Below are 60,948 nucleotides of genomic sequence, written 5' to 3'. Positions count from 1 at the left end.
TTAGGGTTTGTGTCCTGTTAATTTGATAAGATGAGACAGTGATGGCTCCCTGCGTATGGAATAAAGTTATCTCTGCTTAGCCTCCGTCTCGGTGGTGCATCCAACATTGTCGGTAAGTGTGTAAATGTGTGTCTTCGACAGATCTGTCCTTGATGAATTTGCTCGGATCTAATCGTAATTCATCTACGTTTGTGTGTCTTCAGGTGGATCCTTTTGATCTACGCTACTCTTCAACGGCGGCGGTTGCTGTTTTGGTGCGCTGATCCTATGGGACCTTAACACAACGGCTTTTCAACTCTCTACTACAACAAGTTTTTCATGGCTCTAGCGACGAAGGGACGATGACGGTGGCACGTCTTCGGCTTGCTTCAGTGTTTGTAATCGTAGTTAAGTAGTCTATAGATCTAGATATAATTTTTATTATTTTTTTGTTCGTTGTATTATCATGCTTGAAGACGAATAGATTTGAAGTATTCCAAAAAAAAAAGAATTGCACTATCGTATCCACATGACATTCTTACAAATTCATTGATGCAAGGATGCTCTTGCTATCCAGATGACCCGGTCATTGTCCAGTTAGACTCCTCTAAGGCGTTGGTAATTTTATTTAGTGATGGCTTATCTCGCTCCACGTATGACCATCTTAGGACATCTTCAATACCGACTCTCAAACCTCCTGCAACCGTTTGAATCATAGAAGCCATCCAACACGGGCGTGTATTAGTCCGTGACACGGTCCGGACGTGTTTTTCTCTCGCAAATCAGAGACAAATATGGGGGAGGTTTGCGGAAGTCCGGACCGCTCCCAAGTCCGTTTCTGGCCGCGTTGGCCCACAAAAAACCCCTTTCCCATCCCGCACGTTTTCGGTCAGCGCTGCTCCACAGCGTCAGCGTCCGCATTAATGCCCGGCCAGAGCAGACGCGACTGCTCACTGGCGCCGGTATTAAAGTGACGCACCGGCCCAGAAAGCGTCGCCCGTGCCGCTTCCCGGTGCAGGCGACTGCCGCGCTTTCAAATGACACAATGGCTACCTCTCCATCCGCCTGCCGCCCACATTGATGGCACGCAGTTGCCGAGGCGTATTCTCCGGCGCCACCCATCTGTCCCTCTGGCGCCCGCCATTGCTATATAAACCGCTATCCCAGCCATAATCACAACCATCCACCTTCGATCCATCTCCGCACCACTCCCACCATGGATCCCTTCCTCGCCAAAGCTCTCTAGGACGGGTTGACATCGGATCAGAAGAAGGAAATGGCCGCCATTGCCGTCGGCTGGCTGGCCGGCAGGCAGTCGGAGGACGAGAACATCCCAATGGAGGACGCTGCTGACGTCGAACCGGCGCAACCTTCCTCCTTGCCACCATCCTCCATGCCATCCTCGTCGGTGCATTACACCTTGACCATCGGCGAGGCCCGTGCCCATTACATGGACATGGTGTGGGAGGAGCGGGAGGAACAGTTCCGGGAGGCTCAGGCTGACGCCTCCTACAACAACCACCTCCTGCAGGAGCGCGTGCAGGCGGAGGAGCAGCTCGCCGCCAGCCGCTCCGCACATGAGATCTGCCTTGCTCTGGCGGTACCGCCAGAAGGTGGCGGAGGTGGCGGCCGCCTACAAGGAGAGCGACGACGCGGGCGAGGCGGTGTTCGGTGACCGATGGCGAGGAGGAGGACATCACCAAGTCTGCGCCCCGCCACGGCGACCATGAAGCCGACACATCCGCGGGCGTCGCCGACAGCGAGAAAGAGTAGTGCACGGTAGGCCGCCGCCGCTCGTCTAGCGGGAAGGCCACCGCTCCTTCCCTCCCGTCGACGCCAAGCTTGGTGGCAATGTGGAGGCGGACAGCTTCACTTCCCAGGCCTCCGGCGGCGGAGGTTACGGAGGCGGACCTGGAGAACACCGAGGGGAAGTGGAGACGGTGAAGTTTCAGTTCTCAGGGCTGATGGCTGGACACGAGGAACGGGCACCGGCGACCATTTAGATTAGGTATTAATTATACCTTTAGCGCCGGACTATCACCCCTTGATGTAAATGATGAAATCCGGACGTGTTTATATGAAATCCGTCATGTTTATATGAAATCCAGCCTTGTTTGCACAAATTCATCCGGTTTGTTAAAAAAAAGCTTGAAATATATGCTGCTAAACTTGAATGGCGGCCGCCCACATACATATCCGCGGACTGATCTCCTCTGCCCATGGATGGATATAGAAGAAAGTTTTTTGGTTGCCATTGAAGATGCCCTTACAACGGAGATATATCGTTGATAGAAGACAGGTGCTTAATTTCTCAGAAACTTACTAGAGATTAAAATAGGGTAGCAGATCATCTCGCATTATACAATCGTGCTGATTATAGCATTGCGGCATGACTACAGAGAGTACCACCTTGTATTGATGCACTTTTGCCTTCTCGTCTGTAAGCCTATAATTATGAAATAAAACTCTTTTACCCCCACAAAAATCATGTCAAACCAGCAAGCTTCTGTCCATACAAAATTGAGTAAGTGCACAGTTAATTAGGTGGGCATTGAATGAGAGATGGCGTCACGTACTAGCCTCACATGCATGTGAGCCGTGAGATCCATCTTGCATGTTTTTTCTTTTTGCATTGTTTTAACGCTTGGCTAACTTCGCATGCTACAGGGAGGACGAAAAAGATCAGAATTATTATTTGCCACCAAGGATTCTCCTTTCCTGTCATGGCTGTTCGTTTTTCTTGCTTTTGCTGTAGGTAGTTGCTATAAAAGTCATTTGGTTTCTCACAAATGAAACCGAAGATGGTGCTCTCTCTGTCGAAAACAAAAATAAATAAATTCAGGAGAGATATAGATTTTTTTTAATATAGTACAAAGGCGGATGCTCACATACATGCACATATACTTAATCCTGAGCCGGCACAACATCCTGATACTGACGAAATCACCACATACGCTTTCGTAGTCGACGGAGTCACGGAAACATATTTTCCCATTGAATGCACAGTGCCGAAGGGCTTGAAATAAATCTATAAAATACGACTACCAATGCCAAGTTTGGAACCAAAACCTGGTGGGTTGTTCCACCATAAAGAACCTAACCATCTGTTGATTTCTGATAAATGAAACCGAAGAGGGAGATATCTCTGTCGGGAAAAAAATGTCAGGAAGGACATAGAATTAAGTAGTAGTAGTAGTAGTATATAAGTAACTGTTTATTTTCCTTATCATACGATTCATTATCTTCCTTCGGTAAGATATAGACAATCATATTGCACATTGCAATACTTGTCTGTAAGAGCATCTCCAACCGCGCCCTCAACAGGCCCCTCCAAGCCATTTTTTCGGAGCCGGCGCCAAAAAAACGCCCTAGTCGCGCCTCAGGACGACGAAAAGCGCCGGTTCGGTACTTTTTTCTGCCCGGCGCGAGCAGGCCGAACCCGGCACACCGGGGGGCGATCGGGGGCTCCGACGCAAGGGAAAAGCGCGGCTGGCCCACACCCTCAAGTGAAAAGTCAAGATTTTCTTCCGCGACTCGCCTTCCACCCCCCGCGCCCTCGGCCGCCACTAGCTATATCCCGGCGACGCCCGCCGCTCTTCACCGCTAGATAGCCATTCCCCGCCGGAAAATTAGCAGAGGTTCGTCGCGGCAGCCCCTCCAACAGCAGCTGGGCGTTTCCGGCCGCCGTTTTCGGCCGCAGAGGGGCAGTTTAGCGGCGGGTGCACGCCCACCGGGCGCAAGGTGTTCGGCGATTTGCCTGCCTCGACGATGGACTCAGATGACGAGGAAGCGCTCGCCGCGCTGCTGGAGGAGGAAGCCGAGGCCGACGTCCAGGAAGAAGAGCATCTGATGGTGCTCGCCGCCCTCGCCCAGCTGCTGGCGAGCAATGAAAAGCCGCGGCGAGGTGGCTCGGCGCCGGGGCGGGTGAAAGCAAAAAACCGGCATCATCTCGAAGGCTACTGCATGCTCTACTCCGACTACTTCGTCGATGCTCCACTTCACGGCGACAAAACATTTCGGCGCCGTTATCGAATGAGCCGAAAGCTCTTCCTCAGAATTGTGAATTCCATCCGGGAGTTCGACAACTACTTCAAGTGCAAGATGGATTGCACCGGCAAACTTGGATTCACCTCGATCCAGAAGTGCACGACAGCGATGAGGATGCTTGCATACAGAGCTCCCGGTGATTCACTCGACGACTATGGGCGCATGGTCGAGTCCACCAGCATAGAGTGCTTCTACAAGTTCTGTCGGGCAATGGTGGCAGTGTTTGGACCGCAATACTTGAGAACACCCAATGCGGAAGACACTGCTCGGATCCTAGCACAACATGCAGCAAGAGGATTTCCTGGGATGTTTGGAAGCATCGACTACATGCATTGAAAATGCAAGAATTGCCCATTTGCTTGGCAGGGGTGTACAAAGGCGCCAAAGGCGGTTGCAGTGTGGTACTTGAGGCGGTGGCCACACAGGACCTCTGGATTTGGCACTCCTTTGGTATGGCAGGAACTCACAATGACATCAATGTGCTGCAGTGCTCTCCTGTCTTTGCCAATCTTGTTGAAGGTCATTCTCCTCCGGTGAACTTCGAGATCAATGGGCGGCACTACAACAAGAGGTACTATCTAGCTGATGGCATCTATCCGAGATGGTCGACATTTGTGAAGACGACCTCAAACCCTGTGCCAGGAGGCAAGAACGCCTGGTTTGCGAAGATTCAGGAGGCTTGCAGGAAGGATGTCGAGCGAGCATTTGGTGTGCTCCAATCTCGATTTGCTGTTGTCCAGTACCCCGCCCAGACCTGGTCGAAAGACCAAATGTGGGAGATTATGACTTGCTGTGTCATCTTGCACAACATGATCATCGAGAGCGAGCAAGAAGACCCAGTGTTTGACACTGAACCATACTACAGGCAGGGTCCTCTAGCCGAAGTTGATCACCAACTCCAGACAACCTGGACTGCCTATCTCAGTATGCGTCAGGAGATCCGAGACCCACAGGTGCATCATCAACTGCAGCAAGATCTGATTGAGCACCTATGGAGGCTCAAGGGGGACGCCGGGCGCGACGTGTGATGAAATATGAGTTTTATTTGTTGAACTATATAATTTGTATTGAACTATTTGTTGTTGTACTATTTTGTTGAAATATTTGATTTTTTGTGATGAAATATGTTATAAGAAAAAAAATTACATTGATAACTGAACGCCGAGCTACGGCGAACCATGCCGAATATGGACCTATTCTCGCCCATATGGACCCTTTATTCGCCAAAATTGGGCTGAAAAGTGAGCCAATTTCGGCGCCTGGGGGCGACGACTGGGCGCAAAACCGCCCCCAGCACCGATTGTGTCGCCGGCTCGCCCCCAGAGGGCGATTTTTATGCGTCCTAGGTGGGCCAACGGCTGGAGATGCTCTAACATGATCAAGAACCAAACAAATAGGAACAATGTGATGTGAAATTACTTCTCATTCTCATAAATATTTACTAGCACTTCCTCCGTTTTTATTTACTACACATATCAGTTTTGACTGAAGTCAAACTATATAAAGTTTGACTAAGTTTGTAGAAAACAATATGAACATATACAATAACAAATTTATATGAATGTGAAAATATATGCAATGATGAATCTAATAATATATATTTGATGGCGGACATGTTAATACATCTTTCTACAAACTTGTCGAATGTATATAAAGTTTGACTTTAGATAAACCTAATATGAGGAGTAAATAAAATCAGAAGGAGTACCTCACATGAAGCCAACACTACGTAGGGACAGGGATGGTGGTTTCGTGCGGACCAAGTTAGGTGCAAAAGGATTCTCACTAGGCCCACGCGCCTCAACCTTTTACTGTTGTCCCTTCCAAGGCCACAGTCGAGTTGGGCGAGCCCCAGCTACTAGTTGTTGATCTCTGATTCGAATAAACCTACTAGTTGTTGATGATATCTTCATTCAGATATTACTATACTACTCTTAGTAGTACTAGATCACTAGATGGATGCAGATGCTCCTTGACTAGCATATAATTGTACAAATCAAACTAAACTAACAGCCGACAGAGGTAGGTTTAATTTTGGGGGCGCTTTAAAAGCTTGGGCCCGGCTACCCGCGGATAAATTGCTAGAGAATTAGTGGGATTAACTGACTTCCACTGCTTTATGGGACAGTTTCTGGAACTAATTTTGCAGGTTCGGTGTATGTGGCTAGCTAGAACATGCGCTGATAACTGACCCGAAAGTACAAAGCGTATCAAACATAACAAAAATCACATCAAGATTTCAAAACCATCGAACGACCACTACTGCCGCCAGAACGAGCCGCTGACGCGCCCCTGTCGCTACTGCTCTACCGGAGCCGGCTTCACCTTGTCGATGACAGCCGGAAAATCTTCGTACACGTGTCCCTAAGGACCAACGCCCTGGAGACACAGCCGTCGCCGTTGAACCCTTGCATATATAGATCTGAAGCACCTGACATCAAATCTCGCCACATGAGAGAATCCTAACCTTACTGCCCCAAAGAGACGGTAGGAATCTACGTTGGAACTCCATCGACTACGTCCAGATGAACGAACCCAAGGAGGATTAGAGCCCAGAAGAAAAACTCGAAGAAGAAGCGCCATCATCTGTCCGAGTGCCCCACCTGCGAGGACTAAACAAAATCTTAACCTAATCTACTAACCAGAGCGAAGGCATCTGGATTCCCATCCCTGCCACCGGCCATCAGAGCGACAGGCAGAGGGGAGACGAATCTACGAGCTAGCTGGTGAAGTCTGGAGAAAGAGTTTGCCGTAGCCGCCTTGGGTTAAGGGGGAAACAAGAGGAAATTGTTTTTATCTGATAGTTCTCCATGCTAAACTACCACTTGGATCAAATATATTTACTACTTAATTCTTTTTGAATTTGAAATTCGTTTAATATTTTTTGACGAAGAAATTTGAAAAATAGCGAGATTTCCAGAAACCCGGGTTTTTCGGTCCCTCACAGAAAAGAAATAGAATCAAGTAAACAAACCTTGGCTTAGATACGAGCAGCCGTCGTTGCCAAAGTATAAAATTTAATATTTCCTTTTTATAGACATGACCAAATAAATGGTCTTCCCCGCAAAACTCGTGAACGGTGTAATGCGTGTTTTATTTAATAAAGCTAGTCATTATAACCTTTCCACAAAAAAAGAAGTAAATAGTGCAGTGGTTAGCTCATGTGCGTCCATGTGCGAGGTTGGGAAATCGAGCCCGTCAAGCACATTTTTCTTTTTTTCATCCCACCCGATTCCCATGCGCAAGGGCTTTTTCTTAAAAAAAAGGACGAGGATGTTTCCTGTAAAAATATGTTACGTCAAGCGGCACCATTGGCTGATAGTGGGGCCATATACACGTGACATGGCAGATATGTCCACATACGCATTTTCTGACCGTATATGTATTACGAAGTAAATGTCAAGTTAGGTGACGCAAATTTATATTTTCATCAAAGTTTAAACACTAAACCAAACATCGAGAGCAATCTACTACCTCCATTTCAGTTTACAAGTCCTACGCGTATACCTAGATTGCCAATTTTATCACCTTCATATAAACTATATAACACAAAAATTATACGGTTTGAAAATAGAACATCTTAAGTTTATATTGATATATTTTTTGTAATATATGACTTGTATTAGGTTGGTCAAATTGACGACCTAGGAGCACACGTACGCCCTATAAACTAAGAGAGAGGTACTCCCTTCGTTTTTATTTACTCTGCATATTAGAGTTGACTGAAGTCAAACTTCATAAAGTTTGACCAAGTTTATAGAAAACAATATAAACATTTATCATAATAAATCTATACGATGTGAAAGTACATTTAATAATAAATCTAATGTTGTTGATTTGTTATTATATATCTTAATATTTTTATATATAAACTTGGTCAAAGTTTGTAAAGCTTGATTTTGACCAAAGCTAATATACGAACTAAATAAAAACGGAGGGAGTAGTATATATGACTCTACTTCATTGCTGGGTGCTAACTTTCTCCGGCATGGATATTTACCCAGGTGGTCCGGGGTCCGGGGATACCAACGGCTGGCTCGCACCGATGATTGGTGCAATCCCATTGGTTGTTACATGAGATTTTACCATGCCATCCAGTAATTTTCGGTAATTCGTTGAGTAAGTACCGGTACTTGCGCGCGCTCTCTCTGTCAGCGGTCACCAGCGTCAAGTCGTCTGTCACCCACCCGCCAAGACGTTACCGACGGAGACCGAGACCGTGAGAAAGTTCCAAAAATCCGTTCCTTATCGACGCGTCTGCTCCGCACCAAAAATGATGCGCGACCCCAGTCCTACTCTCCCCAGTTGTTACTCCTAGTCCTAGCCCAGCCAGCCGCACCGTCCAGGGCCCGGCCGCACGCTACAACTAGAACCAACCCAAGCCCCGGTGCAGTGCACACCCAGTGTAGCTCGTCTCTCTCTCTCTCGCAGCGACAGCCCGGAAGCTAGCTAGCTTTGATCGCCGCCGGATCGGAGTGCTCGTGGTGTCGTCGGGGGCCATGGCCGGCGCCGCGGGCGACGGGCCGGAGGGGGTGGGCGGAGGCGGGGACTGGCCGCCGTTCGCCGGCGATGCCTTCGGGGATTACTCGTCGTCGGTGTTCGCGGAGCTCGGCGGATGGTCTGATGGCCTCGGCGCGGGCGCCGGGGACCTGCCACCGCTGGATCTGCCGGCGGCGAGCGCGTCCGCGCAGGTCCAGCTGGCTCCGTCGGACGAGATCATGCCGGCCGCGTCAGGCGAGCCCGCCGGCGCCACGTCCTCCTGCTCCAGCGGCGACGGCGGCGCCGCAGCCGCCGCGGAGAACGCCGACAAGCCGCAGTCCGCCGCCGACGCAGCGTGAGTCTAGCGGCCCGTCCACCTCTCATCTTTGCTTGCGACATGGTTACGCGGATCGCGCGTCCGCGAGGGGCAATTCCGGCAGCGCGGGCGGGCCGCGACGTGTCCACGCGGATCCGCCGTGATTCGCGTGCGTACTACGTAGTAGATCGTTCCCGGTCTCACTCTCACGCGGTTTCTCTTTTATTTTTTCTTCTCTCTCTCTCCACACTCTCTACTCTACAGCGGCCGCTTGGTTCCTTGTTTATTCTTCTGTCCCCTTTCCTCACGTATTGGTACGCAATCCGTATACGCGTACGCATGTATTACTGCGCGTGCGTACTATACATCATCACTTCTAGATCTGATCGTTTGATCATACTACTACATGTTAATTTCGAAATATACATGTTGAGCAAAGCATGCTAGCTAGCCAGTAATTCCGGTATTTCTTTACGGAGAGAGTACTAGCTAACCATCTTGAAGAATTCTGCCTAAAAAATCAAGCGTTGATATGTATGTGTGCGCGCAGGAGCATGAAGCCGACGACGGCGGGGAAGAAGGGGCAGAAGCGGGCGCGGCAGCAGCGGTTTGCCTTCGTGACCAAGAGCGAAGTTGATCACCTCGAGGATGGGTACAGATGGAGGAAGTATGGGCAGAAAGCCGTCAAGAACAGCCCTTTCCCAAGGTACATGATCCACATCTATCCATCACTTCACTTGTGTTGCTTATAGTGTTCTAATAGTATTTGTTATTTGCACACATGGGCAAGGGTAAAGCTTTTGGTTTCTTATTTCGGCGCACTTCCTTTTTCTCTCAAAGAAAACCACAAGCATTTTCTAAGAGAAAATCATGCGCAAGCAATTTATAACGATCGACCTTGACTGATCATGGAATTGCTATTTGATCAGATGCGGTTGGCGATTAATTTGGACTTTTTTGTCTCTGATCAGTTATTCCATATAGACAGTATATATAAGATTTTCAGTTAATTACCGTACTGGAAAGAGGTCTGATTGCCCAACCCATGTAGCAGCTATGGAATGTTTTTTTTCCCAACTGAGCTTTACCCCATGTAGCTCTAGAATCCGCAGGGCAAAGAGCTTACCCAATGTAGCTACAGAATCTGAAGAGTAGATACGGGTGACTAATGAGGAGTGAGGATATTTGAGATGAGGCATAGGAAGCATGCAATCTTCTTGTGGTGGTTCATTTCCATCTTTTCTCTTCTCACCGAGCTGGCTTTCGATCTTGAGCAGGAGCTACTACCGGTGCACCAACAGCAAGTGCACCGTGAAGAAGCGGGTGGAGCGGTCGTCGGAGGACCCCTCCGTGGTGATCACCACCTACGAGGGCCAGCACTGCCACCACCAGACCTCCTTCCAGCGCGGTGGCATGCACTTCCACGGCGGCGCCACCGTCGCGCTCGCGGAGCAGATGTCGTTCGTGTCAACTCAGCAGCTGTACAACCTGCCGCCCCTGCGCCGACAACAGATGAATCCTGCATCGTCGGAATCCGCCGTTAGCTCCGTGCCGCCGTCTTTGCAGCAGCTCAACGGCGGCGACGAACTGCGAAGGTCGACTAGCTATAGCCCCATGGCCTCCGCGACGCAGACACCGTCCTCGTTGGTGCCTCCAGATGTTTCGTTTGACATGGGACTGCTTGGCGACATCGTGCCTCCAGGAGTAAGAAATGGATGACGACCTATAATGGTAATTATTAAGAGTTTACAAGCTTTGTAAATAGTTGGATCATCCAAACATATTTCCTCCATCTACAGACTAAAGTTTATAGCAATTTCAGTTCTCTTAAAATCTTGCACTTTGAGCACTGCAATTTTAGGCCAAATAATTAGTACACAATTTTAGAAGACTGAGATTTAAGAAAAATCCAGGAAGCTGATAATGGATACTCCGAAATAACTTTAAAAAATGTGCAACCTTGTGAGATAGTTTATGTATATAAGCACATGTTTTAATTTATTTTTTCCATGTTGGAGGCTTTAAAATATTTATTGTCACATACTTCAGTTGAGTTAACACATGAATGATTAGTTGGCTATTTCCCTCAATTCTTTTTTGACTTCCTGATATGCTAATTGTTTGCCCAGATTTTGCTAGTCACTTCATCTTCTATTGCACAAAATTTACAGTGATGTTTCACACTGAAAACCAAATATTCCCATCCAACAACTAAATTGTGCAATAGGGCTTTGGTTACGTGTTATGTATGGATATATACTAGTAGTTGGTTGGATATAGAATTATACATTTGTGTAGCAGGGCTTTAATTCCTTGCGGTTGCATATATCACGACTTCACGAGTACTACTGTACTCCAGTATCTAGCTAGCTAGCTGGGACCAGCTATGTACATATTGTCAGATCAATATGGCATGCCATGTATTTATGGATGATACGTATATATGCATACAGCTGCAACCAATTTACACGGAGATCTTCAATATGTATAGTACATGTGAATTAATTGATTGGACAACAAGTTCGTATAATATATAGTGTACTACATAAATACATGCATGTACTATCCATTCCATGCACTAGGTAGTATATAGTTGTTGTACCGTGTACTAAAGCACAACATATCCTGTCCCAAGTTTTCACCAATGTTTTTCTGGTGTTTAATTACACCCTTTTTATAGATCTGTTTGTTCTCTCTCTCTCTCTCTCTCTCTCTCTCTCTCTCTCTCTCTCTCTCTCTTCTCAGACATGCATATCATGCACATGTATGCATGTTTCTATGGTGTAATTAACCTACTCTGATTTCATTTTTACTTCCGTTTATGCAGAATTATCTCCCTACTGTCTATATCTGAACTCTGAAGTCATGACATGTCTCAGATCAGGGAAGGCAGATAACCAAGCAGCTACCCATAGCTAGGGTTTCCAGCTGATTGACCGATGCTCTCCTGCAGAGTCCCTTGAGACCGAGCTGGATCTTCAGCCTATTACAGGCTGAGGCCGGTATTGATCAAAGACATGCATGTAGTACAACGCTTTCTCCTGATGACAGGATTTGCTATTGATTTTGCACTGCGCCTCATTATTGGACAGGCCCGTGCAATTCTCGATCTCATGGCAAAAATTTATGCCCAACTAATTAACTTCAGCCTATCTGTTTGATCTACTTGACCCTTGGCATGTACTGTAGCAATTTGATAGTGGTAGTATTGTATTAACCTAAACTTTTATGACTTTCTAGCTAGCTAGCAGCCTAGCAGGGTTAATTTGTTGTGGATGTATATATATGTTTGAGATTCTGCATATGCAGAGTATCGGGGTGATCATACAGCTAGCTCATTCGACTCTTTGTTTTTTATTACTCCAATCAACTTCGAATCTGATTTCTTTTACTGGGTCACAACATTCTAGATAAAATTTGGTAGCACTAGTATAGAACTATAGATAACTAGTATATAACTATAATACCTTAATCGTGCAAGGGCAAAAGCACTAATTTTACACAGGTATCGGGCCAGTCACTATGGAAGTGTTGCTTATGCGCACGGCCCAGCAAAACACGGTGGGCTGCGGTCCGTGTGTGATATGCCTTCATCGCACGGCTGGTCGTGGCCCGTGTGCGATGCTAACAGGTTTGACCCACTTGCCGGGGTAATTACCTACCCCCCCCCCCCCCCCCCCCCAACACGGGCGCATCTTTGCTTGATACCTTACTGGACACCAACCATTCTAGATTGTTCACAGTGCACCGCCATATCCACCAATATGCTTCATGCCAAACTCGTGCAGTGCACAGTCGAAAACTTCCGCAGAGATTGCATCGCCATCCGCCATCGCCGCAATTCATGAAATCGAGGTACGTCATTCTTGCAGATAAGGAATGCGCTGGGATCGCCTCACCCTTCCTTTTGTCCAACATCTCAGGATGTAAATGGTCAGTCCACTGGATGTTGTGGGACTGCCCGCACTGGCCACCATTTTTTATGTGGAATTACGCGGGAGCCCAGTTAATTTTCATGCGGGACATGTGGCGTCCACATACTGCCGCATATATTTACAAAGCTTAGACTGGATAAGCTGACATACAAAGGATCACTCGAACAGTGGATAATATTAGCCCACACTGACATAACGACCGCTACTAATTATCACTAGTGAGTTCGAGCTTCATGCAGGGAAATTCAGTAGTCGCCTCTAGAATAACAAAATCCACAAAGCAGCGGCAACTTAACTAAAAACGCCTATCAAAGCAGCAGAAATATCTCCTGTATGTGAACAAAAAGGAATATGCAACACACTCCCCATCCTCCATATCCCAAAATTAACAGAAAGCACCTAGAGTCCTAGACTCAAAACGGCACCAAATGATAAAACTATCAGCTAAGAGCATCTTCCATTCTTCTGTCAGCTTTGTGTCGGGCGACCTTTGTACACCAAGCTATGCTCACTGGTCTTTCACTTGATTAATCGGAATCAGAATGGTCCCAGGACTGGCCTCATCTTCGGTCGACTCAACTGATTTTTTCTTCAGAAACATCTCAACCTGCGGTCATTCAAGTTTATTAATAAGTTATATAAGACATACAGTACTATCTACATGAAAAAGAAACAAGGATAAGAAGTAAGCAGGGTTCCTTAAATCACAAGCATACACCAGTGTGTATTTCCTTTCCCTAAAATGATTGTTAATCAATATTGTCGAGGAGGGAAGCAAAACCATCAAGGATAAAAAGTGCAGATAGCTAGCACCACAATCTTTAAAAAATGCAGATAGCTAGCAACAAATTCACAATAGGCAATGATCTTAAATTAATATTCTAACCAAGAAGAGTCCTTCATGAGTATTATTGTGACCAGATCTTGATAGCATAATTGCAAGGATGATAAATACATACAAGTTAGAAGCATACACAATTTATATTCAGAGCGCAACTCGAAACTATGGACGTAAAAGAAACCAGATTTAACTCAAATGCTCCCCAAATTTACCCAAAGCTTGCTACAGTTGAACAATTGATTAGCAATATTATGTAGTGCACACATACCTCAGTTAATAGTAGTGACCTTGATCAGGAGCATTGGCATGCTTATCATTACATCTAAACCAATCTTGAAGGCAGATTAAGGCTTCCACTGTCTCGCTGCATAATCTACTTCTGTAATCGCTGATCAAACGCTTTCCGGTACTGAAAGCCGACTCTGACGATACGACGGAAGCTTGTACAGCAAGAACATCACGAGCTATACAAGAAAGGATGGGATACTTAGACGAGTGAAGATGCCACCATTGAAGAATGTTGAAATCCTCCGTGCGAGTGAATGTGTCTTCTTCTAAGTATCTGGCAAGCTCACTAGCAGTTTGGCGTTGCTTCTTATTCAAGTGTTGGTCCCAATCCGCCAACGGATCATTCTCTTCATTCACAACCTCATCAAAATTTTGTCGGGGTGCTGACTCATCCAATGCATCCGTCATTTGTGAAGAATATTCTTCGTAAAGGTTGTCAAGAACTTCTTTCACTGCAAGCAAGTGTCTTTCTACATCTGGACCAAAAGCTTGTTTTAGTCGAAACTCGATGAAGCAAAGTTTAAATCGTGGATCAAGGATCACAGGAATACAGTTTGGCAAATATGATTCCATCCAATACTTATCAAACTTTTTTTGCATCTCTCCAACCATTGCTTGAACGACTTCATCCTTTGTTGAAGCTTCCTTCTGCAACAATAACCTCACATTCCAGATTTGATGAAAGTACAAATTTGAGGTAGAATAACTTGAACCAGAAAGTACATTTGTGGCTGTGTGAAAAACGTTTAACATAGCACAAACTGTATCAGCATTTTTCCACTCTCCTGAGGATGGGCAAAACACATAATCTGGGTCCTTTTGCACCAAAGCACGAAAGGCTCTTCGAAAGGGGAGCGCTGACTCCAACATAATATAGGTGGAGTTCCAACGTGAGGGGAGTTTGCAAGAGATACCAACTTGCGCAACTACTTCTTTGAACTTGTCCAACCGAGAGGGAGAACTCTTAATGTACTTCACACTCTCTCTGATATCATCTATCACACCTTTCATCGTTGTCAACCCATCTTGGACAATCAAATTTATCACATGGCATGCACAACGGATATGAAGTAATTGACCTTTAATAGGCAACATATGCTTGCTGTTCAGATTTTTTCTAAGATTATTGACCATTGTACCATTAACTGATGCATTATCCAATGTCATACTAAAGAGTTTGTCCTCAATATTACACTCCTGCAAACTCTTTAATAAGACATTAAACATTGTTACTCCATTATGTGGAGTCTCCACCATAAAAAATCTAAAGATCCTCTTTTGCAAAATCCACTTGCTGTTGATCAAATGGCAAGTGATGCATAGATAGGACAAAGTCTGATTAGATGTCCACATGTCCGCTGTTAAAGAAACTCTACCACTGTATTTCTTCAAATGTCCAGAGAACGCCGACCTCTCCAAATTATAGTGTTTCATGCACTCATCTTTAATAGTATTTCTAGAAACATTTTTGAACAAGGGATTCAAACTTTTCACGAAGTCTCTAAAACCACTGTACTCAACTATTGAGAAAGGCAACTCATGCATTACTATCATTCTGGCAAGCAAATCTCTAGATGTTTCTTGATCAAAGTTCCATTGCTTAAGCATAGAGGCATCAGGAGATGAAACCGGGGACTTCATCTTCTCAACGTAGAGGTGTAAATCTGACCTTTTTTCGCAAGCAGCCAAGTGTCTTCTTACACCACTTGTGCCAACATCTCGTCCAGCTTGAAACACTTCATGACAGTGCTTGCACTGAGCTTTGACAAGTATCTTATGACGATAAATTGGTTTGAAATCCCTCCAAACAGCAGAAGTTAGCCTTCTTGTCTTGCGGACTGTTAATTGGCAAGCAAATAAAATGTCAACTCACAAGAACATTTTAAACTTGTAACTACATACAAGTGTAATTACAAAAGAGAAAAAACAAAGCCAACTCACCATGTGGATGATTAATTTTTGAGCCTCCAAATGGAGTAGTCACTGGAGAAGGGGATCCTAAGATAGATGGTGATCTCGCGGACGAATTTGCCCTCTCCTCCAATGGGGAACTTGCAATCCTCGTTGAGGGAGACCTGCCCCTTTTTGAGGCTGCAACTCTTGCTAGAAGACCAAGGGAAGATCTCCACGTGCTCGCCACCGGTGACCTTACCAATGGTGATCTTGTCGCTCTTTGACTATGTGTCATAGGTGGAGAATCTCGTCTCTAGATAACAAAACACAGAAAGTTCAAAACATGATATCAATTTCAAGAAGGTATAAAAGCAGATTTGTGGTATAGAGTGAGGTTTAATAGAGAAATCTGGCAAGAAAAATGACCTGTAGCCCCTCTGTTGTAGCTCCTTGAACAAATTCAGAACAGTTCATTGAACGAGCATGTTTCCTCTTCCCCTGCAACTCCTCCTCCTCCTGTTTTTTTCCTCTTCTTCTCTAGCTTCTTCCTCTTCTCTTCTCTCTTCTCTTTCCTCTTCTCTTCCAGGATTTTCTTTCTCTCCTTATGCCTTCGTTTTTCCTTCTGCCTTTCTAATCTGTAACGCAAACACAGGGGGTCAAAAAAATCAAAGAATACAAGTAATGTCACGGGGAAACACATGAGGGCCAGATACTTACTTCCGTTCCTCATCGATAGCATTCCACACATGTTGTTCCTGCTCCATGGCTTCCCACTTTTCAGCTTGCTTGTCGATCGTCAACACCATTTGGTCGTCGACATCACCCATGGTAACTTCCATCAAATCTGCATTGAATGTCCAATGAATGCTAAATTTAACTAGCAATCAGAACAAATGGACGCAACCGTAGAATTGTTCTATTTGCTTTCTTCAGACACAATACAAGATTTCACCATTAACATACAAATTTAGCATACACCGAACTCCTATAGCGATATTCTAATTCTGACCGCCAGAGCAAGATATACTTTGATATTTTTACAATTAATATCTGGAAATAGAAGAACGATTACAATTAATATTCACATGCCAGTGTGATACATATTGTACAACTTGTTTAGAATTCAGAGGGATGTTTTTACAGGTGCAATGCTCTTGCAACTAGTTTCGTACGAATCACAACGACGTTTTGCTAGCTGCTCCTCTGACTAATTCCTTTTTATAGACCATTCTACCTACTCCAAATAATTTCTTGGTTCATGCATTGATTGTTCTGCAAAAACATGCATCGGGATACCTGCGGCAGCGTGAGGAAGCTTTCATTGAAATCATCAAAAGATCGCCGCATGCTATATGGAAATACCCTGTAATGTACTTGCCTGTACACTCTTGATAAAGTCAATGACCACCACACCCCCCTGCCTTGGTCCCCATAATCCAGAAATATATGGACAGCAATAAGTAATGAACGCTAATCTACTAGAAGATTGTACAGTGGTATTGGGCAAAGATAACCAAGAACCATCTAATTCGTCACCTGGAGTAGTACGCGTATAGTCATGTTTGCATTGCCCACTCATCACTACACAGCCAAATTAGAGTAGTGCATAGCTTGGCACTGTCTGCATCTATACTAGGATCTTTTGGTCCTTCGATCTTAACTAAGTACCACTAAATAGTCTTTAATTGTGTTGTTCCTCTGATATATAGGGAGATTCTAATTCTGACCACGAGAGCAAGAGATTCGTACGAAACTAGTTGCAAGAGCATTGCACCTGTAAAAACATCCCTCTGAATTCTAAACAAGTTGTAATACGTATCAAACTGGCATGTGGATATTAATTTACAGTTCATAACAATATATCAATTAACAAAGTTGCGGACACAAGGGAGTGGACCAAGTACTATCTCAAGTACCTAACAAATGCCGGACGGCGGATTCGCAATAAATTGCAGAGAAGCTCATCGTCTATAGATTCAGCAAGCTACTCACATCCACACATAATAGTAATATCTAACAGGCTACTCACATTCAGTATAGCTGATGCACAACAAAACATGGATCACAACTAGTGTAGCTGATTCACATCAAGCAATTGAAGAAGACATGCCTGGCCCCTTGGGGTAGAATAGGAGGAGGGGGGATTTTGCATACCTTGGCGTAGAATAGGAGGAGGCGGGGGAGCAGGGGCCGAAGAGGCCATCACCGGGATCGGGGAGGGAGCAGCCACGCAGGGCTCGGCTTGGTCCCCAGCTATCCCCTTTGACGGCGGCGGAGGAGCAGGAGCTGAAGAGGGCGTCGGCAGGATAGGGGAGAGAGCAGAGGAGTCATCCTCGCAAGGCTTGGCTCGGTCGCCGGCGATGTCCTTGTACGACGGCCTCTTCGAGAAACACGACGGCGACGGCGGCTCCATGGGATTGGAAGCGGGAGGTGGTGCCGCACCACTGGTGCGGTGGAGATGGCGGCGACGGCGCCCTAGCCTAGGGCATGACGTGACTGGGGAAGGACGCGAAGGGGGGTTGTGGACTGCCGCTGGCTCGATGGGCTTTTCTGGGCTATCCACTTGCGCCGTTTAATTTTTCTGGGTGTCCACGAATGCCACATAATGTTTTTTTGGTGGATGGCATATGTGGGACTAATGGGACCCATCGCCACTTACATCCTGACCAACATCTATCTCTATCTTTATCTCTATCTCTATCTCTATCTATCTATCTATCTACATTGCCATCCAGAGCGAGTCCTCGCCGTCGCCTCCATTGAAAGTGGTCGGGGGATAGTCATTTGAATCGATGAATTGATCTTCGTCTTCCCCTTTCTATCCATCGGCGCCGCCATCATCCAATTCCTCTTTGTTAGCATCTATTAACACCCTCCCGGCCCCACCTTTCTATATATGATAAATGGTAGTCTTTACAAATGGGGTGGGTTTGTGCCAAATTCGCACACATGCCGAAATGGGCTTGGGTGATGTCGCCAGCTGTCCATGTGCAATAACTGAAAAGAATAGTGACATTCCTTTCCGACGGAGCAAATCGATATCCATGATTAAAATAGGTTCTTGGGATTTGACATGAGGACTTTTTCAATTAATTGCAATGTGATGTGAGCATAATAAAATATCAAAATATTTTTACTAATTCCGATTCGCTTTTCACTTTTTAATATTGAAATTGCCTTTTTTTACCCCCAAAGTCAACGTACTCCTATTATTTTTGGGGTGGTACTCCATCTTATTTGTGTTGGAGCAAATCGATACCATTCAATATCATCCATCGAATTGACAAAAACAGTAGGCCCATATTCACTCCGTGGCACCATAAAAGAGCCCTATATGTAATCCCTCCGTCCCACAACATAGTGCGTATGGATTTTTCTGCAAAGTCAAACTTTGCAAACTTTAATCAAGTTTATAAATAAAACTATTTATATCTACAATATCAAATATGTACAATATGGAGGTACGTCTTGCGATGTAACTAATGGTATGTATTTGGTATTCTAGATATATATGTTTTCACCATAAACTTGATCAAAGTTTGTAAAGTTTGAATTTTGAAAGAAATCTATATGCACTACATTGTGGAACAGGGAGTAATGTGTGCTCTTAAATTGCTTTCTATCATGTGTGCATCTAGTACAAGGAATTAGGAATGTACTGTGCTCCTTTTAGAAAAATGCTGCTAGCTTGCTGTAAAGCTGATGCCTGCACCACCTGCTTTCTAGTGTGCGGCTATCAACTTTTGGTTAAATTTGGGGTGGATGGAATGTTCCCTTCGGTTCGACCATACCATATGCCTCTACATTCGATCGTTTTCAGTGTTCACATGCAGAGAGCAATGTGCACTATGCAGGCCAGAGCCAGATCCCTTTTAATGGCGACCTGACCTACGAAGGGTTGATGTGCATGTGTCTCCAATGTTCCGATCCGTGCCTGTGGACAAAATTACTGTTCTGACCCTTAAGGCAAACTAAATCCCGATTTGACCTCGTTCCGAAAAAAAATTCGTTTCTGACCTTTTCTGGTGACGCCAAGGTCCCTGGCGTCTGGGTTACGAAGCAGACGCCGGGGTCCCTGGCGTCTGGCCCCTGGCCCGCACTGCCCGCCTGCCCGTTGACCTGCTGACATGGCAAAGGGGCCAGACGCCAGGGAGTGACGTTGGCAGGGCTAGAGGTGAGAGTGGGTGGATATGAGTGAAATGAGAGGGGTAGAGGTGGAGATGAATGGATGAGAGGGGTAGAGGTGGGCCCAAAATCTTATCCACTCGAATCTTATCCATTAGACAAGAATGCTTTCTGGACACCAGACGCCAGGGACCTTGGCGTCTGGGTGTCCATCGGACACACCAGACGGCCTGTCTGGTCACCTGCGCGAGCAAAGCACGCCAGACGCCAGGGTTCCTGGCGTCTGGGTGTGGGAGGCAGACGCCAGTGACCTTGGCGTCTGGGTGTCCATCAGACACACCAGACGGCCTGTCTGGTCACCTGCGCGAGCAAAGCACGCCAGACGCCAGGGACCCTGGCGTCTGGATCTGGGAGGCAGACGCCAGGGACCTTGGCGTCTGGGTGTCCATCAGACACACCAGACGGCCTGTCTGGTCACCTGCGTGAGCAAAGCAAGCCAGACGCCAGGGACCCTGGCGTCTGGATCTGGGAGGCAGACGCCATGCACTCTGGCGTCTGGGTGTGGGCCTGGTGTTTTTGCACACAGCTTGTTAAAGTTTTTGCTTAGCAACAACTAGCAAACACTGTTAAATATGAACAAAGCATGCTACTCTCAACCAAAAATATGAACAAAGCATATCAACTAGTCTCGAATGACGAACATAGTTTGCACATAATCTCAAATAGTCTCGAATGACAGAAATAGTTCATGACCACACAAGGTCTCGAATAATAAGTTCATACATTAAACAAAGTCTCGACAGTTCATCATCAACGCCGGTGCCTTTCCATTTGTCTACTGAGTAGTCCGGGGCCACTTTCCCTTCTTGTCACGTGCCTCGTCCTCCTCTCGTGCATCGCGAGCCCTTGCAAGTTTGCTTGCCCTCTCTTCTTGACGAGCCGCCTTCTCTTTGCGTGCCCTCTCTTGCTCACGCTTCTTGCGCTCACGAGCCTCCTTCTCACGACGCTCCCGCTCCAATCCCCGTGCATAGGACTCCTCGAATAGGCGCTGCCTCCGTAACCAATCTGCACGTTGGTCCTCTTGGATATCTTTTGGTACCTCGTGATCTATCCAAGTGAAGTACTTGCAAAGTGGAGGAGGGGACTACATATAAACCATGATTTTGTTAGACATATGAGTGACAACTTGTTGATGTTTTTTATATGTACACCTAACATACCGGTGGTATGTCATATGCGTTAGTTGGCCTTTGACGATCATGTGCATAGTTGGGACACACGAAAAACCTTCTACCTTCTGTCCATGACTTGTTGCGGTCAGTGGACACCTTCAGCTTGCAAACATCACCACACCAACATGGTGGTGTGGGCACATCCTTCTCCTTCTTCTTGTCCAAACTGGCCTCCAACCACGTCTTCGGCATGTCCTCTTGGTCCGCGCACGGTGGCCTCGTCCTGGAACCGGATGAAGCCATGCCTACAAAAAGAACAATTGTTAGCACAAGACATTAAGAGAGCAAATGCATAAATGCTAGGAATTGTATGAACAAATAATATACCATTATTATTAGATCAACCATCTGGATTAAACAAATAACCGAAGGCCGATCCATTATCAACCATTCCTCTACGACCACCTCTAGCACTTGTGCTTCCTCTTCGACCACGACCGCCTCTAGCACTTGTGGCTGCTCGACCACCACCTCTAGCACTTGTGCTAGCTCGACCACCACCTCTAGCACTTGTGCTCCCTCTACGAACACTAGCACCTCTAGCACTTGTGCTCCCTCTACGACCACCACTACCACCTCCGACGCTCGTTCTTCCTCGACCACCACCACCGTCACCTCTTCCACCTCTTTCACCATCGGTGCCGCCTCCACGACTTGCACCTCTAGCACTTGTGCTCAAAAACTTCAATCCTTTCTTCAAATAAGCATTCTCGTCCTCATTCTCCACCCTTGGTTCTCCTGGATCCGGGCATGGTGTTGGCTCAATCGCCGTCATTCTCATTCCACCGTCAACAACAGCTTTATGGGCAAGGCCGAGATCTTTAAATAAGTGAGTTCTTTTTTGTAAGCCCGTCAGCTCAAAGTGGATTTGGTTCTCCTCCTTTGTGAATCCATCCTCGTCCAACTGTTCAACTGGACCCTCGTCATCCGAGTCATACGCATATTGACGCCTAAAAGGCAAGTCACGATCCATGTCCTTTTGCGCTATGTACACATCCAAGTCACCAACATCATTGCCATGAAACCCTTCCTCTTGCTCTTCGTCGTCATCATAAGCATCTTCATCCTCTTGAATTACTCCGTCACTAGCAATCACCTCAACTTCATTTGCTTGGCTAGTTGGTGGTTGGCTAGAAGCATTGGGGGCATACAACTCAACCTCATTTGCTTGGCTAGTTGGTGGTTGGCTAGAAGCATTGGGGGCATACAACTCAACCTCATTTGCTTTGATAGTTGGTACACGGGGACATGGTGGGGGATAAACATTGGGGGCATCAACCACAACCCTATGCTCAACAAGTGGCACCATTGTCCTCTCGCTCATGTCATCCATTGGGGAAGAGACATGCCGGTTCAAATCAAAGGTAAACCGAGGAGATTCAGTGGTGGCAAACAATTCAAGTGACTTGTCTTCCGATTGGGATACTTTTTCCTTGTATACATCCCAATGCAAATCCGAGGTGATAGGCATACTTTTCAAGCGAGATTTGGCTCGAACTCCAACATCATACCTTCCTATTAACTTAACATCAACATTGGTGTCCATCCACTTCAAGACTTGTCTCACTTTTGCAACAACATCCTCATAGCTAGGGCTTCTATCAAAAACCAATGGTTCTTCACCCGTGTCGGCATTGTTACTCAAGAATGCCTCCTTGTCAATGTAATGAACATTAACAAGTCTCTCCATCTAAAAATTACATGAATGCATTTAAGACCTCAATGAGAATTGGTGTTTATCCAAATACATCTTATTATATCCAAATCATATCAACACTATATTATTGGCGATGTCCACAAAAGTATCACTAATCACTAATTAACACACTAAGCAAAGTTAACCCTAATCACTAACTAACCCTAACCCCCAATCTTTCTACTCAACAAACATATATTCCTACTACACACCATGCATAGCACTATATTATCAAAGTTAACCAAGCCATTCACACTAACATAAGGGGGAGAAAACATGAACTAGGGTTCCACCAACATGTATAAAATGCAACCAAAAGGACAAGACTTAACAAAAAATAATTGGATGATTTGGGAGAGATTAACAAGAGCAACAAAGTGATGGAAAGATCCACCTAAGGGATGTACCTTTTGGAGAGGATTTGAGGGGGGAGCTTGAGGGGTGAGAGAGAGTGGGGAGGCAGCAGCTCTTCTTCAAGCTCGGGCTGGATTGGGGAAAGTGTGTGGGGTGGGACCCACACACTCTCCCGGTGGGGTTATCCACTTACCGGGGCCAGACGCCACGGTCCCTGGCGTCTGGCCCCTTTGCCACGTCAGCTGGTCAACGGGCAGGCGGGCAGTGCGGGCCAGGGGCCAGACGCCAGGGACCGTGGCGTCTGCTTCGTAACCCAGACGCCAGGGACCTTGGCGTCACCGAAAAAGATCAGAAACGAAAAAAATTTCGGAACGAGGTCAAATCGGGATTTAGTTTGCCTTAAGGGTCAGAACAGTAATTTTGTCCCGTGCCTGTCAGGCTCAGTTAGTTGGGAAGGACCGAACGAGACATTTAGCCTTTCCCTGCGCTTTGTTCCTGTCTAGCGTGTATGAAAATGAACAAATCTAGCTTCTTTTTTAAAAACTTTAACAGAAAATGACTGGCATAAAAAACAAAATGACCTATTTACACGACGCCCAGGCCCGGGGAGTCATGCTAGATGGGGCGACAGCTACCTCTACCGAGGGCGTCGTGCTATCTAGCATGGTGCCCTGACTTGGTGCGTCATGCAAATGGACTTATTTTGTGATGTTTTTTTGTATCCGGTCCATTTTGTGCTGAAGTTTCGAAAAAGGTTCAGATTTGTTCACTTTCATGTCTAGTGTCACTATCATTTCTTATTATTCTACATTTTATTGGAAGCAACTGATTATTTTATTTAGCTCTTTTTTATGAGAACATTATCATGGCTTGCTTTATGATCAACACAAAACAGTTACAAAGCAGAGATTCAAGAATAAAAGAGGGAGAATCATCTACCCAATTACACGAAATATGATTCTCCTAACATTATCAGCTATCTCATGTTTTGTGCCATTGGAAAACAATCTTGCCCCTCTCGGTCCACCGTTTAGTCATTCCCCCCAAAGATCTCAATAACTTCAAAGCAGTTGGATTAAGCAATAATTTGATGATACCAGGGACACCACCGGAGAAAGTCCCTCTTTTAGGCTGGTCGTAATAGGAGTATCATAGCTAGTACCATGCGTGCCAAGTAGGCAATTTTGATGATGTGGCATAGAATTAAATGAAGAAAGAGATGATTGAGTATCATATAATGATACCGTATCATAATAAATGCAATGCTACTATGTGTCATACATGGCAATAAATAAAGTCATCTATGATACTAGTAGATGATACTATGCATTAGAGAGGTAGTATCACACACTAGTATCATATGCATGATACTAACTTATGATACTACCCATTACAAGCACAAAAATTGGTAGGAGAGGACGAGCGCGCACGCTCCTGTTATCTCCCACCATGGAACCTGACGTGGGGATGCGGGTTATACTCTATATTATATGTTTCCTGGTGGGGCATGCAGGGCATACACGGAGTTACGAATTGGCATACGTACATAACGGAGGTGGGGTTAAACGGGCGTTTGGCCCTGATGCGAGGATTAGTTATGTGCCAAGGTGTACCAGTGGAACAGCAACAGGGGTAACAGCACGCAGTTGATCCCGTTTATGGTGAGGAGCGGTGCTTGTGCGGGCCAGCTAGCCCATTTATTATCGGACCGAATCAGCCTCTCCGTCTCTAACTGCTTATTTCTTCCAGGAAAAAACACCAGGGAAAAATAAGATAAGTTAGTGAGTCCAGGGAGTAGCAGTTGGTTATGTCATGATTGGCATACAAGGATTAATCTGAATTTTTTTGTTACATCACCTTTAAAATTACATTTCAACAGTACATCCGCATAATTCAGGGCATCCGACAAATACAGAACATAATTTAGCTATCAGGCACTGCAAGTGAGCTTTCAGGATACAAGGCGAAAATAGCGAAAATCCAGCAATATTTGAAATGGTTGGTACTTGCATAGATGAATGACAGGGCGACATTTCAGGGGATTTTACCACTAAAACAGGAATTAAAAATGGAGGCATATGTGTATGTAATGGATAGTAGATGAATATGTCATCAGTAGCACATGGAGATTAATCTGAGATATTTGTTACAGGACCATGAAGCATGAAATAGTTTTAAACAACACATCTAGACAGCTCAGGGGCTCACGCAAATACATATTACTAAGATGACAGTACATAAGTATTTCAGGTGCATGGTAGGGAGCAGTCAGGATACAGGGTAAATATGCTAGCTGCTTGTATAGATTACCCATGGTTCGATAATAGGATCATGAGTAGGTTGCTTTCCATGTGCAGGTGTTCTTTCGATGCCCTCCCACTCCGCAGATTGAGCATTTTGATTCTTTCCTTTTCTTTTGAGGAGTGTCCCCTATTAGCGGACACGTTGTGCTCTTTTGACCAGGGCCACGGCATATAGTGCAGAACCGTGTTCGTTTGCTTGTACTGCATCCAATACCTGTATCAACTTATGATGTGACCTTATTTTTTTTGCTCTTTGCAAACCGGTCATCATATGGAGGCTTGTCTCTGCTGTTTGTTGGTCGACCGGCCTTGCGTTTTTGTTCTGGAGCTGATAATCCAATGAAATATTTGACAACGCTACCTTCATCATCGCTCATGTGTCCATGTTGTGCTCCTTGGAAGAGAGTCAGTTATGTACCTTTTGTCTTCTTCATTTCAATCTTGTGTTGCAAACCCAAACCATCATGCTCAGCAGCTAAATATGTTAGTTTATCCATTGCTGCCCTAAGAAGTTCCATCGCACAATCATATGCAATTGGATTTGCATCACCAAGTTTTACAACCTCTAAAGCATGTGTATAAAAATTTGAATGTCTGAATGTTATGGAATTGGCTGAAATCTTGTCTCTTTGTAGGTGTGACAAGTGGGTTGGAAGTATATCTCTTGCATCTTTTGTCCACCTTTTGAGGATATGCTTTGATGAAATTTTGTCTATACCCAAGAAATCAAGAACCTGCAATGCAATTTTAAATTGTTGAGTATATACGGTTTTTTGAAGCAAGCCTGAACACTGATCCTACAATTTTTGTCTCAATATGGTGATTCTGTACCTTAACTGAACGGCAGCATACAGTCATGTGTGCTTGAAGTTACCACATTCACATGAGAGTTCTTCATCCTCAGCGACGACATGCACTATGTAGTATGTATAGTACTCTACACTACTTCTCGTATCTCTCTGGGTGGTACCGGTGTAAGTGATATTTCGAACCATTTTTAACTTCTACCCTGTATTGTCCTGCTTCATACAGGACCTCACCAAAATTCTCAAACATAGCTCGAGTGTAGATCTTGCTAGCGTGGAACTCCAGTGGTGTGTTGACCTTGTACATAAAAATTTTCTTTGTTAGTTTCTAGCAAGATTCGTAAAGCTTAAATTACAAGTACTAATATTAAATGCAGTAACGAAGCAACTCACTATCTTTGTTCGTCGCTCTTCATAGTTATCATTCGCCTCTTGATCGAAAAGAAACCTCATATATTGCCTTCATATGTGCATGGGGCAGCTTGCTGGCACATATCCTTTTAAATTGTTCAGTGCATTTTCACGAAACCATTGCAACAAACTGGATAATAAATCTATTTCGAACTCACCGAGCATCCAGATACTATCTCTTGCATACATTTGGTTCTCTCGACGTTGAGCCTACTTTTTCCGTATCTTATTCCCAATCAAATTTCCCACGAATATAGGTTATAGAAGTCGTACGCCTCCCCCAATGAACCGAAGTTGTATCCAACAGCTGGTACTACAACGGTATTTGTTCTCTTTTCCGCATATCCTCTTAATGTTTTCTCAAGGGCACATACTCTTCCAGCACAAGGTGGACGCTCGAGAGGGGCTCGCCCAATATGAACCCTGCATCATTAATACTGAATCAATCTTGAGGGTAAAGGGTTGCCTTCCTTTTACTAAAGAATGCAAATTTAACACGTGAGCAACATGTAATACATCAATACATTTGGAGATTTTAAATTATTCAGGTATGTGATACAATACTAGCTTCAGAGTCGAGTATGTACAGAGACAAACTGATGTTTGCCTTCTTTTTCGTCAGGTATGTGGAGACCCTTGCAAATACATTTTTACAGTATTATAGTTGACCATGAACAGCTATGTCAGAGATCTAAAATGTTCGGACAAATCTTTAGCGTATTAGCTTCATAGTTGACCATGAACAGCTACAAAATTATGACCATCAATATACTTTCAGATATGTTTCGGCCTACTTGTTTTCTGAGTTCGGACTAAACAAGACGAACAGAGGGGTACCTTTTTGTCCACCCGGGGGCCTGACGGTCATCTTTTCCTGTTGATTGTTGTGAATCGGCCGCCGACAAGCTCAGTTCCTCGCAGCCGTTGTTCTCAGCGACCTGGATTGTAAGCGGAGCGTCGCCAATATCTCCCATGCTCGATTCAACAGCTGACTGTGTAAAACAAGTATCCAGTTCACCCGCTGGATTGAAATCGATTGATGCAAGATCCAGCAAGGGGAACCTGCAAATCGCCCCACGCATCCTTGAGTAGTTGCCGCAAAAGATTCAGAGTAAGTACGTCCACAGGATTAACTAGCAACCATACCTATCCACCAGATCTGATAAGAACTCCAGTCCATTGCCGACCTCCTCCGCCGTCGTCATGACCTCTTGTCTTTGCTGATGGCGATGTAGATCAGTCGAAATGAAGGGCCGGGGTAGGGGTTGGGGGCTCGGCCTTTGTGGTGGCCCCGAGCTGGCATTTATTTTCCTCTGCTATGTGTAGGCCGTTGTCTGGAGGGAACTTGTGTCCATCTCCGTCACGTACCGCGATTCATATTATGTACCAACGGTACACTCCACATGCGCCGTGGACGTCGCTTCGTACGTATCGCACTATTCTCGTCTGTAGCGTATACGTCCACCCGGAAGAGGCCCAAAGAGCACGCGCGCGCGTCCTCTCTATCGCCGTTCTCTACAAGCAGCCTTATTGCAAGTGCCTACATCGCAGAAGCTTTGAATGCACAAGGAACAAAAGAGCAAGATGCGACCACTAAATGAGCAGTGCTATCCAGACAATTTTATTTGGATGATTTGCAGCCGACGATTGAATCCAGCGGTGCAATGTTGTTCACGTCCGAGCAACGGACGGTGGATTTTTTTAATCGTGCACAGATCGCCCAAAGCTCATCGTGTGTGGAGCAGTTTCGCCACTAAATTTCCATGATTATCTCGAATCACGGCACCAGTCGATCCAAGTCCTTCCTCTATGTGAAAAGAAGCATAAACATTGAGTTTCAGCAGATCAACCCCCGCTTTACACCATTTGACATTCTCCATGTGTTAGCTCTCGGAGCAGTCTTTGCAAAGTCAGTGCACATAGCTCATGTAAATAATTTCCAGTTTCCTACTGGAGGGGGTACCATCTTCATGTGTGACCATTCGTCTAATCCACAAAAGGTACCATATAGAAACAACAATAACTTCCCATAATCTCACTAGTGACAAACTTGGATAATAACTAGAGGCCGAGTCACTTATGGCCTCCAAAATAGCTGACCCCAATCTATCGAACCCGAGGCAGTAGCATTGAGTGGTTCAAGTTTGAGGAGTTACTTCCTGTGTCAGACCGCAACCGCAGAACAAATGCGTATATAAAATCATATGGAATAATCGGCACCGAACATTGACCGTCATTATCGATTTGCTCGTTAACTAGGATGGGTTTCACCGGAACTGCATCATGCAATGATCTCCATACGAAGATCTTGACACCCCCGGCTGACCGTCGGGTTGTACGTAGCTGTATATTTCTATTTTTGAAACTGGCCCTTTCTGTTTTCAATAAATCTACATTTTGATCCTTAGCAACCGGGCTAGCGAATGCCTCATGCGGAAGCGAGATTTACGAAAAACCAAGGGGTAATAAATAGAAAAATCTAAATGGCCTAATCGCGGACCTTGTTAGTGATTTTTAGCTTAGTCCCTTTTAGCAAAAAAAAAAGCGTGCGATTATGATTGAGTCATAGTGATTTGGACTGTTTTGTACTACCCGGTTAGCAAGTTTTCCCACCGGTTTATCGCTTTTTTGCAAGTTTGTGTGCTCAAAATATTTTAAAAAAATTACCCGCCAAAAAAAGTATTTCACATTGTAAGTTTGTGTAGTAGAAATACTTTCGCCGCACAAGTTGGTGTACGCCCGGTATAAAATCATACTCCCTCCTTTCCGGTTTATAAGGCTCAATTCAAAAATCTCACCAACCAAGATAGATGATGAGTGGTGGAATATTTTTTGTAGTTTGCAAAAGCACCCAATTAATGCTCTTATTTTTCTCAAAAAATTATGATTACAAATGCATTAATTGCAATGCATGCATGCATAAAGTGCATGCATTGGTCAGTTTTTTTTTAATACTTGCATGCAATGATTAAACGCACTTTGAAGTCTGAACATGTGATGGAAAACAATCAAATTGAGCCTTATAAAATGGAAAAACTAAAATTTTGAGATAAGCCCTATAAACCGGGAAAGAGGGAGTATGGAACAATCGGGAGCAACTACAATACAAAACAGGCTTAGGGTAGAAAAATAGAAAAATCATCCTGGACCGCCGGATCGAACATGTATGGTACAGATTCTAGTGGAGACATCCCAGGCCACATAATGGACATTTTATGAAACCCCCCCTGCTAATATGTATATGTAAAACATGACTTTTATGGCAATCACCTCAGCCTTCTCATATTCAGTCGTTTCGTCCTCTGTAAATAACACTAGTTTTCAAATCCTCTCAACGTTGATGATACTTAAGTACAGTACAATAGTGGCTTCTACTAGATCACTGATTACCCAAAAAAATTGAACATTTTGGCTTGTAATTTTTTTTGTCAACATCTATCACAATATTTGTATACACTTGAAATTTAAGCCATCTCATTCAGGCATATATTCAATTGGACCATCCCAGGCACAAATCGTTGAGCAAGAACCAGAGTAGTAGCTTCCCTCTCGCTCTCTCTCTCTCTCTCTCAAAAAAGCTGGTAGTAGCTCAGATTTCAGCAAACTTACCTGCAGACCGAGCCCCAACTCATAAGATGTTTTTGTGACTGACTGTAAAAAAAACTACCCAATGCAAAATCAGCAACCAAATGAACAAAACTGAGGCAAGTAGACACATGCCTCATCCAAGCTAAAAAAACATGCATCATCCAAAGCTCCTATATGCAGGAACACAATACTTCTTTCCAACATCAAAAACTTTGCAGGAAGCGAAGCAACCAAGATCCGGCATTAATCTACACTTATTATAAGAAGAATTAAGCAAAAAGCAAAGACAAAGGCGAAACAAAAACATCAGAATGGTCACACATGACAATAAAAACAAGTCGGCATACAAAATCATATTGCAGAAGGTTACCAACTACCATATGCAGAATTACATTATTCTCATTTCATTTCTCCGGAAGCGAAACAGCAAGGGCTGGTCCATGATCTACAAGTCTTATACAAAGTCAAAGTGCAAAGCAGAGTGGAAAGACCATTCAATTATAGGGGGTTTGGCATCAAGCAAGACTTGCTCTCTCCTCGTAATTTGGCTGCTTTGCCCTTGCACATGAGCATTTCCAGTGATTTGCTATCGTGAATGCACATAACAGAAAAGTTCCTGATTTATGTGCTGGTGCTGGTGCTTCTTGTTCATCAAGCTTTATGTGCTGGAAAGATGACACCAAACAAATATGAATTAGTTCGAGCACAAGACCGTGTGAGTGTCACTCATCCATACTTCAATATTTTGCTCCTGAGATGATCTAATGAGTATGCATTAACAATACCATTTCACTAGCAGGAATCGAGGAAGAGAACTATATGCTGCATATAGTCATTTGTACACTTTACTTAATTTCATCACTAAACTTGCAATAACAATTTGATCAGGTATAATTTCTGCCATAGGGGGGAGATGAAATTTCTTAAGAGCGTTCTCTCGAATATGTGAATGGAAAGCTCATTCCAATGCAATATAACCATGCTAAATCATTTGGATATTGTTACTATCTAGAACAAACATGATAATTTTTGCCTGGGCAATTCATTTCTGCAAGGGGCAAACTAACCTAAAATTTGTACTAGACAAACTCGCTCAGCCACTTGATTAGGATGCCTGATACGCTAGTAGACATGTCTCCTTCATACTTGAAACTCCTAAGTAGCATCGATCTCTTAGTAGCACATTACACATATAGCCGACATGACAGTCAAAAAAGTCAAATGAACAACTAGCAAAGCTGCATTTAGTTTACAATCGGAGTGTTATACTTATTACAACCGAATGAGGAAGAGTAAAGAGCTAACACAATTGTTTCACAACAGCAAAACTAGCATGATGTTTTGTTTCAGTAACATTACTGGACAAATAGATACTCCATCCGTAAAGAAATATAAGAGCATTTAGACCACTAGAGAAGTAATCTACATGCTCTTATATTTCTTTACAGAGGAAGTAGTAAACTCTAAAAAAACAGTGAAGTGCTACATATTGCAAGTGTAAATTTCAGTCTTGTGCTGACAAGCACTTGACTTTCAAGTACTTTAATAGGTAGATGAGATTAGTTTGTTCTCATGTACAGTTCTAGCAAGTTAATAAAGTTTCACAATACCGAATTGTTTGAAAATCTAGTCCAAGCAAACTATAGCAAGCTGACTGGGAATAAGAAAAAACACCCACAGATCCAATTGGAAGATACTTACCCATTGAATGATCTTCTATGCCCAAAAATAACACTCCATTCTATTATTTTTCATGCTCTTTTCATCTACATTCCATCACATGTACCAGGGGTCTCCAGAGATCCTGAAAAAAAATGTGTGATTTTTCCTATTAGAAAAACTAGAATGGTCAGTAATGACTTGTGCACCAATTTCATACTACTATAATGGATACCTTGTTTAACAAAAGTTGGGCAGCAGAGCTCAAGATTCTTATATGATGGAACAAGAATGGCTGATTGTATTATTTTCCCAAATTCATCTAAATTGACAGAACCAATCTAGAGCATGGCAAACCTGCATTCTTGAAGACTCAAGGTTTCTTCTCTGCCACCAGCAGATGTCGGAGCTAGGAACGCAGGGGGAGGGGGAGCCACCTGTGGAGAATGGCTGGATGGGGTAATACAAATAGTAGATCAAGGAGCCACCTGTGGAGAATGGGTGGATCGAAGTCGTCCTCTAGACGTAGGAGAAGGGTACCTGGAAATTTGCTCGGCCTACGTCGCAGCGGAGCACAGGAGAGGTCCTCTCGGGCACCCCGGCTGCCGACGACGAGACTGTGACGCCCCGATAATTAAGCTACAGTAATTCTCTGCTAATGATGCCACGTCACTTCGATTACTATCGCTAATCTCATGTTAGTTCGAAACCGATTCAAATTCAAATTTAATTAAAGGCAAATAGTAAAATTTTCAAATATCAAAACTAAAATGTTCGGGTTGTGTCAAATAAATCGTAAGTAATTATGGTGGAGAAACAAAACTTTGATAAAATGTTTAAAGGCTCTAAAACAATTAAAACAGTAGTGAAAACAATTAAACAAATGCCTATTGAATTTATAAAATGCTAAAACTATTTTATTATGGGTTAAGAATTAATCTCACAGTAGTTTGTTGATAAATACAAATTTAGGCACTAGTGGTAATTTTTATAAAACTAAAACTAAAACTAAAACTAAAACTAAAAGAAACAACAAAAAAAGAGAAAACAAAATATAAAAAACAGAAAACAAAACTAACAAAGAATAAAAAAGGAAATAGAAGAACCCCCCCTCCCCCGCTGGGCCACGGCCCAGCAGGCCATCGGGCCGCCAGGCCGGACAAGCCGTACCCCACACCTCCCATATCCACCCCACTGGGGGGAAACCCTAACCACCCACCCCACTTCCCCCACTCGTTCCCTCTTGCACGCCTCTCTCCCCTTCCCCGCCTGGATCGGGGCAGAGGGCCCCAACCCCCCTTCCCCACGCCGCTCGTCGTCTCCGGCACCCGGCCCCGTGCCCCGCCGCTGAGCTTGGTCACCGGGCGCCGCCCCTCCCGGTCTCCTTCATCTCCCTCCTACACCGTGTAGTCCTCCCCGACGCCACCACAGGACACCGCCGCCGCCCGAGGACCGCTCCGCCGTCGCCAACGCCACCTCGTCGGACGCCTTCGCGGGACTGCTTCCCCCGTCGCCCGGTCGTCCCTGTCGTCCTCCCACGCCCCGCTGCCCGTCCCCTTCGGCCGCCGTGAGCACCTCCCACTCCTCCTCTCCCCTCTGTCCCTCACCCACGCACTGCTCGACGTCGCCCGCGGCCACGCTCGCAATCGCCGCGCCCTGGACCATGCCTCGTCCGGCGTACCCGCGCTCGCCGCCACTCAGCTAGCCTCGCACCGACCGCGCGCCCACCCCGCCGTGGTCGCGCTCACCACCGCGCCCTCCCCCTGTGTGCGGCATGCCCTCTGCTCGCTGCTACCGCACCCGAGAGTGCCCTCGCCACGGCTGCGCGCGCTGGCCGCGCCCCGTGCCTGCCCGCGTCCTCCACCCGAAGCGCCGCCGCTCGCCCCGCATTGCGCACGCGCGCACTCGTGTGTCGCCCGCGCCCCAGATCTTCCTCGTCGCGCGCCAGCCCCGCTTCTCTGACCACGCCGCCCGCGCCCTCCTTCTCACGCGCACGCCGCCGGCCCGCTCTGCCCCACCGCGGCGCCCCCCTGCCGCTATGCCGTTGCGGCTCACTGCCGCCCCGCGCTCGTCCGCCCGATGGGCGCCTCGCCTGCAACGGCGCTCGCTGCCCAGCGCCCCCTCGGGTGACACCCGCACCCGAGAGCCAGAACCCGTTAAGGCCCCTGGCCCTATGACAAACGGGCCCCCCTGAGAACGAAAATGAAAGAAAAAATATAAATAAATAAATAAATATATAAATAAATAAATAATAATTAAAATATTTAATTAAATAATTAATTAATGAACTCATTAAGTTAGTTAATCGTATATAATTAATCTAATTAACCTGTTAGTTTAATTAAGCAGTAGTTACTTTAACCTAAACCCTAATCAACCTAACAGTGTATGACAGGTGGGTCCCACTAGACCCACACGTCAGGTTGACGTCATGCTGACGTCGGCGTGCACTGTTCTGGATAATGTTGAATTAAATTAATTAAATAAATGCTAAAATTGATTTAAACCTTTTAAAATTAATATAAAATGAACCGTAGCTCGTATGGGAAAACTTTGTACATGAAAGTTGCTCAGAACGACGAGACAAACCAGGATACGCAGCCCGTACGTCCGCCACGCATCCCTAACCTATCAAACTCGCAACTTTCCCCCTCCGACTCCTCTGCCCGAAAACGTGAAACACGGGGAATACTTTCCCGGATGTTTCCCCCCCTTCGCCGGTATCACCTCATACCGCGTTAGGGCACCCCTAGCACCGATACTTGTCATGTCATGCATCGCTATGCATCTGTTTGCTTAAATATTTATTGTTTCTTCCCCCTCTTCTCTCGCTAGACACCGAGACCGACGCCGCTGCTACCTAGTACGACTACGGTGTTGACTACCCCTCTCTCTTGCCAGAGCAACCAGACAAGCCCCCCCCTTGATCACCAGATATCGCCTACTCTCCTCTATACTACTTGCATTAGAGTAGTTTAGCCTGTTACTGCTTTCCGTTACTCCTATTCTGATGCATAGCCTGTCATTGTTTCTACAACTGTTGATACCTTACCTGCAATCCTAATGCTTAGTATAGGATGCTAGTTTACCATCAATGGCCATACATTCGTGTCTGTCTGCCATGATATACTATCGGGCCGTGATCACTCGGGAGTTGATCACGGATATATACCTATACATAATATATGATACTTGTGGTGACTAAAGACGTGTCGGCTCGTAGGAGTACCCACGAGTGATTCACGGATTGGGTCCGAAAGGACATTTGTCCCGACGGCCCTCTGAGTGGATCTTTGTGGTGAAGCGACAGGGTAGGTTGAGACCACCTAGGAGAGAGGTGGGCCTGGCCCTGGTCGGTGTTCGCGGTTATTTCAAGATAACACGTTTAACGAGATCTTGGTATTTGATCTGAGTCCGGCTACTGGCCTATACGCACTAACCATCTACGCAGGGACAGTTATGGGCACTCGACGTCGTGGTATCAGCCAAAGCCTTCGTGACATCAGCGACTGAGCGGCGCATGCCATATTAGACTGGAACGCCTGCTAGGCTAGGTCTGCTTCCGGCCGCGTTCGCAACGTGCAGGTGTGCAAAGGGCGATGGGCCCAGACCCCTACGCCATAGGATTTAGACCGGCGTGCTGGCCTCTCTGTTGTGCCTAGGTAGGGCTGCGATGTGTTGATCTTCCGAGGCCGGGCATGACCCAGGAAAGTGTGTCTGGCCAAATGGGATCGAGCGTGTTGGGCTATGTGGTGCACCCCTGCAGGGAAGTTAATCTATTCGAATAGCCGCGATCTTCGGTAACAGGACGACTTGGAGTTGTACCTTGACCTTATGACAACTAGAACCGGATACTTAATAAAACACACCCTTCCAAGTGCCAGATACAACCGGTGATCGCTCTCTAACAGGGCGATGAGGAGAGGATCGCCGGGTAGGATTATGCTATGCGATGCTACTTGGAGGACTTCAATCTACTCTCTTCTACATGCTGCAAGACGGAGGCTGCCAGAAGCGTAGTCTTTGGAGGACTAGCTATCCCCCTCTTATTCCGGCATTCTGTAGTTCAATCCTTATATGGTATCCTTATTCCATTTGATACCAATGCATACATATGTAGGGTAGCTCCTTGCTTGCGAGTACTTTGGATGAGTACTCACGGTTGCTTTGCTCCCTCTTTTCCCCCTTTCTATACCTGATTGTTGCGACCAGACGTTGGAGCCCAGGAGCCAGACGCCATCGTCGACGACTACTACTACTACTCGGGAGGTGCCTACTACTACGTGCAGCCCGCTGACGGCGACAAGTAGTTTAGGAGGATGCCAGGCAGGAGGCCTGCGCCTCTTTCGATCTGTATCCCAGTTTGTGCAAGCCTTCTTAAGGCAAACTTGTTTAACTTATGTCTGTACTCAGATATTGTTGCTTCCGCTGACTCGTTTATGATCGAGCTCTTGTATTCGAGCCCTCGAGGCCCCTGGCTTGTAATATGATGCGTGTGTGACTTATTTTATTTGTAGAGTTGTGTTGTGATATCTTCCCGTGAGTCCCTGATCTTGATCATACACGTTTGCGTGTATGATTATTGTACGATTGAATCGGGGGCGTCACAAGTTGGTATCAGAGCCGACTGCCTGTAGGAACCCCCCTTTACAACTCCTTGGCCGAAGTTGAGTCTAGTCATTGAAAAGGTTTTTACTAACATGGTTGTGCGGCCCATGGGCCCACGTCGCCATTGGGTGGTATTAGGATCTTTTATTCCTCGTCTATACTCTGGGACTCTGATCTCTCTTCTGTTCGGGTTAAATGAATTTCTAAAATCTAACTTTAGGTTCTCGAAAACACTTTCTCCCGGAGAGCCCCTTACTCTAGATGAATACTTGGTGCCTGCCGACTTGCAGTTCTTTGTCATGTGAATACCCCTACGGATAAATCCTCACACTTGTCGAGTATCCGCTCATCCCCAGTTGATTCAAGCAATTCACAAAAGTCTTCAAAATACCATTCGATCTTCCAAAAATCCTGAGGGGCCTTTTGCTCTTGAAATTCTTGCTTACTTGCATTATGGTTAATCCCATAAGTCTAGTAATCTTATTGGCATCCCTTGTCTTTATCATTTTAAGTCCGTTGATTCAATATGTTGAGGATGCTCGCATCCCTCAACTGAATCCTAGAATTCATCCTTCCGGCTCAGTGTCAGTTTGAACATGAGCTGGTTCTCAACCAATTAAATGTCGTCGGTTGTACCCCTAAGTCTATTCAACTATTCCCTCCTTAATCAGAGCATTTGCTTCTGATCACTTGAATTGGAAATCATAAATCCTTTGTGATTGAGCTTTGAATTAGTCAGTTGTTTCTATCATATGATCTCCTTGCATTCTTTCTAATTCTGGTTGAGTACCGATGCTCACATCAGATCCCTTATGGACCACCAGATCCTTTGTTGGATTTTATATGACAACGCCCTTCATATTCAATAACCTTGCGAGCCTATTCTCGGATACATAATGCCTTTGGTAAATTGTATCCTCTGCTTTCTCGACCATGCTCTGCCTTCGAGCTTGAGTTAAATTACTCCTAAAGATTGTGGTATATGATTCTAAGATGCACCGATGTGTTGAAACTATACCTTTTCTAACCTGTGTAAACCCAGAAACTTCTACAGGTCATACTGTACTGGTGTTATGCCAGGTAAAATTTCAACACCGCAACTTCGTCGAAAACGAGAAGTGAATGAAAGTTTATGCATTGGAAAAGTGGGAGTCGACCTTGAACTTTGTGTTCATGCCCATGGACACGATGTAGATCTTATCGTGAAAGCTTCTCTTAAGTTAATTATTCCCCGGGAATAAGTTCTTCTTATATCTGGGATCTGGCCTTTGCAAGCGTGGTTCCGACCATGTTCTCCTTTAAATACCATTTCTCATGCAAGTATAAGCACTTGTCTTCTGTAGAGCAATACCCCGGACCAACCTCTACTTTGATCTGTCGTCGAGTATTACCCCCTTGGTATCTGGAGATTATCACGGAACTGCATAACTTCTTATGAGTTCTTCATCAAGTACTACATTCTCACTGATTCCTTTTTTCCACGGGCTTGAGTTATTAGACACTCAAAGACACCGATAACTGAATCGAGATCACACCGCGATTAAACAACTCTTGGTAACCTTCATTACTTACGAATTTGAACTCGATCACGTAAGTCCTGTCCCGCTCGGCTATATCATTATCATGCTAAACTTTAACTGTGCTACCTGGTCCTTAATCCTGGAGCACAACTTTCGATGATGATCTAAGCTTACGTCGATCTTCCTCGTCATATCAGTTCGCCTTGAACAACAAGCTTGATTTCAAGTTTGTGTCCTACCCATGGTTCCAATAACCTTCCGCTTCATCATTCCTTTGACCTGATGTCGTCATTGATTGATTACATCTTCATGAAATCTCTCAACAAATGTCATCATCGACCTTATGAGCTCTCCCAGGATATCAATTGAGTTCATGATGAGAAATACTATCCCTGCCCCCGATGATTTGTGATATCTTCGACCACTTTATTGCCTTCTGTTCAACACAAACTTGTTTGTGTTTTGTGTTATACCTTGAGTTCCTTGCTATCCAGCATTTGTTCTTCTTTACCTTGGAGTATTACCATCTTTTAATATCAAGGATGTTTTGAGGATTGCTCCACCTCTTAAGAATTCTTGGTATAGTGATACTTCTCATCATCACCATTCTTTCTTGGTCCTCGCGTTGATTCCAACCGGGGTACCAACAAGTGAACGGTGCTGTTTGGATTCTGCCTTTCTAGCAACCCTATTGCTTTGAAGTTAATGGTCAGCCATTCATTCTTAGACTATTGATTATTGAATCACCATTCTGACATTGGTCGTGCAGCCCAACCCATATTTCGGGCGCACCTTCTACCAATGTTTAATTGTGTATGTTTTCCTCAAACATGCTTCATTATATCATTTGATCTGACAAATGCTATCTCCTTATCCACATAATTGAGGAGATGCATCTTTTTGGATACCTCGTTGAATTATCGCTGAGTCTGCCAGCCACTTCCTCATCCTCTCCTTGGTTTAATGATGAACTATGGTTTCAAAACTTGCTTCCATGGTTCATTTCCCGAGAATCTTAGGATGTCCTTGCGTTAATTTGTGTTGCATCTTTTCTTCTCGGGCATCCTGAGTCTGAGTTATCCTGACACCAATCAGATCTGAATCTTGGTCAGATATGATGGTTAGAACATAATTCCAGGAGTTATAACATTGATCCTTATATGACCCGGTAAGGTGATGTCATGCCTAGCACACCTGGCTGGAGGACCTATTGTTATAGTTTCCTTTTTGGCAAGATTAGTCATTATTCCGTGTGGAAATTGTAAGATTTATCCTATAAGTTGTTCCTGATGGATCCTTTTTGTTTCCAAAGTCTGATCTTCACCGGATGACCATGTCCATGCTATCTCGAAGCATGTCCATGGTACTCCGATTTTGAACAAGAATATTGAAGCTAATGCTAAATGTTTCCTGCTCAATTATCCAAACACCGTTGTATGTGTAATATCATGAGCTTCCTCCCCCTTACTTAAGTGGTTTTCTACCTTCTATCCGGTCTTGGATATCATACTCTGCTTGTTCTTGGGAAGGATATACCCCTGAAATATGTGTTTAAACACATTTTCCTTTCCATTGTTCTGTTTAATCTGTTAATCACATTTTCTTTCCATTGTTCTGTTTAACCTTCTTGAGGTTTATATGATCTAAGCAGCAATATGTCACTGCTTTTATAAGCACCTCAGTGTATAACTCTCTCAGTAAGACCCTGATACTATTGTTGATGATATTCTGGTATCCATCGATGGACGAGAACTTTGCCTAATGGTCCGCCTTGTTCAACGAGCAGGAAAATGGTTCTCTTTGTCCCTCGCCCTTGGTACCAATGATGCTACCAGCATAACTGACCGGTTATTCACTGACATGCCTTGCTAACATGACCGTGCAAGATGTCCATGCCCTTCCTTCTTTAACCACGTGGTGGGCCCATAACCCACAGTTCCACAGGATCGAAACCTAACTCTTCTGTACATCCTGTTGTCAAAGTTATTCCTCGCGCTTGACTTCATATGTAATTCACGGGCCACCTGCCTAGTGATATGTTCTGGTATCAGACGCAATACTTGTTCTCATTGCTCTGAACCCCTTTCACCTTCTCTCTGGGCATCGAATGATTGCCTGGCTGCTTGAAACTTCTTATTGTACCTTCGAACTTTACTCTCAATGTGTTTTAATTGTTCAACTCAAGAGGTTCTCATATGCCCATTCATGGGTTAATCCCAGATTATTACCCCTATGGCATTCTGTCATTGTCGATCTGCCTCATTACCTATTCGTAAGTACGAAGAAACCCCTGAAGAAAGGATTACGACTTCATAATGATGACCTGAAGTAGTGGAACAAAGACATAAATGTAATGGATCGACCTCTTAGAGCAACTAAGACCGAGAAGAACCGTTAGAATTTCGTAACCTATTCTTCCCCCTTACTCCCCTATTAAATCCCGGGACGAGATTTCTTGTAGTGGAGGAGAATTGTGACGCCCGGATAATTAAGCTACAGTAATTCTCTGCTAATGATGCCACGTCACTTCGATTACTATCGCTAATCTCATGTTAGTTCGAAACCGATTCAAATTCAAATTCAATTAAAGGCAAATAGTAAAATTTTCAAATATCAAAACTGAAATGTTCGGGTTGTGTCAAATAAATCGTACGTAATTATGGTGGAGAAACCAAACTTTGATAAAATGTTTAAAGGCTCTAAAACAATTAAAATAGTAGTGAAAACAATTAAACAAATGTCTATTGAATTTATAAAATGCTAAAACTATTTTATTATGGGTTAAGAATTAATCTTACAGTAGTTTGTTGATAAATACAAATTTAGGCACTAGTGGTAATTTTTATAAAACTAAAACTAAAAGAAACTAAAAAAAAGAGAAAAGAAAATATAAAAAACAGAAAACAAAACTAACAAAGAATAAAGAAGGAAATAGAAGAACCCCCCCCCCCACTGGGCCACGGCCCAGCAGGCCATCGGGCCGCCAGGCCGGCCCAGTCGCACCCCACACCCCCCATATCCACCCCACTGGGGGGAAACCCTAACCACCCATCCCACTTCCCCCACTCGTTCCCTCCCACACGCCTCTCTCCCCTTCCCCGTCTGGATCGGGGCAGAGGGCCCCAACCCCCCTTCCCCACGCCGCTCGTCGTCTCCGGCACCCGGCCCCGTGCCCCGCCGCTGAGCTTGGTCACCAGGCGCCGCCCCTCCCGGTCTCCTTCCTCTCCCTCCTACACCACGCAGTCCTCCTTGACGCCACCACAGGACACCGCCGCCGCCCGAGGACCGCTCCGCCGTCGCCAACGCCACCTCGCCGGACGCCTTCACGGGACTGCTTCCCCCGTCGCCCAGTCGTCCCCCTCGTCCTCCCCACGCCCCGCTGCCCATCCCCTACGGCCGCCGTGAGCACCTCCCGCTCCTCCTCTCCCCTTTGTCCCTCACCCACGCGCTGCTCGACGTCGCCCGCGGCCACGCTCGCAATCGCCGCGCCATGGACCATGCCTCGTCCGGCGTACCTGCGCTCGCCACCACTCAGCTAGCCTCGCGTCGACCGCGCGCCCACCCCGCCGTGGTCGCCCTCACCACCGCGCCCTCCCCCTGCGCGCGGTATGCCCTCTGCTCGCTGTTGCCGTGCCCGAGAGCGCCCTCGCCACGGCTGCGCGCGCTGGCCGCGCCCCCGTACCTGCCCGCGTCCTCCACCCGAAGCGCCGCCGCTCGCCCCGCACTGCGCACGCGCGTACTCGTGCGTCGCCCGCGCCCCGGATCTTTCTCATCGCGCGCCAGCCCCGCTTCTCTGACCACGCCGCTCGCGCCCTCCTTCTCACGCGCACGCCGCCGGCCCGCTCTGCCCCACCGCGGCGCCCCCCTGCCGCTATGCCGCTGCGGCTCACTGCCGCCCCGGGCTCGTCCGCCCTATGGGCGCCTCGCCTGCAACGGCGCCCGCTGCCCAGCGCCCCCTCAGGTGACACCCGCACCCGAGCGCCAGAACCCGTTAAGGCCCCTGGCCCTATGACAAACGGGGCCCACCCCCTGAGAATGAAAATGAAAGAAAAAAATATAAAAAACAAATAAATAAATAAATAATAATTAAAATATTTAATTAAATAATTAATTAATGAACTCATTAAGTTAATTAATCGTATTTAATTAATCTAATTAACATGTTAGTTTAATTAAGCAGTAGTTACTTTAACCTAAACCCTAATCAACCTAACATTGTATGACAGGTGGGTCCCACTGGACCCACACGTCAGGTTGACGTCATGCTGACATCAGCGTGCACTGTTTCTGAATAATGTTGAATTAAATTAATTAAATAAATGCTAAAATTGATTTAAACCTTTTAAAATTAATATAAAATGAACCGTAGCTCGTATGGGAAAACTTTGTACATGAAAGTTGCTCAGAACGACGAGACGAACCCAGATACGCAGCCCATTCGTCCGCCACGCATCCCTAACCTATCGAACTCGCAACTTTCCCCCTCCGGCTCCTTTGCCCGAAAACGTGAAACACCGAGGATACTTTCCCGGATGTTTCCCCCCTTCGCCGGTATCACCTCATACCGCGTTAGGGCACCCCTAGCACCGATACTTGTCATGTCATGCATCGCTATACATCTGTTTGCTTAAATATTTATTGTTTCTTCCCCCTCTTCTCTCGCTAGACACCGAGACCGACGCCGCTGCTACCCAGTACGACTACGGTGTTGACTACCCCTCTCTCTTTCCAGAGCAACCAGGCAAGCCCCCCCTTGATCACCAGATATCGCCTACTCTCCTCTATACTGCTTGCATTAGAGTAGTGTAGCCTGTTACTGCTTTCCGTTACTCCTATTCTGATGCATAGCCTGTCATTGTTTCTACAACTGTTGATACCTTACCTGCAATCCTAATGCTTAGTATAGGATGCTAGTTTACCATCAATGGCCATACATTCGTGTCCGTCTGCCATGCTATACTATCGGGCCGTGATCACTCGGGAGTTGATCACGGATATATACCTATACATAATATATGATACTTGTGGTGACTAAAGACGGGTCGGCTCGTAGGAGTACCCGCGAGTGATTCACGGATTGGGTCCGAAAGGACGTTTGTCCCGACGGCCCTCTGAGTGGATCTTTGTGGCGAAGCGACATGGTAGGTTGAGACCACCTATGAGAGAGGTGGGCCTGGCCCTAGTCGGCGTTCGCGGTTATTTCAAGATAACACGTTTAACGAGATCTTGGTATTTGATCTGAGTCCGGCTACTGGCCTATACGCACTAACCATCTACGCGGGGACAGTTATGGGCACTCGACGTCATGGTATTAGCCGAAGCCTTCGTGACGTCAGCGACTGAGCGGCGCACGCCGGATTGGACTGGAACGCCTACTAGGCTAGGTCTGCTTCCGGCCGCATTCGCAACGTGCATGTGTGCAAAGGGCGATGGGCCCAGACCCCTGCGCCATAGGATTTAGACCGACGTGCTGGCCTCTCTGTTGTGCCTAGGTAGGGTTGTGACGTGTTGATCTTCCGAGGCCCGGCATGACCCAGGAAAGTGTGTCCGGCCAAATGGGATCGAGTGTGTTGGGTTATGTGGTGCACCCCTGCAGGGAAGTTAATCTATTTGAATAGCCGCGATCTTCGGTAACAGGACGACTTGGAGTTGTACCTTGACCTTATGACAACTAGAACCGGATACTTAATAAAACACACCCTTCCAAGTGCCAGATACAACCGGTGATCGCTCTCTAACAGGGCGACGAGAAGAGGATTGTCGGGTAGGATTATGCTATGCGATGTTACTTGGAGGACTTCAGTCTACTCTCTTCTACATGCTGCAAGACGGAGGCTGCCAGAAGCGTAGTCTTCGGAGGACTAGCTATCCCCCTCTTATTTCGGCATTCTGCAGTTCAGTCCTCATATGATATCCTTATTCCATTTGATACCAATGCATACATATGTAGGGTAGCTCGTTGCTTGCGAGTACGTTGGATGAGTACTCACGGTTGCTTTGCTCCCTTTTTTCCCCCTTTCTATACCCGATTGCTGCGACCAGACGTTGGAGCCCAGGAGCCAGACGCCACCGTCGACGACGACTACTACTACTCGGGAGGTGCCTACTACTACGTGCAGCAACGACGACCAGGAGTAGTTTAGGAGGATGCCAGGCAGGAGGCCTGCGCCTCTTTCGATCTGTATCCCAGTTTGTGCTAGCCTTCTTAAGGCAAACTTGTTTAACTTATGTCTGTACTCAGATATTGTTGCTTCAGCTGACTCGTCTATGATCGAGCTCTTGTATTCGAGCCCTCGAGGCCCCTGGCTTGTAATATGATGCTTGTATGACTTATTTTATTTGTAGAGTTGTATTGTGATATCTTCCCGTGAGTCCCTGATCTTGATCGTACACGTTTGCGTGTATGATTAGTGTACGATTGAATCGGGGGCGTCACAGAGACGACCAGGATTCGTGGGGGCGGAGATGGAACGCCGCCTCCGGTGGACAAGGTCGCCCAGCTAGGTACAGGATCTACGCCGCCGCCGTCTTCGACGAGCTAGAGGGATACGGGCACACCATTAGGGCTAGGCTTGGGGATTTTTCAGGCCTCAGCCGCCGCTGCTCGCATTGGAAGGAGGAGGACATGACCGGAAATCGGAAGCAAAATAACTTGAAAATGAGGGACTACTTTGCAAAGAAGAGCGTGTTTACGTGTGTGAACTGGAGCTGGAGAAAGGTGTCGCGCGCGCACACAACCACGTACTACTACGTATACGTACGTGGGCGTCGGTGGGAAAGTGGGACGAACGCCGCTCCACCCACCTAGGCGACGCGGTCCAGGTCTGGTCGTCGACTGGCACACATGCACGCCGCGTCCGCGCCTCCGCGCCGTTGCACGCACCACTTGGCGATCGACCTTGACCTGCAGCACCCAGCACGTGCCGCCGCACCGCTGCGGATTCGATCATCAAACTTGTCTGACGCGATCGCCGGCCGGCACCATCCACGCGCACTCCACCTGTTGTTCACAGGCGTCGATCGACGACTTTGCCTTTGCCGTGGGCGCCGGGGAATAGCATCCCACACCGTGGAAAGATGGAAGCTGGAACTGGAAGACGTGTGCGGTAGGCCGGTAGAGATGCGTGCCGACCCGGCGGCGAGACGGGCCTGCTGCCCCACGCATCACCGGGCCGCGTCGATGCCGGTTGTCTCGCCATGGGTAGGCCTCTCTGTCTCTGTCTGATCCCTGCAACATATTCCGCGGCAGAGGAAACTGAAACTCCATTCCTGGGTCCTTCTGGTTCAGAGAGGATCATGTGACTACTAGTCGATTTTACGCTACTGGCCAACAAGCTACTAGAGTGAAGCAAAACACACGAGCAAACGAGGAGCAGCTGCAAACTTGGCGAAAAAACACATTGATTCTGTAATGATTTCAGCAAAACAGGCTACAAAGTTCGTTCATGGGATACAACGGAAAACCTCCTCAGGCAGCACAGGGGCCCGAGGATTTGATTATAAGTAAGATCTACAGACGCAAACATGTATCGAATCGAAACTTGACAAGACATGAAGATTTGCTAAAATTTTATGGCCGACAGAGAAAATGTAGATGCTTCTCCTGCAAAATGCAAACTATAAATAATGAATGATGGTCAAACCACTTCTTGCTCTTCCTCCGATCCGGCGGGGCGACGAGGTGAACTTAGGCCACGGCGGGCATGTCCTTGAGCCAGCCGTCGAGCGGCTTGCCGATGGAGTAGACGATGAAGCCCATCTCCCTGAGCTTCTCGGCGTCGACCACGTTGCGGCCGTCGAAGACGAAGGCCGGCTTCTGCATGTTGTCGAAGATCTTCTGGTAGTCGAGCTTCTTGAACTCGTCCCACTCGGTGAGGATGCACACGCCGTGGGCGCCCTTGCAGGCCTCGTACGCGTCCCACACCACGCTCACCTGCTTCACCGCCGTGGGGCTGGTCGGCTGCAGGTGCATCGGGTGGTCCCAGTCGAACTTGTTCATGGCCAGGTCCCGCTGGATCTGCTCCTCCGTCACCTGCGGGTCGTAGATGCTCACCTGGGCCTTGTCGCCCACCAGGCCCTTGCACACGTCGATCGCCGGCGTCTCCCGGGTGTCGCCCGTGTCCTTCTTGAACGCGAACCCGAGCACCGCGATCTTCTTGCCGGACACCGTGTTGAACATGGACGACACCACCCGGTTCACGAACCGGCTCTTCTGGTAGTCGTTGATCTTGATCACCTGCTTCCAGTAGTTGGCCACCTCCGGCAGGCCGTTGCACTCGCAGATGTACACCAGGTTCAGGATGTCCTTCTGGAAGCACGACCCGCCGAACCCCACGCTGGCGTTCAGGAACTTGGGCCCGATCCTCGAGTCCTTGCCGATGGCGTACGACACCTCCGACACGTTGGCGCCGGTGGCCTCGCACAGCGCCGACATGGCGTTCACGGACGAGATCCTCTGCGCCAGGAACGCGTTGGCGGCCAGCTTGGAGAGCTCGGCCGACCACAGGTTGGTGGTGATGATGTTCGCCTCGGGCACCCAGTGGGCGTACACCTCCTTGAGGGCCTGGACGGCCTTCTGGCCCCCGGGGGTCTCCCGGCCACCGATGAGCACTCTGTCGGGCTTGAACAGGTCCTCGATCGCCGTGCCCTCGGCGAGGAACTCCGGGTTGGACAGGATCTGGTAGTTGATGCCCTTGCTGTTGTGGGTCAGGATCTTCTCGATGGCCTCGGCGGTCTTGACAGGCACGGTGGACTTCTCGACGACGATCTTGTCCGACTTGGACACGTCGGCGATCATCCGGGCGGCGCTCTCCCAGTAGGTGAGGTCGGCGGCCTTGCCGGCTCCCAGGCCGCGGGTCTTGGTGGGGGTGTTCACGGACACAAAGATGATGTCGGCCTCGGCGACATGCTTCTCAACATCAGTGCTGAAGAAGAGGTTCTTGCCCCTGCAGGCCTTGACAACGTCGTCGAGGCCGGGCTCGTAGATGGGGAGGGTGTCGCTGTTCCAGGCGTCAATGCGGGGCTTGGAGATGTCGACGACAACAACCTCGATCGCCGGGCACTTGATGGCAATGACGGCCATGGTTGGGCCGCCGACGTAGCCAGCTCCGATGCAGCAGATCTTCACCATCTTGGCTGCTTACAACCTGCGATGACAGCAAAGAATCGTCTTCAGAGGACTGAAAAACAGAGCATCGACAGCCCTTATCAGTTATCACACATCTCAGAGATGAAAAACTGAAGCAATGGAGATTCAGATCTAAGAAAGACAGTAAGTCACAGAAATGCTCTCAGAGTTAAAACTACAGATATGTTATAAGAAATCTTCTACCCAATTAATTCAGCAAACAAGCATGAGATGCTAGCAACATCACAGCATGATCTAATTTGAGGGTAAAAAAACGCTGCGCCTACTTCTGCAGACTGCATACGAGGAGCATGACAGACTGAACGGAGATCACACCAATCATCCGATCCACCGGCAGCTTCAACACACAGCAGGCCAAACGAAAATCACAGCACGGGGCACCTACTATCCAAACCACTAACTAAATCAAGACAATGAATCTCAAACCAACCACCGGCCAGATCTGAAGGCAGCAAGCATCTTCAGAGAAGCCGAGAAAAGAACAGCATCCACAGCATGGAAGCCACTCTCCTCGCAAAGATCAGGCACCAAACCACAGGCCAAACCTAACCAGATCAGGGAGGAAGACGCTCACCAGATCTCAGGAACTCGGGGAAGATCTCGAGAGGAGGGGCGCGCACTGCTGGAGGAAGGAAAGCAAGGGAGGCGACTTCTTGGTGTATGCAGAGAAGCTGCTGCTGCCCACGGGTTGTATGCAGAGAGGAGGCTGCAACTCCTTATATACCCCGTTGCCCGAGGCCACCAGGTTGGATCTACCCCTTTGCTCGCTGTGGAAAATTAACCGTGTGGAGACCGGTCAGAATTCAGAAGCCGGAATAAATTGAGTAGGTGTGTGTGGGCTGGTCTCGCAAGGCAAAGTGCCGCTCTCATGCCACCCATGAGCCCACCAAACTTGCGCTGATAGAAAAGGGTTCAGACGAGTCCATGACACACCACCAACCTCCTCACTCTAACCAATCAGAAAAAAAAAAGAAAAATGCCACGCTGTTATGGAATAATTAATTAGTGTGTGATCAGATCTGAAGGTTCCGGACCCTTTTTTTCTCATTCTTATCTCTGAAGTTCAGTGTATGCATACAAAATAAATACAGAGGAAGTGGCTGTGTACTCGTATCCCATGAACCAAGGACATGAATAGCGTGGAAGAATAATTGGGGGCAAGCACATGGACTATTTTAATCGATGGTCAACTATGACAGCAGCAGAGTAATTTTGAGGACAAAATCACCTTAGGATGCTGAAGTTACAGTGCTGCCTTGCTGTGTCCAACCAATGGGAGCATGCAATGGAAGCCTTCAAAGCCCAGACACGGTCAAAATCAGGAGCCTGATGTTGATGCCGTTGCTTGCCCCAACGACACTCTACTCTCTCAAATCTCACCAATCACCATTAACCACTTGCAGTTTTTTACTGGTTAAGATGCAGTGGCTGAACCTTCCACAGGAAAGCTCCGGCATCCATGGTAGTACTCTCAGATTTGAGCTCTGAATATATATATATATATATATATATATATATATATATATATATATATATATATATATATATATATATCTTATTTCAAGAGAAAAAGGAGTGCAGCCACGAAAATACAGAATTCTCTATGGTCCTACTCTTAAGTCACTGTCATTTGATTTTTCTTTGACAACAAGTCACTGTCATCTGATTAGTGCAGCTAATAGACTAAGAAAGACTCCTCGTCTTTCTTCTCTCTTGAAGGCATCACTTAGGAAAGATACTGACAGGCAGGGCACTTGTTTACACAGTCCAAGGTCATGGGTTGTCACATGCTTGTAGCTAACAAAGTCAACAAATAGCAGAAGTTCCTTTTGTTATGTGACAAATTTCTCAAGTACTACTACAATGCATTATTTCTGCACATCACATGAAAGAAACAAAATAAAGAAAATATATTCAAATCATCAAAATACAAGTCATCTGCGCTCTTATACCAAAAAGAAAAATCATAACACTATGCCAGTTTCTTCAAGATCAAGAAAGTCGTAAGAAAAGCATAACAAAACAAACCATAATGATTAAAGAACCTCCACCAACAACATCAACAACAAAATATAGAGAACCTCTTAGCTCAGAGACATTTTAACAAACACCGGATCTGCATCTCAAACCACCCCCAGTCTCAACCATAATCTAAGCAGCAGATCCACCGACATCGGAGCCGCGAGCCCCCCCACCCGATTCGGTTGGAGGAGCAACTAACGGAAGGAAAAGCTGGTGGTGGTGATCCGCCTTTGAGTGCGGCTCAAGCGAGCAAAGCGAGCGGACGCAATAAACCCCCCTACCGACCACTGTACCGCGAAAGCACCGGAAAATTAGCGACCCGAGCATCCCGAGCACGCAAAGAGGACAGCGACGAGTGCGTTGGTTACCTTCAACCTCGGGCGGCTTTGCTTGATGCGACGGAGGGCGACGCTCGGTTTGCCCTCGTCTCTTCTCTATGATCTGGTTTGCTTGGAGGTTTTGTGTGTGTGTGTGTGTGTGTGTGTGTGTGTGTGTGATGACGAATATACCAAACGGTTACAGAGTACGCCTTTATTTTTCATTTAATTACGGAGTTTTTATATTCATTCAGGGAAGCGTGTGGTAATTAGTTGCCAAAAATGCAGTGTCAATTAGTGTCAGCCAGGAAAACGTATACGGAGATGGCTCGGCGAGGCCGTTGCGCTGTCGCAATCTGCTCTATGGAGGACCTGAACATGGACCTACGTATCTGTACGTGTCCAAACTCCGTACCGAACTGCGACTGCCGCATGGTGAGACTCCGTGCGAGTGCGATCCCACTCGCCTAAACTTTGACCCCCGGCTCCGGCGCGATTGGGGCAGAGAATGGCTGGCCGTCTCGTCAAGGTTTGGGAGACACACGCTCCTGTCGCGTGGTTTCAGCAAGTCAGTCGCGCTTGGACTGGCCTCCTGATGGTTCGGTTTGGCAGAGTTAGGAGGCTGATGAAAATAACAGCTTTGGTTAGGCCAGGATGCATGGTGGATGGACGGGAGCAGAGCAGAGGTGAATGGCATGCACCAACGGATTCGCTGCTCGTTCACTCATTTCTTCTCCCTCCCTTTTAGTTTATCTCGTGATGATGGTTATCCCCAGCGCACCCTGTTTCAAAAATGGCCATCAGCATGGCCTGCGTCCGCTTCGTGCACCCTACTAGTACTACGTGCGAGCATGTGGGCAGCCGTGCTCACCTAACTGTTGGGGCCGTGAGAAAATCATTGTTGGCGCCAAAAGCGTAGCTTCTTTTCTCTTTCTTTACCCCCTCGTGCTCCATCGGCAATTAGTTGCGCCGACGGAGATGTCGTCCTTCACATATTCTGCTGCTACTGCTGTTTGATCAACGTTCTCTGCCACGCTACCGCTCTTTTAGTTCAGGCATTTATTTATTTTCCCTCGTTTATTTCCCTTTCCCAGCCAAGCATCGTATCATTAACCAATCTTTTGTACTCACGCTACTTGTCCTGACACTGACAGTGAGGGCAATCAGTTGGCCGATCCACGTACGTATAGTATACGTGTGCGCTGCGGGACGGGTGGAAGGTGGAATGCAGTATCGGCACGAGTTTTTCGTTAGAGAGGTCAGCAGAGGCCGCCGTACCACGTAGAGACAGACGGACGGGCAGGCCACCGGGCGGAAGCTGGAGGCGACGGTGGCAGCGGTAACATGGGGCGGGGCGGGGCGGGCTGCGGGAATCTTCCCATGCCGAACGGGATTTGACTTTTTCCGACGTCGACGTGCGTGCCTGCTGGGTTACGAGCGACTCCACACGTCTTCCTTGCCGTTCTGTATGCAGTACGCGGTTGCGTTGCACCTTCCCTCGCTCGCGTGGGGTGCGCACCGACTGGCCGACACCACCGCCGACTGTGCGACCATGCTGCAATCGGGACAGCCGCGTCGCCCGGCAGCCCGGCACCATGTTTTTTCTTTTCCAATTGTTCAATCGGAAAGAGTAGACTCCAGTTGGCAAACTATGTTTTCCAATGAGAACAATTCCATTTTAACTTGCTTTCTCGAATGAAAAACAGTTTCGTTTTATAAATCAGATAGCCCTTTTTTTTCTCTTCTTATCAGCCAAAATAAACATGTCGAAATATTAGAGCATCTCTAGCCAAAGCCTCAAAAGGACTTGGGGGCATCTCCAAAGCGAACTCTCAAACCACCTGCAACCGTTAAGACTGCACGGTTTCGACGTGCTGAGCCATGCATCCAACGTCGGTCTATATCGATCCGCCGAGCGATCCGGACGTACATTTTCCAGCAAACACGAGACAAGGGGGGGGGGGGTGCTTTGCAGGAGTTTGGACAGCGCCCACGCAGGGCTCCGACACCCCCGGCCCACCCAAAACCGCTCTCAGACCCCGCGCATCCTCACATTTTCTCTCCTTTCATCTTTCTCTTTTGACTTCGCCGCCACTCCACGACCCCCGCCGCCACGCCCCACCCCTGCCGGAACTCGGTGAGTGTGTCACCTCCAACAATACACCCGGGCTCCACGCCACTTTTCCTCCGCCGCCGCTCCACACCTCTCCTTTGATTACTGTGTAGGTACCATTGACTCCTATCATGCTCACCATGCCGGGCAACTGCTCGGTGAATTGCCCGAGCTAAATACTTTTGTCCCTTCTTATTTGAAGCAATGGATTCGGATATGGAATACATATGCGAGCACTATGTTGAGTTGTCCGACGGCTCCTCCGGCGAGGAGGACTACACAGATGAGACGGTGATGGTGCATCTGGTCCTTTGATGACTACTTCATCTTGAACATTGTTGAGGAAATCGTTAACTGGTAGCTGCTCGGTTGGCTAACGAGTAGGGGATTAATAGGCTAATCGGCAAGTTAATCGGCCATTTAATCAATTAATCAGACGATTTATCGGTTTATCCGCTACTCGGTGACCCTACGAGTAGGGATTAATCGGCAAGTTAACTGGTTAATCGAACGAATTCTTGAACAGGGATCTTGAATAAAGATGTTGTGGGAAGGATTGGGTTCTCTGGTTACCAGAAGTGCACGGCCACACTACGGGTGCTTGCATGTGGCACGACCACTGATTCGTGGGATGAGTACCTACGGATGTCCGAGAGCACATGCGAAGATGCCATGGCGATGTTTACAACTGCCATGATCATGGTGTTTCGACCTTAGTACCCGTGAGAACCAATTGTGGCAGGCAACGAGAGGCTCTTGGCAATCTCGGGAGCAAGAGGGTGGCCAGGTTTGTTCGGATCACACTATATGCATTGGAAATAGAAGAACTGTCCAAAAGCTTTACAATGGCAATATCAGGGTCATGTTAAGAAGCCCACCATCATTCTTGAAGTAGTTGTAGCACGGGACCTTTGAATTTGGCATGCTTTCTTTGGCATACCCGAGTCTCACAGTGACATCAATGTGTTGTAGCGATCACCATTGTTTGCTAGGTTGACTGAAGGAAAAGCTCATCCTTGCCACTATACTATCAATGGGCATGAATACAACATGGGCTACTATCTGGTTGACGGTATTGATTACTTCCTTTGGTGACCGGGAAATGGACCAGAAAGGATTCTCGCCTATTTCCCCCGAGGTGACCTTGAGTTATCGAACCCACGGGAGGAAGGCCCCCTTGAAGCTATGGTCTCAAGCAAGCTTTTGTTAAAAAACAATTCCAGCTTTTGACTGGATCAAAATCGAGCAAACTGAAGGAGCACACTTATAATATGCGCGGACTTGCAACTACAATGCACTTTTAACTAAAACAAAACACAAATATAACAACACATTAGGGGATATTTAAGGAGGCGAAAGGGGGATTCAAACATCAAGATAGGGGTGGTAATCCATCTCTTGGGTGAAGTCCTCCCTGAACCGACACTCTTAAAACCACTTAAAATTGTCTTTAACATATTATTGACAAAATGCTGGCCTATCCCAATACTAAGGACACGTGACACATATCTATGAGGAAACTATAAACTATAAAGTGTAATCTTGCATTTTTTTGTCCATATATTTGACATCATCACGATGATTTTAAAGTCCCGAGATCTACATTGGAAGCCTCATCATCTTTCGTTATGCGCTTGCCCAGCTGCCTTCATCTCCATGCTTGATGATGCCCCTAATGCTTGCCCCTCTTGTCCTACCAAGTCCTCACCTCGTTAATACAAAAACATCGGATCTAGGCAGGGCCAAATTCTCATGAACATTACAAGAAAATTTTATAAATGGAAGTACATGATAATTGAGTTGACCTGTTCCGCTATGCAAGTTGTTGTGACAGAATCTTATATTTGTAGAATTTAAACATCCGTAACTACGGGGGCTAACGGTAGTCCTCATCATAGGAATTGGTTGGAGCTTACAGTTATGATATTTGGATCAATAACGTTTGTAAGCACACCACAACATGATTAATGTGACAACTACTTTTTTCTTTCTCAATTTCACAACGATAGACACCAAAACATACTATCATGATCAGGGCTAAGGTAGTCAGAATCATGATTCTACGACTTTACAATCCAAACTAACCACTCTGATTCTACAATTTTGGTTAGTAGAATCTTCATTTCTATGACACTGATACTTAAGAGTCTACAATTTGTGATCCTATGATTGGAGGTTCAATCCGATGTTGACTACCTTGGTTGGGCCAATTCATATTCTACACCCGTTCCAACTAATTGTCGTGCAAACACGCACTCCCTCGTGTTTTTGAGCCGTTTGCTTGTGTTTAGTTTTATCCTTTACTTTCATTCATCTTCCCTTTATTGTTTTCTCCTCTCATCTTTTAGACTAATTTCTTACATTTTGTTTTCTGTACCTTGTTTTATGGACTAATGCTTGGAAATTCCCTTTTTCAAATTATATGGACACACATTCAAACATGCACAATTTTTTCTTAAAATATATGGACACTTTTCTAAAACAGATGAACATATCTTTTGCTACGCGAATATATTTTGTATGCGGCAATATTTTAAAACAATGCATGAACATTTTTTGTATATATATAATTACATATTGAGTTACACGAAATTATTATTTTTGCAATATTTTTTTGTATTAACATACTTAACAATTTTTTGAACTATACATATTTCCAAATATGAAAATATTGTGAAGTTATTGGGTCATGCTAGTGGCCGATCCACACAGGAAGCGTAAGGCATTTACAAGTAATTTTCTACATAAGGTGTTGATTGGGAGTATGAACATTCTTTATCTCACTTCTAGCGAGACGAATGCTTGCCTCGCATCAAGGGAAGCCTCTGGTGGGCCGGCCCAATTTTGTCTGATTTGTTCTTTTTTCAACTTTTATAACCTTTTTACTTTCATTTATAGTATTTCAAGATATTCTGTGTCAAAGATTAACAATTTATTTAATTTTTAAAAACGTCCTCTCCATTAAAATAATGTTCATCACGTGTCAGAACTTGTTCTTGCAAATTTGAAAATTGTTCATTCAATTGAAGAAAAATGTTCACACATTTAAGAATATGTTAATGAGATTTTTTAAATGTTCATGAAATTTTAAAATTTGTTCAGGTAATTTGTAAAAAAAGTTTGTACCAGAAATACCTACGGGTAGGCTCATGAATATGTATGATGCAGCCAAAGACCCATGCCCGTGAAAATTACAGCCCAAGAGATCACCAAACTAGGGAGTCCTTCACCAGCGGGCAAAGTAAAAAATTGTTCATGATATTGTTCACGCGATCAAAAATATGTCCATGGCATTTTAAACAATGTTTAAACAATCTAAAATTTGTCCACGTAATTTTGAAAATTGTTTCATACTATTCAAAAGAATAGTCATAATAAAATTGTTCATAACACTTGAAAATGTCATCACATTTAAAGAAAATGATCATATTTTACAAAAAAAGTTGAATATATGTGTTGAAAATGTTTGCCATGTTTTTGGAAGGAGAGAGCTTCGAGGGTCTCCGAGGTATCTAGCCTTGCAAAAAGGAGAGCAGACATGCCCAAGTATTCACCATTGATATCTCGTGTGACCACTACAACATCACGTGTGCTACTATTCTTCGCAACTCCAACATCTCCGTTAATCTTAAGAAACCACATAGGTCGCTATCCATCGAGGATGTGTCATCGTCGCCCGCTGTGGGTAGTTAGGAGCCTTATAAGCCACAGTCATCTCCCAATCAACAAGGAAGCGATCAGCGAAGCTCTTCACTGACAATGGACTATGGATAATGTCCTCATGCATCACCTTCCTTCGATGGTGCCATATTGCTCAAAAGAAGGACTAGAACTCTAATGAGTTCATCATGTTACAAATGGTCAAATAGAGCAAATAGCCAATCCCGAGTGTGCGGTTCCTGCGTGGAGTACGGTAACACCATAACTTTATCATCGAAGAGCTCCCATACACACTTTGACATAGTGCACTCTAAGAACAAATACCTTTAATAGTGAGAATGTCCGCATATTTTTTCCCTTATTCTCCGGTGCATGTTCCTGTGCGCTAGCACACCAATAGTTGGGAGTGAGTGTGTAGCTAGACACCACAAGAACACATGAACTTCTGAAGGGACCAATATCTTCTAGTGCAAGCACGAGTTTTTCTCCACTTGTTTCATGCCAAAGCTCGTCACCCAGCCTTGTAGACAAGCCTGCCTTTTCTCCTGTGTGATGTGGTAGGCTAATTGTACTGAGAAAATATCACGTTTGTCAAAGTACCACGCCCAGAAGTCATGTTGCCTTCATATGGGGAGTGGGATTTTCTAAATAACCTCAATGTCCATCGGGATAAAGTGCTCTTCCAACTTTTGTTTTTCTTATGACACGGTCTTACTATCAATGAAAGAATTTTCTTTAGCGGGCGGTGCATCCAAAAGCTATGGAAGCGGCAATGGGAAAGGTGCATGGGACGAACAATGGATACCAATGGATGGATCTCTTACACCTATCGCTTGTCATTTTGAAGCTTCCTAAAACCGGTGCAAAAGAAAAGCCTACATGGGCGGGCCCATCTAATAGCCCGACCCTCCCAATGTGGGTGCTTGTTAGGAAACACCAGTCGCAAATGCTTAGATTGCTTACAGAAACCGCTAACCATAACGCTCGCCCGTTGTATGCTTCTCGTGGGCCGACCCGTTACTGGTTTCCGCAAACACCCATGGAAACGGGTGGGGGCCATGGTTGGAACCTACCATAGTTTTTTTTCTGTTCATTCCTTGTTATCTACTAGTTTTCTGGTTTTCTCTTGGTTTTTCATTCATTTTTCGTTAGTTTTTTCATTTTATTTTAAAATTAATGAAAATTTTATAAACTTGTAATGATTTTCAAATCCATGAATATTTTATAAATTCGTGAAATCTTGGAAATTCAAGATTTTTTCTGAAATTCATGAACACTTTTCAAATTCACGAACATTGCTTTGATTTGTTGAACATTTTTTTATATTTGTGAACCTTTTCAAATTTGTGAGCATTTCTTGGATGCGTGAACATTTTTTAAATTCATGAACACTTTATAATTTTTTTAACATTTTTTCAAGCTCATGAACATTTTTTGATTTGTGTATTTTTTCAACTTGAAATTATACAGACAAAAATAAAAACGTAATAAAAACCCAAAAAATAAAATAGGCATGAGCTTTTGTCCCTAGCTCTGACTGTGCTCGCTGGGCTAGGACCATGTAGCGCAGGCGGCATCAGCGACACGACTGACACTGCGAGCGATACTTAGCAGCTCCCAACACTAGTAATGAACAGTAGTGACCGGCGCCTTAAGTGCCAAATAGGGAAAATCCTGTTTTTTTGTTTGAAAAAAACTCTAAAATGTTTCAAAAGCATGCCTTTGGGCCCAATTTTCTTCTAGGGCTGGGCTGATATAGCTCACACATGAACTGACACGAGTACCCCTAAAAACAATGAACTGGCATGAGCCTGAGACAGACAAGAAATGGATTTTAGCCTTTCAATCCAACTCCACTGGAGCGAACCAATCTATGGTTGGATGGTTAGAGGGACTGTGGTATCCCCAGCCCACCAGGGTTCAAGTCCTGGTGCTCGCATTTATTCCTGGATTTATTTCAGGATTTCCGGCGGTGCGCATTCAGTGGGAGGAAACTTTCCCGTCGATGACGAGGTGCCTACGATGACTTCATAAATTTCGGGATAATATGCCAACTCAGTCTTTCGAAGCAATGCTACACATACATAGAGTTATGTTCAGTTTTACGTAATTAGCTACTTGGCAATCTGTAATTGGAAGTAGGGGAAAGGAGGGGCCCACCCCCACTTAAATTCAAGAGGGGGGGGGGGAATGCGTGAAGGAAAGTTATGTAAAACTCCATGTAACTGTTCATAGGTGTGTATTATTGATAGTTGAATGATTACCTAGACAACCAACTATTGCGGTCTCTATGTTTGATCTGCCCCCGTTGTAGAAAAAAGAACCTGCAGAATGCGATAGTTGCCACCGGACCGTTGACTAGTCAAAAACCAATAAAAAATCAGTTCAGAGTTGTTTCTTGTTTGGTTTCGATAGTTCAGAGTTGTAAGATAGATGATTCCATCGTTTAGGGTTGTTTATTAGATTTGGGTGATAGTTCGAGGTTGTAATATGGACTTCTCTTTTTACAATAACAGTGTTACTCCATGAAATTTATGTTTACATTACATCTGATGAACCAAACATGCCTACGTAAGATGATTAGTCCCTTTTTGACCGGTTGTCGTTCCTCTTCCAATTTTACTTTTGTTTGAACTGCATATGTTCAATTATTATCAAATGCAATATATGATGAGTTGTTTGATCTCCTAATCACTGGAATTTGTTTGATCTCAAGGAGCTTTCTTGCAGTGGGCAGCCAGGTGATTTGGCTGGTGGCCTTCTTCGGAGGCCTCGTGGTATGCAGGGTCGGGATCACGCACCTGCCGCGGCGGTCAACCTACGTTCTGCCGGTCTTGTGCGTCGCTGGCATGGACGACTACAACACGATGTACCTTTCCTGCTTCGTGGCCCTGATCTCCTGCGATTGACTTCGGACAAACCTAATATGCAGAGTAAAAAGGACCGGAGGAAGTAGTTGTTTAAGATTGAGTGCATGTATCTTATACTCCCTCCATTCCTTTATATAAGGTGTATTTGTTTTTTTACAAAATTCCACAATGTAAGATGCATTTCTTTCAATTCCTCAAAATTCCGTTTCTAGCCCTTTAAAAAAAGAAAAATATCTGCATGGATTTCTCCTTGTAAATATAAAGAAAAAAAAGGAAAGTGACTCTTTCCTAATTGTGTGTATCTCTTACTTTCCTAGCCTAAATGATTTACTTGCCACTAATCAATGATTTAGCCAAGGTTAATTTTGTTCTATCCTGTGTAGAATTATGTGCCTTGGTCAGTGTGCTAATAAATTATACACCTTATATAAAGGAATGAAGGGAGTAATTATTATTTGTATTATAATTATATATACATGATGTATTAAGACTTTATTTGTGAATTAAAAATTGAATTTTGATGTCAAAATATGCATTTTAAACATGATTTAAAATGTCAAAAAATTCAAAAGGAAAATCCACACATACATGTTCGGAAGTGTGTGTGTGCGCAGCATAAGTTTTGTGAAAAAAATGTCTTCTCGTTTTGTCTCTGCAAAAAAGACAAATTTCAGTGCGTCTAAATAGTGTTTTACGACACAATCTTTTGTCTTTTTTTGCACAGAAAAAGTTATTTTTTCATGAAACGTTCTTTTTTTTTGCGAGAAGACGTATCCATGTAACCTTTTTTGGATTTTTTGGCATTTAGATATATGTTTTTCTGAAGTAGATTCATATGTATCTGGGTTCGTAGATGCACTTCTCGAGTGTCAACCGAATGCTTTTATTTATTTTTTGCGGTGGCCGGCCGGCCGACGTCGTGCGTGCCGCCTGCCGCGGTCAAAATGCCTCTCGCGCGCTCGCACTGGCAGCGAGATCCTTTGTCAAAGTAGGCCGTGCCATCATTGTTGTCTCAGCAAGCTGACAAGCTTGAGCAAATTCCCATGCGAGGACCCACCCTCCCGAATGCTGCCACACGCGACCTCCTTCCACGTCGCCGCCCTCGCCTTGACCTCCCCGTCTCCGAGCAGCCGCGCGACCTTCCTCTGGACCTCCTCCTTCGAGACGACCCCTCGCTCGTCTCGCCGGAGCTTGGCGCCGGTGCCCCACACGTTGCACACATAGCTCTGGTTGCAGAACTGGTCGGCGAAGTAGGGCCAGCACAGGAACGACACGCCGTGCAGCACGCCCTCCACGGTCGAGTTCCACCCGCAGTGCGACACGAAGCAGGCCACGGCCGGGTGCGAGAGCACGCGCTGCTGCGGCGCCCAGCCCACGACCAGCCCCTGCCCCTCCACGCGGCGCTTGAACGCGTTGAGGTCGAACCGATCCTGCCCGGGTCCGGTCGTGAACTTTGGGCGGACCACCCACAGGAACGGCCGGCCGGAGAGCGCGAGCCCGTCGGAGAGCTCTTGGAACTGCGTCGCGTCCAGGAAGCCGGAGCTCCTGAAGGCCACGTAGACGACGGAGCCGGCGGGCTGCGCGTCGAGCCAGGTGAGGCTGGCGAGGTCTTCGGGCAAGAAGTGCCCGGCCGGCCTCGACGTGGGTGCCACCAGCGGGCCGAGAGGCAGCGCGTTGGGGAGCAGAGCCAGAGCGTCGGGCTCCAACTCCATGGAAGTGTTGCAGATGACCACCTCGGCCAGTGGCATCGACATGTTGGTCTTGAGAACGTTCTGGATGTTGTTTCTGCGCCTCTCAGGGGCGCTGGTGCTGGCCAGGCTGACCCAGGGGATCTCCGACGCGTCGATGGGCGGCACCATTTGGATCTTCCCCTGCCCCTTCACATTTCCTAAATATGCTCCATATTCTCAGTCGATCTTAACCATACCAAGAATGAAAATGTTTGATTTGTTCTTACCACTTTCATCAAGAACGCCATCCTCTATCAGTTTGGGGAGGTTCATCCTCAGAGCAAACACGGCCGCGGAGTAGGTCGAGAACGAGGCAACACGGGCACCCGCCTTGGTGGCCACCTCGAGTGCCCAGCTCATGGATACATCTGCAATCACCCCCTAATCTTCCTGGATCGGATCATCTCCTCGAGGCGGCCGGACATGGCGGCCGGCAGGTCCTTGACAAACTTGCCGATGTCCGCGTGGTCGTCTCCGGGGCCCAGGCCGTCCGGAACGGTGAGCATGTGGATCCCATCAGGAATTGCTCCCTTCTCTGCCATTGCTTCCATGACGAGGTCGTGGTTGAACTCGGTGTTCACGAAGTCTACCGCGAGGCCGTGCCCGGCGAGCTTGCGAGACAGCTCCATGAGCGGGATGACATGGCCCTGCGCGGGGAAGGGTAGCACCATGACACGAGGTTGCGTAGCAGAAGCAGCCATGGAGGTTGTCTATCTAGAATAGTGTGTGAGCTCAAAACATTTGCACTAAGTTCAAAGCTTGACACTCCGTGTGAAAAGAGATAACCCATCACGTGAGCGTATTTGAAGGGGTGCACACAATTATTTGATGATCGTCAGTGCTTGCGTCAGCAGATTCCCAGTCTGATGACCATATATTTATCTTTAATTAAGCAGAGGTTATCTTGGGTTTTGTTTCACGGCAAAACTTGTAATCTATTCATCATCGATCATAGCTATAGAACAAACACCAAAAATAATAAAAATTACATCTAGATTTGTAGATGAC

At 46.2% G+C, this 60,948-nt stretch overlaps 3 protein-coding genes, 1 long non-coding RNA gene and 1 pseudogene across 5 annotated transcripts; 1 reads left to right on the top strand and 4 right to left on the bottom strand.

The window, feature by feature from the left end:
* The first annotated feature begins 8,348 nt into the window (after positions 1-8,348).
* On the top strand, positions 8,349-12,146 carry LOC123105081 (probable WRKY transcription factor 57). The gene is made up of 4 exons (XM_044527063.1): positions 8,349-8,860; positions 9,372-9,527; positions 10,099-10,552; positions 11,649-12,146. Exons 1-3 carry the CDS (start codon positions 8,526-8,528, stop codon positions 10,538-10,540), a joined length of 933 nt encoding a protein of 310 aa, XP_044382998.1. The 5' UTR covers positions 8,349-8,525; the 3' UTR covers positions 10,541-10,552; positions 11,649-12,146.
* A 4,092-nt stretch (positions 12,147-16,238) lies between these two features.
* LOC123101603 (FYN-binding protein 1) lies at positions 16,239-18,332 on the bottom strand. Its single transcript, XM_044522977.1, has 3 exons — positions 17,933-18,332; positions 16,496-16,622; positions 16,239-16,413 (listed from the first exon to the last, which is right to left on the bottom strand). The coding sequence occupies exons 1-3, from the start codon at positions 18,189-18,191 to the stop codon at positions 16,239-16,241; spliced, it is 561 nt and encodes a 186-aa protein (XP_044378912.1). The 5' UTR covers positions 18,192-18,332.
* Positions 18,333-25,266: 6,934 nt separating this feature from the next.
* LOC123105080 (uncharacterized) lies at positions 25,267-28,032 on the bottom strand. Of its 2 annotated transcripts, none has more exons than XR_006450678.1 (6): positions 27,852-28,032; positions 27,543-27,767; positions 26,864-27,128; positions 26,688-26,779; positions 26,320-26,592; positions 25,267-26,222 (listed from the first exon to the last, which is right to left on the bottom strand). It is a non-coding gene; the product is annotated as an uncharacterized lncRNA (long non-coding RNA). The 2 variants fall into 2 exon arrangements; XR_006450679.1 differs by having other exon boundaries at positions 26,688-26,791; positions 27,852-27,928.
* Positions 28,033-45,464: 17,432 nt separating this feature from the next.
* Positions 45,465-48,045, bottom strand: LOC123105079 (UDP-glucose 6-dehydrogenase 4). The gene is made up of 2 exons (XM_044527062.1): positions 47,803-48,045; positions 45,465-47,226 (listed from the first exon to the last, which is right to left on the bottom strand). Exon 2 carries the CDS (start codon positions 47,208-47,210, stop codon positions 45,768-45,770), a length of 1,443 nt encoding a protein of 480 aa, XP_044382997.1. The 5' UTR covers positions 47,211-47,226; positions 47,803-48,045; the 3' UTR covers positions 45,465-45,767.
* An 11,030-nt stretch (positions 48,046-59,075) lies between these two features.
* On the bottom strand, positions 59,076-60,698 carry LOC123107853 (UDP-glycosyltransferase 83A1-like; annotated as a pseudogene).
* Positions 60,699-60,948: the final 250 nt, after the last annotated feature.

The sequence above is a fragment of the Triticum aestivum genome, chromosome 5A (assembly GCF_018294505.1).
Source record: "Triticum aestivum cultivar Chinese Spring chromosome 5A, IWGSC CS RefSeq v2.1, whole genome shotgun sequence".
Classification (NCBI taxonomy): Eukaryota; Viridiplantae; Streptophyta; class Magnoliopsida; order Poales; family Poaceae; genus Triticum; species Triticum aestivum.
The sequence above is the reverse complement of the archived record's forward strand: the minus strand, read 5'-3'. Positions and strand labels throughout refer to the sequence as shown.

Bases quoted from the DNA above. Each gene is read 5' to 3' on its own strand.
- LOC123105079 (XM_044527062.1), bottom strand. From the start codon at position 47,210: ATGGTGAAGATCTGCTGCATCGGAGCTGGCTACGTCGGCGGCCCAACC.
- LOC123105081 (XM_044527063.1), top strand. From the start codon at position 8,526: ATGGCCGGCGCCGCGGGCGACGGGCCGGAGGGGGTGGGCGGAGGCGGG. The intron at 8,861-9,371 runs GTGAGTCTAGCG...GTGTGCGCGCAG, and splicing joins CAGTCCGCCGCCGACGCAGC to GAGCATGAAGCCGACGACGG. The intron at 9,528-10,098 runs GTACATGATCCA...GATCTTGAGCAG, and splicing joins AAGAACAGCCCTTTCCCAAG to GAGCTACTACCGGTGCACCA.
- LOC123101603 (XM_044522977.1), bottom strand. From the start codon at position 18,191: ATGGAGCCGCCGTCGCCGTCGTGTTTCTCGAAGAGGCCGTCGTACAAG. The intron at 16,623-17,932 runs GTATGCAAAATC...CATTCAATGCAG, and splicing joins TCCTCCTATTCTACGCCAAG to ATTTGATGGAAGTTACCATG. The intron at 16,414-16,495 runs GTAAGTATCTGG...TTTGCGTTACAG, and splicing joins GCTATCGATGAGGAACGGAA to ATTAGAAAGGCAGAAGGAAA.